The sequence below is a fragment of the Alosa sapidissima genome, unplaced genomic scaffold (genome assembly GCF_018492685.1).
Source record: "Alosa sapidissima isolate fAloSap1 unplaced genomic scaffold, fAloSap1.pri scaffold_103_ctg1, whole genome shotgun sequence".
In the NCBI taxonomy this organism is placed as follows: domain Eukaryota; kingdom Metazoa; phylum Chordata; class Actinopteri; order Clupeiformes; family Clupeidae; genus Alosa; species Alosa sapidissima.
The window spans coordinates 51096-117500 of NW_024582121.1; the positions used below are offsets into that span (position 1 = coordinate 51096).

Genomic DNA, 66405 nt, shown 5'->3' on the forward strand with positions numbered 1-66405 from the left:
CAAAATCTGTCAATTATTGTCAAAATTATTTTTTTTCACATCTAGACATGTGAAATGCATGAACTATGGTAAAAAAAGTGAAAAAGAAAAAATTGGTCTGATTTTTTGTACTTTTCAGATTTTCTTAGTTTTCATATAAGGTTCGGGGTCAGGAAAAAAGACAGATTTTTGAAAAATGTCAAAATCTGTCAATTATTGTCAAAATATTTTTTTTTCACATCTAGACATGTGAAATGCATGAACTATGGTAAAAAAAGTGAAAAAGAAAAAATTGGTCTGATTTTTTGTACTTTTCAGATTTTCTTAGTTTTCATATAAGGTTCGGGGTCAGGAAAAAAGACAGATTTTTGAAAAATGTCAAAATCTGTCAATTATTGTCAAAATTATTTTTTTTCACATCTAGACATGTGAAATGCATGAACTATGGTAAAAAAAGTGAAAAAGAAAAAATTGGTCTGAGTTTTTGTACTTTTCAGATTTTCTTAGTTTTCATATAAGGTTCGGGGTCAGGAAAAAAGACAGATTTTTGAAAAATGTCAAAATCTGTCAATTATTGTCAAAATTATTTTTTTTCACATCTAGACATGTGAAATGCGTTAACTATGGCAACAAAAATGAAAAAAAAAATTGGTCTGATTTTTTTCTTACTTTTCAGATTTTTTTAGTTTTCGCGTTCAGGATGAGAGAAAGTTTTTTTTGACAAATTTGAAAATCTGTCAGACATTGTCCAAATTATTTTTTATTTCATGTCTAGACATGTGAAATGCATGAGCTATGGGAAAAAAAGTGAAAAAAAAATTTGGTATGATTTTTTCGTACTTTTCAGATTTTCTTAGTTTTCATATAAGGTTCGGGGTCAGGAAAAAAGATAGATTTTTGAAAAATGTCAAAATCTGTCAATTATTGTCAAAATTATTTTTTTTCACATCTAGACATGTGAAATGTATGAACTATGGTAAAAAAAGTGAAAAAGAAAAAATTGGTCTGATTTTTTGTACTTTTCAGATTTTCTTAGTTTTCATATAAGGTTCGGGGTCAGGAAAAAAGACAGATTTTTGAAAAATTTCAAAATCTGTCAATTATTGTCAAAATTATTTTTTTTCACATCTAGACATGTGAAATGCATGAACTATGGTAAAAAAAGTGAAAAAGAAAAAATTGGTCTGATTTTTTGTACTTTTCAGATTTTCTTAGTTTTCATATAAGGTTCGGGGTCAGGAAAAAAGACAGATTTTTGAAAAATGTCAAAATCTGTCAATTATTGTCAAAATTATTTTTTTTCACATCTAGACATGTGAAATGCGTTAACTATGGCAACAAAAATGAAAAAAAAAATTGGTCTGATTTTTTTCTTACTTTTCAGATTTTTTTAGTTTTCGCGTTCAGGATGAGAGAAAGTTTTTTTTGACAAATTTGAAAATCTGTCAGACATTGTCCAAATTATTTTTTATTTCATGTCTAGACATGTGAAATGCATGAGCTATGGGAAAAAAAGTGAAAAAAAAATTTGGTATGATTTTTTCGTACTTTTCAGATTTTCTTAGTTTTCATATAAGGTTCGGGGTCAGGAAAAAAGATAGATTTTTGAAAAATGTCAAAATCTGTCAATTATTGTCAAAATTATTTTTTTTCACATCTAGACATGTGAAATGTATGAACTATGGTAAAAAAAGTGAAAAAGAAAAAATTGGTCTGATTTTTTGTACTTTTCAGATTTTCTTAGTTTTCATATAAGGTTCGGGGTCAGGAAAAAAGACAGATTATTGAAAAATGTCAAAATCTGTCAATTATTGTCAAAATTATTTTTTTTCACATCTAGACATGTGAAATGCGTTAACTATGGCAACAAAAATGAAAAAAAAAATTGGTCTGATTTTTTTCTTACTTTTCAGATTTTTTTAGTTTTCGCGTTCAGGATGAGAGAAAGTTTTTTTTGACAAATTTGAAAATCTGTCAGACATTGTCCAAATTATTTTTTATTTCATGTCTAGACATGTGAAATGCATGAGCTATGGGAAAAAAAGTGAAAAAAAAATTTGGTATGATTTTTTCGTACTTTTCAGATTTTCTTAGTTTTCATATAAGGTTCGGGGTCAGGAAAAAAGATAGATTTTTGAAAAATGTCAAAATCTGTCAATTATTGTCAAAATTATTTTTTTTCACATCTAGACATGTGAAATGTATGAACTATGGTAAAAAAAGTGAAAAAGAAAAAATTGGTCTGATTTTTTGTACTTTTCAGATTTTCTTAGTTTTCATATAAGGTTCGGGGTCAGGAAAAAAGACAGATTTTTGAAAAATTTCAAAATCTGTCAATTATTGTCAAAATTATTTTTTTTCACATCTAGACATGTGAAATGCATGAACTATGGTAAAAAAAGTGAAAAAGAAAAAATTGGTCTGATTTTTTGTACTTTTCAGATTTTCTTAGTTTTCATATAAGGTTCGGGGTCAGGAAAAAAGACAGATTTTTGAAAAATGTCAAAATCTGTCAATTATTGTCAAAATTATTTTTTTTCACATCTAGACATGTGAAATGTATGAACTATGGTAAAAAAAGTGAAAAAGAAAAAATTGGTCTGAGTTTTTGTACTTTTCAGATTTTCTTAGTTTTCATATAAGGTTCGGGGTCAGGAAAAAAGACAGATTTTTGAAAAATGTCAAAATCTGTCAATTATTGTCAAAATTATTTTTTTTCACATCTAGACATGTGAAATGCATGAACTATGGTAAAAAAAGTGAAAAAGAAAAAATTGGTCTGATTTTTTGTACTTTTCAGATTTTCTTAGTTTTCATATAAGGTTCGGGGTCAGGAAAAAAGACAGATTTTTGAAAAATGTCAAAATCTGTCAATTATTGTCAAAATTATTTTTTTTCACATCTAGACATGTGAAATGCATGAACTATGGTAAAAAAAGTGAAAAAGAAAAAATTGGTCTGATTTTTTGTACTTTTCAGATTTTCTTAGTTTTCATATAAGGTTCGGGGTCAGGAAAAAAGACAGATTTTTGAAAAATTTCAAAATCTGTCAATTATTGTCAAAATTATTTTTTTTCACATCTAGACATGTGAAATGCATGAACTATGGTAAAAAAAGTGAAAAAGAAAAAATTGGTCTGATTTTTTGTACTTTTCAGATTTTCTTAGTTTTCATATAAGGTTCGGGGTCAGGAAAAAAGACAGATTTTTGAAAAATGTCAAAATCTGTCAATTATTGTCAAAATTATTTTTTTTCACATCTAGACATGTGAAATGTATGAACTATGGTAAAAAAAGTGAAAAAGAAAAAATTGGTCTGAGTTTTTGTACTTTTCAGATTTTCTTAGTTTTCATATAAGGTTCGGGGTCAGGAAAAAAGACAGATTTTTGAAAAATGTCAAAATCTGTCAATTATTGTCAAAATTATTTTTTTTCACATCTAGACATGTGAAATGCATGAACTATGGTAAAAAAAGTGAAAAAGAAAAAATTGGTCTGATTTTTTGTACTTTTCAGATTTTCTTAGTTTTCATATAAGGTTCGGGGTCAGGAAAAAAGACAGATTTTTGAAAAATGTCAAAATCTGTCAATTATTGTCAAAATTATTTTTTTTCACATCTAGACATGTGAAATGCATGAACTATGGTAAAAAAAGTGAAAAAGAAAAAATTGGTCTGATTTTTTGTACTTTTCAGATTTTCTTAGTTTTCATATAAGGTTCGGGGTCAGGAAAAAAGACAGATTTTTGAAAAATGTCAAAATCTGTCAATTATTGTCAAAATTATTTTTTTTCACATCTAGACATGTGAAATGCATGAACTATGGTAAAAAAAGTGAAAAAGAAAAAATTGGTCTGATTTTTTGTACTTTTCAGATTTTCTTAGTTTTCATATAAGGTTCGGGGTCAGGAAAAAAGACAGATTTTTGAAAAATGTCAAAATCTGTCAATTATTGTCAAAATTATTTTTTTTCACATCTAGACATGTGAAATGGGTTAACTATGGCAACAAAAATGAAAAAAAAAAAATTGGTCTGATTTTTTTCTTACTTTTCAGATTTTTTTAGTTTTCGCGTTCAGGATGAGAGAAAGTTTTTTTTGACAAATTTGAAAATCTGTCAGACATTGTCCAAATTATTTTTTATTTCATGTCTGGACATGTGAAATGCATGAGCTATGGGAAAAAAAGTGAAAAAAAAATTTGGTATGATTTTTTCGTACTTTTCAGATTTTCTTAGTTTTCATATAAGGTTCGGGGTCAGGAAAAAAAATAGATTTTTGAAAAATGTCAAAATCTGTCAATTATTGTCAAAATTATTTTTTTTCACATCTAGACATGTGAAATGTATGAACTATGGTAAAAAAAGTGAAAAAGAAAAAATTGGTCTGATTTTTTGTACTTTTCAGATTTTCTTAGTTTTCATATAAGGTTCGGGGTCAGGAAAAAAGACAGATTTTTGAAAAATGTCAAAATCTGTCAATTATTGTCAAAATTATTTTTTTTCACATCTAGACATGTGAAATGCATGAACTATGGTAAAAAAAGTGAAAAAGAAAAAATTGGTCTGATTTTTTGTACTTTTCAGATTTTCTTAGTTTTCATATAAGGTTCGGGGTCAGGAAAAAAGACAGATTTTTGAAAAATGTCAAAATCTGTCAATTATTGTCAAAATTATTTTTTTTCACATCTAGACATGTGAAATGCATGAACTATGGTAAAAAAAGTGAAAAAGAAAAAATTGGTCTGATTTTTTGTACTTTTCAGATTTTCTTAGTTTTCATATAAGGTTCGGGGTCAGGAAAAAAGACAGATTTTTGAAAAATGTCAAAATCTGTCAATTATTGTCAAAATTATTTTTTTTCACATCTAGACATGTGAAATGCGTTAACTATGGAAACAAAAATGAAAAAAAAAATTGGTCTGATTTTTTTCTTACTTTTCAGATTTTTTTAGTTTTCGCGTTCAGGATGAGAGAAAGTTTTTTTTGACAAATTTGAAAATCTGTCAGACATTGTCCAAATTATTTTTTATTTCATGTCAAAAAGTGAAAAAGAAAAAATTGGTCTGATTTTTTGTACTTTTCAGATTTTCTTAGTTTTCATATAAGGTTCGGGGTCAGGAAAAAAGACAGATTTTTGAAAAATTTCAAAATCTGTCAATTATTGTCAAAATAATTTTTTTTCAAATCTAGACATGTGAAATGCATGAACTATGGTAAAAAAAGTGAAAAAGAAAAAATTGGTCTGATTTTTTGTACTTTTCAGATTTTCTTAGTTTTCATATAAGGTTCGGGGTCAGGAAAAAAGACAGATTTTTGAAAAATTTCAAAATCTGTCAATTATTGTCCAAATTATTTTTTTTCACATCTAGACATGTGAAATGCGTTAACTATGGCAACAAAAATGAAAAAAAAAAATTGGTCTGATTTTTTTCTGACTTTTCAGATTTTTTTAGTTTTCGCGGTCTGGATGAGAGAAAGTTTTTTTTTACAAAGTTCAAAATCTGTCAGACATTGTCCAAATTATTTTTTATTTCGTGTCTAGACATGTGAAATGCATGAGCTATGGGAAAAAAAGTGAAAAAAAATTTGGTATGATTTTTTTGTACTTTTCAGATTTTCTTAGTTTTCATATAAGGTTCGGGGTCAGGAAAAAAGACAGATTTTTGAAAAATTTCAATATCTGTCAATTATTGTCAAAATTATTTTTTTTCACATCTAGACATGTGAAATGCGTTAACTATGGCAACAAAAATGAAAAAGAAAATTGGTCTGATTTTTTTCTTACTTTTCAGATTTTTTTAGTTTTCGCGTTCAGGATGAGAGAAAGTTTTTTTTGACAAATTTGAAAATCTGTCAGACATTGTCCAAATTATTTTTTATTTCATGTCAAAAAGTGAAAAAGAAAAAATTGGTCTGATTTTTTGTACTTTTCAGATTTTCTTAGTTTTCATATAAGGTTTGGGGTCAGGAAAAAAGACAGATTTTTGAAAAATTTCAAAATCTGTCAATTATTGTCAAAATATTTTTTTTTCACATCTAGACATGTGAAATGCGTTAACTATGGAAACAAAAATGAAAAAAAAAATTGGTCTGATTTTTTTCTTACTTTTCAGATTTTTTTAGTTTTCGCGTTCAGGATGAGAGAAAGTTTTTTTTGACAAATTTGAAAATCTGTCAGACATTGTCCAAATTATTTTTTATTTCATGTCTAGACATGTGAAATGCATGAGCTATGGGAAAAAAAGTGAAAAAAAAATTTGGTATGATTTTTTCGTACTTTTCAGATTTTCTTAGTTTTCATATAAGGTTCGGGGTCAGGAAAAAAAATAGATTTTTGAAAAATGTCAAAATCTGTCAATTATTGTCAAAATTATTTTTTTTCACATCTAGACATGTGAAATGTATGAACTATGGTAAAAAAAGTGAAAAAGAAAAAATTGGTCTGATTTTTTGTACTTTTCAGATTTTCTTAGTTTTCATATAAGGTTCGGGGTCAGGAAAAAAGACAGATTTTTGAAAAATTTCAAAATCTGTCAATTATTGTCAAAATTATTTTTTTTCACATCTAGACATGTGAAATGCATGAACTATGGTAAAAAAAGTGAAAAAGAAAAAATTGGTCTGATTTTTTGTACTTTTCAGATTTTCTTAGTTTTCATATAAGGTTCGGGGTCAGGAAAAAAGACAGATTTTTGAAAAATGTCAAAATCTGTCAATTATTGTCAAAATTATTTTTTTTCACATCTAGACATGTGAAATGTATGAACTATGGTAAAAAAAGTGAAAAAGAAAAAATTGGTCTGAGTTTTTGTACTTTTCAGATTTTCTTAGTTTTCATATAAGGTTCGGGGTCAGGAAAAAAGACAGATTTTTGAAAAATGTCAAAATCTGTCAATTATTGTCAAAATTATTTTTTTTCACATCTAGACATGTGAAATGCATGAACTATGGTAAAAAAAGTGAAAAAGAAAAAATTGGTCTGATTTTTTGTACTTTTCAGATTTTCTTAGTTTTCATATAAGGTTCGGGGTCAGGAAAAAAGACAGATTTTTGAAAAATGTCAAAATCTGTCAATTATTGTCAAAATTATTTTTTTTCACATCTAGACATGTGAAATGCATGAACTATGGTAAAAAAAGTGAAAAAGAAAAAATTGGTCTGATTTTTTGTACTTTTCAGATTTTCTTAGTTTTCATATAAGGTTCGGGGTCAGGAAAAAAGACAGATTTTTGAAAAATGTCAAAATCTGTCAATTATTGTCAAAATTATTTTTTTTCACATCTAGACATGTGAAATGCATGAACTATGGTAAAAAAAGTGAAAAAGAAAAAATTGGTCTGATTTTTTGTACTTTTCAGATTTTCTTAGTTTTCATATAAGGTTCGGGGTCAGGAAAAAAGACAGATTTTTGAAAAATGTCAAAATCTGTCAATTATTGTCAAAATTATTTTTTTTCACATCTAGACATGTGAAATGGGTTAACTATGGCAACAAAAATGAAAAAAAAAAAATTGGTCTGATTTTTTTCTTACTTTTCAGATTTTTTTAGTTTTCGCGTTCAGGATGAGAGAAAGTTTTTTTTGACAAATTTGAAAATCTGTCAGACATTGTCCAAATTATTTTTTATTTCATGTCTGGACATGTGAAATGCATGAGCTATGGGAAAAAAAGTGAAAAAAAAATTTGGTATGATTTTTTCGTACTTTTCAGATTTTCTTAGTTTTCATATAAGGTTCGGGGTCAGGAAAAAAAATAGATTTTTGAAAAATGTCAAAATCTGTCAATTATTGTCAAAATTATTTTTTTTCACATCTAGACATGTGAAATGTATGAACTATGGTAAAAAAAGTGAAAAAGAAAAAATTGGTCTGATTTTTTGTACTTTTCAGATTTTCTTAGTTTTCATATAAAGTTCGGGGTCAGGAAAAAAGACAGATTTTTGAAAAATGTCAAAATCTGTCAATTATTGTCAAAATTATTTTTTTTCACATCTAGACATGTGAAATGCATGAACTATGGTAAAAAAAGTGAAAAAGAAAAAATTGGTCTGATTTTTTGTACTTTTCAGATTTTCTTAGTTTTCATATAAGGTTCGGGGTCAGGAAAAAAGACAGATTTTTGAAAAATGTCAAAATCTGTCAATTATTGTCAAAATTATTTTTTTTCACATCTAGACATGTGAAATGCATGAACTATGGTAAAAAAAGTGAAAAAGAAAAAATTGGTCTGATTTTTTGTACTTTTCAGATTTTCTTAGTTTTCATATAAGGTTCGGGGTCAGGAAAAAAGACAGATTTTTGAAAAATGTCAAAATCTGTCAATTATTGTCAAAATTATTTTTTTTCACATCTAGACATGTGAAATGCGTTAACTATGGAAACAAAAATGAAAAAAAAAATTGGTCTGATTTTTTTCTTACTTTTCAGATTTTTTTAGTTTTCGCGTTCAGGATGAGAGAAAGTTTTTTTTGACAAATTTGAAAATCTGTCAGACATTGTCCAAATTATTTTTTATTTCATGTCAAAAAGTGAAAAAGAAAAAATTGGTCTGATTTTTTGTACTTTTCAGATTTTCTTAGTTTTCATATAAGGTTCGGGGTCAGGAAAAAAGACAGATTTTTGAAAAATTTCAAAATCTGTCAATTATTGTCAAAATAATTTTTTTTCAAATCTAGACATGTGAAATGCATGAACTATGGTAAAAAAAGTGAAAAAGAAAAAATTGGTCTGATTTTTTGTACTTTTCAGATTTTCTTAGTTTTCATATAAGGTTCGGGGTCAGGAAAAAAGACAGATTTTTGAAAAATTTCAAAATCTGTCAATTATTGTCCAAATTATTTTTTTTCACATCTAGACATGTGAAATGCGTTAACTATGGCAACAAAAATGAAAAAAAAAAATTGGTCTGATTTTTTTCTGACTTTTCAGATTTTTTTAGTTTTCGCGGTCTGGATGAGAGAAAGTTTTTTTTTACAAAGTTCAAAATCTGTCAGACATTGTCCAAATTATTTTTTATTTCGTGTCTAGACATGTGAAATGCATGAGCTATGGGAAAAAAAGTGAAAAAAAATTTGGTATGATTTTTTTGTACTTTTCAGATTTTCTTAGTTTTCATATAAGGTTCGGGGTCAGGAAAAAAGACAGATTTTTGAAAAATTTCAATATCTGTCAATTATTGTCAAAATTATTTTTTTTCACATCTAGACATGTGAAATGCGTTAACTATGGCAACAAAAATGAAAAAGAAAATTGGTCTGATTTTTTTCTTACTTTTCAGATTTTTTTAGTTTTCGCGTTCAGGATGAGAGAAAGTTTTTTTTGACAAATTTGAAAATCTGTCAGACATTGTCCAAATTATTTTTTATTTCATGTCAAAAAGTGAAAAAGAAAAAATTGGTCTGATTTTTTGTACTTTTCAGATTTTCTTAGTTTTCATATAAGGTTTGGGGTCAGGAAAAAAGACAGATTTTTGAAAAATTTCAAAATCTGTCAATTATTGTCAAAATATTTTTTTTTCACATCTAGACATGTGAAATGCGTTAACTATGGAAACAAAAATGAAAAAAAAAATTGGTCTGATTTTTTTCTTACTTTTCAGATTTTTTTAGTTTTCGCGTTCAGGATGAGAGAAAGTTTTTTTTGACAAATTTGAAAATCTGTCAGACATTGTCCAAATTATTTTTTATTTCATGTCTAGACATGTGAAATGCATGAGCTATGGGAAAAAAAGTGAAAAAAAAATTTGGTATGATTTTTTCGTACTTTTCAGATTTTCTTAGTTTTCATATAAGGTTCGGGGTCAGGAAAAAAGACAGATTTTTTAAAAATGTCAAAATCTGTCAATTATTGTCAAAATTATTTTTTTTCACATCTAGACATGTGAAATGCATGAACTATGGTAAAAAAAGTGAAAAAGAAAAAATTGGTCTGATTTTTTGTACTTTTCAGATTTTCTTAGTTTTCATATAAGGTTCGGGGTCAGGAAAAAAGACAGATTTTTGAAAAATGTCAAAATCTGTCAATTATTGTCAAAATTATTTTTTTTCACATCTAGACATGTGAAATGCATGAACTATGGTAAAAAAAGTGAAAAAGAAAAAATTGGTCTGATTTTTTGTACTTTTCAGATTTTCTTAGTTTTCATATAAGGTTCGGGGTCAGGAAAAAAGACAGATTTTTGAAAAATGTCAAAATCTGTCAATTATTGTCAAAATTATTTTTTTTCACATCTAGACATGTGAAATGCATGAACTATGGTAAAAAAAGTGAAAAAGAAAAAATTGGTCTGATTTTTTGTACTTTTCAGATTTTCTTAGTTTTCATATAAGGTTCGGGGTCAGGAAAAAAGACAGATTTTTGAAAAATTTCAAAATCTGTCAATTATTGTCAAAATTATTTTTTTTCACATCTAGACATGTGAAATGTATGAACTATGGTAAAAAAAGTGAAAAAGAAAAAATTGGTCTGATTTTTTGTACTTTTCAGATTTTCTTAGTTTTCATATAAGGTTCGGGGTCAGGAAAAAAGACAGATTTTTGAAAAATGTCAAAATCTGTCAATTATTGTCAAAATTATTTTTTTTCACATCTAGACATGTGAAATGCATGAACTATGGTAAAAAAAGTGAAAAAGAAAAAATTGGTCTGATTTTTTGTACTTTTCAGATTTTCTTAGTTTTCATATAAGGTTCGGGGTCAGGAAAAAAGACAGATTTTTGAAAAATGTCAAAATCTGTCAATTATTGTCAAAATTATTTTTTTTCACATCTAGACATGTGAAATGCATGAACTATGGTAAAAAAAGTGAAAAAGAAAAAATTGGTCTGATTTTTTGTACTTTTCAGATTTTCTTAGTTTTCATATAAGGTTCGGGGTCAGGAAAAAAGACAGATTTTTGAAAAATGTCAAAATCTGTCAATTATTGTCAAAATTATTTTTTTTCACATCTAGACATGTGAAATGCATGAACTATGGTAAAAAAAGTGAAAAAGAAAAAATTGGTCTGATTTTTTGTACTTTTCAGATTTTCTTAGTTTTCATATAAGGTTCGGGGTCAGGAAAAAAGACAGATTTTTGAAAAATGTCAAAATCTGTCAATTATTGTCAAAATTATTTTTTTTCACATCTAGACATGTGAAATGCGTTAACTATGGAAACAAAAATGAAAAAAAAAATTGGTCTGATTTTTTTCTTACTTTTCAGATTTTTTTAGTTTTCGCGTTCAGGATGAGAGAAAGTTTTTTTTGACAAATTTGAAAATCTGTCAGACATTGTCCAAATTATTTTTTATTTCATGTCAAAAAGTGAAAAAGAAAAAATTGGTCTGATTTTTTGTACTTTTCAGATTTTCTTAGTTTTCATATAAGGTTCGGGGTCAGGAAAAAAGACAGATTTTTGAAAAATTTCAAAATCTGTCAATTATTGTCAAAATAATTTTTTTTCAAATCTAGACATGTGAAATGCATGAACTATGGTAAAAAAAGTGAAAAAGAAAAAATTGGTCTGATTTTTTGTACTTTTCAGATTTTCTTAGTTTTCATATAAGGTTCGGGGTCAGGAAAAAAGACAGATTTTTGAAAAATTTCAAAATCTGTCAATTATTGTCCAAATTATTTTTTTTCACATCTAGACATGTGAAATGCGTTAACTATGGCAACAAAAATGAAAAAAAAAAATTGGTCTGATTTTTTTCTGACTTTTCAGATTTTTTTAGTTTTCGCGGTCTGGATGAGAGAAAGTTTTTTTTTACAAAGTTCAAAATCTGTCAGACATTGTCCAAATTATTTTTTATTTCGTGTCTAGACATGTGAAATGCATGAGCTATGGGAAAAAAAGTGAAAAAAAATTTGGTATGATTTTTTTGTACTTTTCAGATTTTCTTAGTTTTCATATAAGGTTAGGGGTCAGGAAAAAAGACAGATTTTTGAAAAATTTCAATATCTGTCAATTATTGTCAAAATTATTTTTTTTCACATCTAGACATGTGAAATGCGTTAACTATGGCAACAAAAATGAAAAAGAAAATTGGTCTGATTTTTTTCTTACTTTTCAGATTTTTTTAGTTTTCGCGTTCAGGATGAGAGAAAGTTTTTTTTGACAAATTTGAAAATCTGTCAGACATTGTCCAAATAATTTTTTATTTCATGTCAAAAAGTGAAAAAGAAAAAATTGGTCTGATTTTTTGTACTTTTCAGATTTTCTTAGTTTTCATATAAGGTTTGGGGTCAGGAAAAAAGACAGATTTTTGAAAAATTTCAAAATCTGTCAATTATTGTCAAAATATTTTTTTTTCACATCTAGACATGTGAAATGCGTTAACTATGGAAACAAAAATGAAAAAAAAAATTGGTCTGATTTTTTTCTTACTTTTCAGATTTTTTTAGTTTTCGCGTTCAGGATGAGAGAAAGTTTTTTTTGACAAATTTGAAAATCTGTCAGACATTGTCCAAATTATTTTTTATTTCATGTCTAGACATGTGAAATGCATGAGCTATGGGAAAAAAAGTGAAAAAAAAATTTGGTATGATTTTTTCGTACTTTTCAGATTTTCTTAGTTTTCATATAAGGTTCGGGGTCAGGAAAAAAGACAGATTTTTGAAAAATGTCAAAATCTGTCAATTATTGTCAAAATTATTTTTTTTCACATCTAGACATGTGAAATGCATGAACTATGGTAAAAAAAGTGAAAAAGAAAAAATTGGTCTGATTTTTTGTACTTTTCAGATTTTCTTAGTTTTCATATAAGGTTCGGGGTCAGGAAAAAAGACAGATTTTTGAAAAATGTCAAAATCTGTCAATTATTGTCAAAATTATTTTTTTTCACATCTAGACATGTGAAATGTATGAACTATGGTAAAAAAAAGTGAAAAAGAAAAAATTGGTCTGATTTTTTGTACTTTTCAGATTTTCTTAGTTTTCATATAAGGTTCGGGGTCAGGAAAAAAGACAGATTTTTGAAAAATTTCAAAATCTGTCAATTATTGTCAAAATATTTTTTTTTCACATCTAGACATGTGAAATGCGTTAACTATGGAAACAAAAATGAAAAAAAAAATTGGTCTGATTTTTTTCTTACTTTTCAGATTTTTTTAGTTTTCGCGTTCAGGATGAGAGAAAGTTTTTTTTGACAAATTTGAAAATCTGTCAGACATTGTCCAAATTATTTTTTATTTCATGTCTAGACATGTGAAATGCATGAGCTATGGGAAAAAAAGTGAAAAAAAAATTTGGTATGATTTTTTCGTACTTTTCAGATTTTCTTAGTTTTCATATAAGGTTCGGGGTTAGGAAAAAAGACAGATTTTTGAAAAATGTCAAAATCTGTCAATTATTGTCAAAATTATTTTTTTTCACATCTAGACATGTGAAATGCATGAACTATGGTAAAAAAAGTGAAAAAGAAAAAATTGGTCTGATTTTTTGTACTTTTCAGATTTTCTTAGTTTTCATATAAGGTTCGGGGTCAGGAAAAAAGACAGATTTTTGAAAAATGTCAAAATCTGTCAATTATTGTCAAAATTATTTTTTTTCACATCTAGACATGTGAAATGCATGAACTATGGTAAAAAAAGTGAAAAAGAAAAAATTGGTCTGATTTTTTGTACTTTTCAGATTTTCTTAGTTTTCATATAAGGTTCGGGGTCAGGAAAAAAGACAGATTTTTGAAAAATTTCAATATCTGTCAATTATTGTCAAAATTATTTTTTTTCACATCTAGACATGTGAAATGCGTTAACTATGGCAACAAAAATGAAAAAGAAAATTGGTCTGATTTTTTTCTTACTTTTCAGATTTTTTTAGTTTTCGCGTTCAGGATGAGAGAAAGTTTTTTTTGACAAATTTGAAAATCTGTCAGACATTGTCCAAATAATTTTTTATTTCATGTCAAAAAGTGAAAAAGAAAAAATTGGTCTGATTTTTTGTACTTTTCAGATTTTCTTAGTTTTCATATAAGGTTTGGGGTCAGGAAAAAAGACAGATTTTTGAAAAATTTCAAAATCTGTCAATTATTGTCAAAATATTTTTTTTTCACATCTAGACATGTGAAATGCGTTAACTATGGAAACAAAAATGAAAAAAAAAATTGGTCTGATTTTTTTCTTACTTTTCAGATTTTTTTAGTTTTCGCGTTCAGGATGAGAGAAAGTTTTTTTTGACAAATTTGAAAATCTGTCAGACATTGTCCAAATTATTTTTTATTTCATGTCTAGACATGTGAAATGCATGAGCTATGGGAAAAAAAGTGAAAAAAAAATTTGGTATGATTTTTTCGTACTTTTCAGATTTTCTTAGTTTTCATATAAGGTTCGGGGTCAGGAAAAAAGACAGATTTTTGAAAAATGTCAAAATCTGTCAATTATTGTCAAAATTATTTTTTTTCACATCTAGACATGTGAAATGCATGAACTATGGTAAAAAAAGTGAAAAAGAAAAAATTGGTCTGATTTTTTGTACTTTTCAGATTTTCTTAGTTTTCATATAAGGTTCGGGGTCAGGAAAAAAGACAGATTTTTGAAAAATGTCAAAATCTGTCAATTATTGTCAAAATTATTTTTTTTCACATCTAGACATGTGAAATGTATGAACTATGGTAAAAAAAAGTGAAAAAGAAAAAATTGGTCTGATTTTTTGTACTTTTCAGATTTTCTTAGTTTTCATATAAGGTTCGGGGTCAGGAAAAAAGACAGATTTTTGAAAAATTTCAAAATCTGTCAATTATTGTCAAAATATTTTTTTTTCACATCTAGACATGTGAAATGCGTTAACTATGGAAACAAAAATGAAAAAAAAAATTGGTCTGATTTTTTTCTTACTTTTCAGATTTTTTTAGTTTTCGCGTTCAGGATGAGAGAAAGTTTTTTTTGACAAATTTGAAAATCTGTCAGACATTGTCCAAATTATTTTTTATTTCATGTCTAGACATGTGAAATGCATGAGCTATGGGAAAAAAAGTGAAAAAAAAATTTGGTATGATTTTTTCGTACTTTTCAGATTTTCTTAGTTTTCATATAAGGTTCGGGGTTAGGAAAAAAGACAGATTTTTGAAAAATGTCAAAATCTGTCAATTATTGTCAAAATTATTTTTTTTCACATCTAGACATGTGAAATGCATGAACTATGGTAAAAAAAGTGAAAAAGAAAAAATTGGTCTGATTTTTTGTACTTTTCAGATTTTCTTAGTTTTCATATAAGGTTCGGGGTCAGGAAAAAAGACAGATTTTTGAAAAATGTCAAAATCTGTCAATTATTGTCAAAATTATTTTTTTTCACATCTAGACATGTGAAATGCATGAACTATGGTAAAAAAAGTGAAAAAGAAAAAATTGGTCTGATTTTTTGTACTTTTCAGATTTTCTTAGTTTTCATATAAGGTTCGGGGTCAGGAAAAAAGACAGATTTTTGAAAAATGTCAAAATCTGTCAATTATTGTCAAAATTATTTTTTTTCACATCTAGACATGTGAAATGCATGAACTATGGTAAAAAAAGTGAAAAAGAAAAAATTGGTCTGATTTTTTGTACTTTTCAGATTTTCTTAGTTTTCATATAAGGTTCGGGGTCAGGAAAAAAGACAGATTTTTGAAAAATGTCAAAATCTGTCAATTATTGTCAAAATTATTTTTTTTCACATCTAGACATGTGAAATGCATGAACTATGGTAAAAAAAGTGAAAAAGAAAAAATTGGTCTGATTTTTTGTACTTTTCCGATTTTCTTAGTTTTCATATAAGGTTCGGGGTCAGGAAAAAAGACAGATTTTTGAAAAATGTCAAAATCTGTCAATTATTGTCAAAATTATTTTTTTTCACATCTAGACATGTGAAATGCGTTAACTATGGAAACAAAAATGAAAAAAAAAATTGGTCTGATTTTTTTCTTACTTTTCAGATTTTTTTAGTTTTCGCGTTCAGGATGAGAGAAAGTTTTTTTTGACAAATTTGAAAATCTGTCAGACATTGTCCAAATTATTTTTTATTTCATGTCAAAAAGTGAAAAAGAAAAAATTGGTCTGATTTTTTGTACTTTTCAGATTTTCTTAGTTTTCATATAAGGTTCGGGGTCAGGAAAAAAGACAGATTTTTGAAAAATTTCAAAATCTGTCAATTATTGTCAAAATAATTTTTTTTCAAATCTAGACATGTGAAATGCATGAACTATGGTAAAAAAAGTGAAAAAGAAAAAATTGGTCTGATTTTTTGTACTTTTCAGATTTTCTTAGTTTTCATATAAGGTTCGGGGTCAGGAAAAAAGACAGATTTTTGAAAAATTTCAAAATCTGTCAATTATTGTCCAAATTATTTTTTTTCACATCTAGACATGTGAAATGCGTTAACTATGGCAACAAAAATGAAAAAAAAAAATTGGTCTGATTTTTTTCTGACTTTTCAGATTTTTTTAGTTTTCGCGGTCTGGATGAGAGAAAGTTTTTTTTACAAAGTTCAAAATCTGTCAGACATTGTCCAAATTATTTTTTATTTCGTGTCTAGACATGTGAAATGCATGAGCTATGGGAAAAAAAGTGAAAAAAAATTTGGTATGATTTTTTTTGTACTTTTCAGATTTTCTTAGTTTTCATATAAGGTTCGGGGTCAGGAAAAAAGACAGATTTTTGAAAAATTTCAATATCTGTCAATTATTGTCAAAATTATTTTTTTTCACATCTAGACATGTGAAATGCGTTAACTATGGCAACAAAAATGAAAAAGAAAATTGGTCTGATTTTTTTCTTACTTTTCAGATTTTTTTAGTTTTCGCGTTCAGGATGAGAGAAAGTTTTTTTTGACAAATTTGAAAATCTGTCAGACATTGTCCAAATTATTTTTTATTTCATGTCAAAAAGTGAAAAAGAAAAAATTGGTCTGATTTTTTGTACTTTTCAGATTTTCTTAGTTTTCATATAAGGTTTGGGGTCAGGAAAAAAGACAGATTTTTGAAAAATTTCAAAATCTGTCAATTATTGTCAAAATATTTTTTTTTCACATCTAGACATGTGAAATGCGTTAACTATGGAAACAAAAATGAAAAAAAAAATTGGTCTGATTTTTTTCTTACTTTTCAGATTTTTTTAGTTTTCGCGTTCAGGATGAGAGAAAGTTTTTTTTGACAAATTTGAAAATCTGTCAGACATTGTCCAAATTATTTTTTATTTCATGTCTAGACATGTGAAATGCATGAGCTATGGGAAAAAAAGTGAAAAAAAAATTTGGTATGATTTTTTCGTACTTTTCAGATTTTCTTAGTTTTCATATAAGGTTCGGGGTCAGGAAAAAAGACAGATTTTTGAAAAATGTCAAAATCTGTCAATTATTGTCAAAATTATTTTTTTTCACATCTAGACATGTGAAATGCATGAACTATGGTAAAAAAAGTGAAAAAGAAAAAATTGGTCTGATTTTTTGTACTTTTCAGATTTTCTTAGTTTTCATATAAGGTTCGGGGTCAGGAAAAAAGACAGATTTTTGAAAAATGTCAAAATCTGTCAATTATTGTCAAAATTATTTTTTTTCACATCTAGACATGTGAAATGTATGAACTATGGTAAAAAAAGTGAAAAAGAAAAAATTGGTCTGATTTTTTGTACTTTTCAGATTTTCTTAGTTTTCATATAAGGTTCGGGGTCAGGAAAAAAGACAGATTTTTGAAAAATTTCAAAATCTGTCAATTATTGTCAAAATATTTTTTTTTCACATCTAGACATGTGAAATGCGTTAACTATGGAAACAAAAATGAAAAAAAAAATTGGTCTGATTTTTTTCTTACTTTTCAGATTTTTTTAGTTTTCGCGTTCAGGATGAGAGAAAGTTTTTTTTGACAAATTTGAAAATCTGTCAGACATTGTCCAAATTATTTTTTATTTCATGTCTAGACATGTGAAATGCATGAGCTATGGGAAAAAAAGTGAAAAAAAAATTTGGTATGATTTTTTCGTACTTTTCAGATTTTCTTAGTTTTCATATAAGGTTCGGGGTCAGGGTTAGGGTTAGGGTTAGGGTTAGGGTTAGGGTTAGGGTTAGGGTTAGGGTTAGGTTAGGGGAACATGATCTTTGGTGGAGTGGGTGACTGTGAGTGCACTGGCCGATTGGATCCAACCACACCAACAAGGAAGGGAATAGGGTATGAAAAGGTCAACTGTCTATAAATAAAATATGAAAATAAGTAAAGAAGAAAAATAAATAAATAAATAAACAAACAACTCATGAAGGGTTAGGATAGGGGGTGGCTAGGATAAGGGGTGGGGGGCTGGAGGTTAGGTTGAGGGATGGGGGTTAGGTTGAGGGATGGGGGTTAGGTTAAGGGGTGGGGATTGGAGGTTTAGGGATGGGGGTTAGATTTAGGAGTAGGGGTTGGGTTTAGGGATAGGGGCTGGGGTTGGCCTAAGGGTTGGGGTTAGGTTAAGGGGCTGGGGTTGGAATGTAGCCAAGTGGCTGGGGGTTAGGTTAAGGGGTGGGGGATAAGGGTTAGGTTTAGGAATGGGGGTTAGGTTAAGGGGTGGGGGTTGGGTTTAGGGATAGGGGTTGGGGTTTGGGCCAAGCAGCTGGGCGGGGTTAAAACTAGGGAATGGGGCTAAAAGAAAAAGAATAAAGCAAGTGCAAAAATTGGGGCTGGGAGTAAGGGATAGACTAAGACCAGGAAAAGTGCTATAAGTGCTAGAAATCAAAAAGTGCTATAAGTGCTAAAAATCAAAAGTGTAAAATTCATGAAAGAAACCACGACACTGCAGAAATAAAAGGTAAAGACATCTAAATTGTGTAAAGTGAAAATGAATAATAAAAAGTAAAAGTCCTGGGTTAGTCTAGGGGGAGTGGAAAAGATGGGGTGAACTGGGGTGGAGAACTTAATGGACTAAAAAGAGGGGGGGGGGGGGGGGAAAGTAATACAAAGTAATAAGGGATAAATAACAGATTTTATATATATAAATAAATAAATAAATAAATAGGACAGGACCTGGGAGAAAAGGGGAAGGAAAGATGTAGCTTTATTGAGAAACAGAAGGAAACAGAGGAGTGGATTAATTGAGACCAAGGGGGAAGAAAGTGTGAAGTTTATTTATCCAGCTCCGTTCTGCTCGTTGCCTCTGTGCTCGGGTCCAGCCGGGGTTGCTCTCGAGACCACAAATGCCAAGGTGTGCAGTGCTGTGTTGCTGGAAATGTGTAACTATATGGGTGGTGCGTGAGTTCCTAGAAATGGTGTATAGATGTTGTTTGAGTCTGGTTTTGATTGAGTGACCTGTTTCTCCTATATACTGTAAGTGACATTTATTGCATGTGATGATGTAGACAGCATTTGTGGTGTCTAGTGAGAGGGGTGTGTTAGGGGCAGAAAGGTGTGAGTGAAGGTTAGTGATGAAGTGTTGTGGTTTGAAGAAGGAGTCCTGTGGTGATGGCTTGAGTGGGGGCTTCCTAGAGAAACGTGATCTAATGAGGAGGTCTTGAAGGTTTTTGTTTTTACGGAAGGCTGAGATGAGTCTGTGATGTTGGAAGTGAGTGTGGGAGGACTGAAAGTGAGTGAAGTGTTGTTTGAGAGTGTGGTGCAAATGTGTGGTGGGTTGTGAAAAGGTAGTGACTAGTGGAATGAAAGGTGTGGCAGTGGGGTTGGGGTCAGGAGTGGGGTTGGGGGGGGCCATTATGGTGGGAGGAGAATTAGTGTCTGAGCGAGTGGGAGCAAGAAGGGTCAGGGTGTCGGTTTTAATTTTCCTTAAAAATCTTTTTGAGTATCCACGGGTGCGGAGGGCTCTAAAGAGAATTTCTATCGCTTCCTGGAGGTCTGTGGGAAAAGTGCAGATACGGTGGAAACGAATGATTTGAGATTTAATGATGCCTCGGAAAGTGTGTTTGGGATGGTAACTGGATTTATGCAAAAGTGCGTGCGTATCAGTGGGTTTGAAGAAAATTTTAGTACTGAGGGAACTATGTGTTGGAGTGGATGGTGTAAGAAAAAGTGTAGTGTCCAGGAAATTGACTGAGTGAAGGTCAATTGTGGATTTCAGTTTAATTGTAGTGTGGTGCGTGTTGAGTATGTTCATAAAGTCAGTGAATTGGTCTAGTGTGTGAGTCCAGGCGCCGATGATATCATCCAGGAAGCGATAGAAAAAGAGGGGTTTCAGGGGACATTTGGCTAAGGCTTCTTGCTCCCACTCGCTCATAAAGATGTTGGCATATGCGGGGGCGAATCTCTGGCCCATGGCAGTTCCATGGATTTGTAAAAACAGTTTGTCGTCGAATTCAAAGTCGTTATGGGTTAAGCAGATTTCTAAAAGTTGAAGTAAAGTATTGTCCGGGCGTGTGGGATCTGGAAATTGAGTAAACTTGTGCTGTACTGCTTGAAGGCCTGAAATGGTGTCTATGTTTGTATAGAGACTGTCAACATCGATGGTGAACAGGTAAGTATGGTTGGGAACTGCCATGGGCCGGATTTTATGTATGAAATCATATGTGTCTTGTATGTATGTGGGGTGTTTAGTGGAGAGGGGATTAAGAAAGTGATCTATGAAAAAAGAAATGTTGTAAGTGGTGGAACTACAATCTGACACTATAGGTCTACCAGGAGGGACTGCGAAGGGAATTGTCCATGAGTCAGGTGGCTTGTGGATTTTGGGGAGAAGATAAAAGGCACGGGGTCTGGGTTGGTCTGGTCCGATCAGGAAATCAAATTGTTTTTTGGTTATGGAATGATTGGTATATAGTGAGAGGACCAGATTGCGAACTTTTTCTTGTGCTTTGGGTTGAAGGGATTGAGTGATGGGTTTGTAATGGAGTGGGTTGGAAAGTTGCCTGTTGGCTTCTAGGAGGTATTGGTGAGTGTCTAGAATAACTATTTTGGAACCCTTGTCGGCTGGTTTAATGATGATGTTTGGGTTGTGGCAAAGTTGGAAAATTGCTCTTTTTTCTGCTGGGGAGATGTTGGGGTGGCTGGAGTCAAAAGGGCGGGAGAGATAGGTGGACAGGGAATGGAGATCTTGTCTAATAAGGGTACGTAGTCTCCCATCCACCTGGGAAGAGTCAGGTTCCCAGGTGGAGGGGAGAGTGAAGGGGACGGGCTCACGGTGGGGTTTGTGTTTAAAATGATCATGTAATTTCAAGCGTCTATGATAACCATGGATGTCCCTTCGCAGTCCCTCCCGGTCCTGGCTGGTGGGTGTGGGAATAAAAGAAAGACCTTTTTCTAGAAGTGCAGTTTGTACAGGGGAGAGAATAAGGGACTTGGACAAGTTGAGGATGAGGGAGTCAGTGTGAGGTGAAGTGTGATTCAGGGTGTGTGAGGGTGTGTCCTGATTTAGGGTCTGTGAAAGGTTAAATTTAGTTGTGTGCACCAGAAGTGGAGGATTTTGGAAGCCACTTCTGGGGTCCAGTGGATGTGATCAAGTGTGGTGGAAAATTGATCTGCTGGAAGTGGTTGGAGGTGGGGGAGGTGGGTGGTGATGTAGCGGTTAATCTCGGTGAGATTGTATTTGTAGTGTGGGTGAATAGAGGGGGAAAAGTTGATGACCGGGACATAAATGTTGGCGTTGGGGAAAACTTTGGTGGCCAACTTAAACATTTTGTGAAGTTGTTTGTTGGTGGTGGCCTTAGCATTGTGCTCTCTGTTGTTAGTACCCACCGACAGGACTAACAGCTCAACGGCTTCTTGTGGGGAAGTTTTCTCCAGTAAACGGTTCATGTGGTTGGCTGTGGCACCTGGGTAGCTGTCTATCTGTATGTTGGGATATGGATGAGGGGGAATACGGGCCAGATTGGAATCGCCTATGAATAATATGGGTTTGTTAGGTCTGATGTGCCACTCCTGAAGTCTATTGTTGGACCATTTGTGATAAGTAGGAGAGAAGAGGGGGAGAGAGAGAAGTGGGACTGTAGGAGTCCGAAGAAGAGGGGGCCTAGGGGACAGGGGTTGTGTAGAGTGTGGTGTAGGTGAGGGTTTGTGTAGAGGTAGGGGGGAGGGAGTAGGAGCCCCAGACAGTTCTACACCTGTGGAGGTGGAGGGCTCAGCATTGGGTTTTGTAAGCTGGTTAGCTTTTTTGTTTCCCTTGCTCATCATCACCCTTGATGGTTTGGACTGTCCTGGGTCTACCCCTCCCACTTGGGTGGAACCTGGTGGAGAGAGACATGGTGTTATATCCTGTGGAACCAAATGTGTTATGAGGTGGTTAGCCTGGGTGGTGTTAGTGGTGGCCGTGTTAGGGCGTTGGGTGATTGTGGGCTGACTGTTATAAGTGTGAGTGACAAGGGCTGTAACCTGTATGGTGGGTCTGTTTTTGGGTGGTGTAAGGGTAGGGGAGACCGGGAGAGTGTCAGTAGGGTGGGTGTTAGTGGGTGTAGGGTTAGGGTTAGTAAGAGGGTTTGGGGTGTCAATGGGAGAAGTGTCTATGGGTGTGGGAGTAGTGGGGGGATTTTTGGTGTGGTGTTGTGCGTTCTGAGTGGTGTGTGTGGTGTTGGGTGGGTGTTGATGGTCATCAGTATCTGAGAGTGTATCTGTCAGGTCAGGTGTGTTGATGGTAAAAGTGACCTGCTGTAAGTCAATGGAAGTGGAGAGTGAAGGGATGGATGGGGTGGTAAGTGTAAGTGTGGGATGTGGCATAACTCCCAAGTCCTGTTTAGGAGGGGGAGTAGGGGCCCTAGTGGGTGCAGGAAGAGGAGGGAATTCAGTGAGAAAAGAGGGGTCAGAAGAGTGAGTGGGTGTGGGGGGGTCCCTAGGAGTGGGGGTAGTAGTCTGGTGAGGGGGGGTGGGGTGTGTTGGTGTTGTGTGGGGGGAAGACTGAGGGTTGAGAAGCCGTTGAACTGTCTGTAAGGTAGTGGGTGACAGGCGAGTATGGTACCTCTTTCTGGCCCAGCCACTGGCAATCTGAAATGCCAGTGTATTGAAAGGGGAAGGGGTGGAAGTCAGTAGTGTAAGTTGTGTGTTATAGTGTTCCAGAAGGATGTCCATGTTGTGTTGCATCCAGTCTGATGTGTTCTGGTTGAGTAGTGTGCGTGTATGTTGAGTGGGTAGTGCTGGTTTAATAAATTGTGTAAGTTTGGCTACTTGTCTGGTCATACCTGTGGGGAAGAGGCCTGTCTGGAGTGCATGTGAAATTATGTGTTGGTGGTGAGTGACTTGAATCAGTTTGAAGTAGTGTTTGGATTGTTGTCGGGTGAGGGGATCTGGAGGTTGTGTGAGAGGACGTGTGTAGGGTCTGTTGAATGAGGCCATGTTGTATGTGTAATGTAGTGAGTGAGTGGAAGTGAATGTATGGAAGTCAATGTATGGAGTTGTGTAGTGTAGGGAGAAGAAAAGAAAGAAAACAAAACCAAAAAACCAAAAATAAAAAATGGGGGGGGCAAATATGTTGGAGGGGGGGAAAAAGGAATGGGGGCAGCTGGCTAGGGTTAGGGTTAGGGTTAGGGTTAGGGTTAGGGTTAGGGTTAGGGTTAGGGTTAGGGTTAGGGTTAGGGTTAGCCGCAAGGTGGTGATATTATGGAATTTTATGTCTAATTCCAGGAAATATTTGTCTCTTTTCAGGAAATTTTCCAACATTTTGACCGTATTTCCGAGGTTAGCGAATGTAAGTAGGTGCATCCCTTTACCTCCAATGAGGGCTTCTAAATCTCGCGCGCTAACTGTCGAAAAGTTGGAATTCCACATATTTAACTATTTTGCAACAAAATTGAATGGGAAAAATATGACAAAAACTTCTTCATTTGTGCTTCCCAAAAATGTAATTTTTTAAAAAAAAAAATGTGTTCTTATATTTTTTATTTAATCTAAAAATATTTAATGTAATACCATTAAATGGCCACAAGAGGTCACCTGAACTAAGTTTGATTTCCTGGAAGTTGATGATGTTTTTCTGGAAATATTAAGGTGGACTATAAAAGTCCAAGTTCTGGAATATCCCCTGGCTGCCTAAACGACTTTGGGTGCGCATTTCCCCACAGACATATTGTACAGAGTGCCTACCTGGATCTAAGTCGAAAAGGTGGAAGTTGGATGTCAATATTCCGGAATATCAACTACCCGACTGTCAGTGCTCATTTCCCCGCAGAGCTGCAGTGGAGGGTCCCTAAGTCAGAAAGGTGGAAGTTGGATGTCCATATTCCGGAATACCAACTACCCGACTTTCAGTCCTCATTTCCCCGCATACATGTTGTAGAGAGTGCCTACCTGGATCTAAGTCGAAAAGGTGGAAGGTGGATGTCCATATTCCGGAATACCAACTACCCGACTGTCAGTACTCATTTCCCCGCAGACCAGCAGTGGAGGGTCCCTAAGTCAGAAAGGTGGAAGTTGGATGTCCATATTCCGGAATACCAACTACCCGACTTTGGGTGTGCATTTCTCCGCAGACATGTTGTAGAGAGTGCCTACCTGAACCTAAGTCGAAAAGGTGGAAGTTGGATGTCCATATTCCGGAATACCAACTACCCGACTTTCAGTCCTCATTTCCCCGCATACATGTTGTAGAGAGTGCCTACCTGGATCTAAGTCGAAAAGGTGGAAGGTGGATGTCCATATTCCGGAATACCAACTACCCGACTGTCAGTACTCATTTCCCCGCAGACCAGCAGTGGAGGGTCCCTAAGTCAGAAAGGTGGAAGTTGGATGTCCATATTCCGGAATACCAACTACCCGACTTTGGGTGTGCATTTCTCCGCAGACATGTTGTAGAGAGTGCCTACCTGAACCTAAGTCGAAAAGGTGGAAGTTGGATGTCCATATTCCGGAATACCAACTACCCGACTTTCAGTCCTCATTTCCCCGCATACATGTTGTAGAGAGTGCCTACCTGGATCTAAGTCGAAAAGGTGGAAGGTGGATGTCCATATTCCGGAATACCAACTACCCGACTGTCAGTACTCATTTCCCCGCAGACCAGCAGTGGAGGGTCCCTAAGTCAGAAAGGTGGAAGTTGGATGTCCATATTCCGGAATACCAACTACCCGACTTTGGGTGTGCATTTCTCCGCAGACATGTTGTAGAGAGTGCCTACCTGAACCTAAGTCAAAAAGGTGGAAGTTGGATGTCCATATTCCGGAATACCAACTACCCGACTTTCAGTCCTCATTTCCCCGCATACATGTTGTAGAGAGTGCCTACCTGAACCTAAGTCGAAAAGGTGGAAGTTGGATGTCCATATTCCGGAATACCAACTACCCGACTTTCAGTCCTCATTTCCCCGCATACATGTTGTAGAGAGTGCCTACCTGGATCTAAGTCGAAAAGGTGGAAGGTGGATGTCCATATTCCGGAATACCAACTACCCGACTGTCAGTACTCATTTCCCCGCAGACCAGCAGTGGAGGGTCCCTAAGTCAGAAAGGTGGAAGTTGGATGTCCATATTCCGGAAAACCAACTACCCGACTTTGGGTGTGCATTTCTCCGCAGACATGTTGTAGAGAGTGCCTACCTGAACCTAAATCGAAAAGGTGGAAGTTTGATGTCCATATTCCGGAATACCAACTACCCGACTTTCAGTCCTCATTTCCCCGCATACATGTTGTAGAGAGTGCCTACCTGGATCTAAGTCGAAAAGGTGGAAGGTGGATGTCCATATTCCGGAATACCAACTACCCGACTGTCAGTACTCATTTCCCCGCAGACCAGCAGTGGAGGGTCCCTAAGTCAGAAAGGTGGAAGTTGGATGTCCATATTCCGGAATACCAACTACCCGACTTTGGGTGTGCATTTCTCCGCAGACATGTTGTAGAGAGTGCCTACCTGAACCTAAGTCAAAAAGGTGGAAGTTGGATGTCCATATTCCGGAATACCAACTACCCGACTTTCAGTCCTCATTTCCCCGCATACATGTTGTAGAGAGTGCCTACCTGAACCTAAGTCGAAAAGGTGGAAGTTGGATGTCCATATTCCGGAATACCAACTACCCGACTTTCAGTCCTCATTTCCCCGCATACATGTTGTAGAGAGTGCCTACCTGGATCTAAGTCGAAAAGGTGGAAGGTGGATGTCCATATTCCGGAATACCAACTACCCGACTGTCAGTACTCATTTCCCCGCAGACCAGCAGTGGAGGGTCCCTAAGTCAGAAAGGTGGAAGTTGGATGTCCATATTCCGGAATACCAACTACCCGACTTTGGGTGTGCATTTCTCCGCAGACATGTTGTAGAGAGTGCCTACCTGAACCTAAATCGAAAAGGTGGAAGTTGGATGTCCATATTCCGGAATACCAACTACCCGACTTTCAGTCCTCATTTCCCCGCATACATGTTGTAGAGAGTGCCTACCTGGATCTAAGTCGAAAAGGTGGAAGGTGGATGTCCATATTCCGGAATACCAACTACCCGACTGTCAGTACTCATTTCCCCGCAGACCAGCAGTGGAGGGTCCCTAAGTCAGAAAGGTGGAAGTTGGATGTCCATATTCCGGAATACCAACTACCCGACTTTGGGTGTGCATTTCTCCGCAGACATGTTGTAGAGAGTGCCTACCTGAACCTAAGTCGAAAAGGTGGAAGTTGGATGTCCATATTCCGGAATACCAACTACCCGACTTTCAGTCCTCATTTCCCCGCATACATGTTGTAGAGAGTGCCTACCTGGATCTAAGTCGAAAAGGTGGAAGGTGGATGTCCATATTCCGGAATACCAACTACCCGACTGTCAGTACTCATTTCCCCGCAGACCAGCAGTGGAGGGTCCCTAAGTCAGAAAGGTGGAAGTTGGATGTCCATATTCCGGAATACCAACTACCCGACTTTGGGTGTGCATTTCTCCGCAGACATGTTGTAGAGAGTGCCTACCTGAACCTAAGTCAAAAAGGTGGAAGTTGGATGTCCATATTCCGGAATACCAACTACCCGACTTTCAGTCCTCATTTCCCCGCATACATGTTGTAGAGAGTGCCTACCTGAACCTAAGTCGAAAAGGTGGAAGTTGGATGTCCATATTCCGGAATACCAACTACCCGACTTTCAGTCCTCATTTCCCCGCATACATGTTGTAGAGAGTGCCTACCTGGATCTAAGTCGAAAAGGTGGAAGGTGGATGTCCATATTCCGGAATACCAACTACCCGACTGTCAGTACTCATTTCCCCGCAGACCAGCAGTGGAGGGTCCCTAAGTCAGAAAGGTGGAAGTTGGATGTCCATATTCCGGAAAACCAACTACCCGACTTTGGGTGTGCATTTCTCCGCAGACATGTTGTAGAGAGTGCCTACCTGAACCTAAATCGAAAAGGTGGAAGTTTGATGTCCATATTCCGGAATACCAACTACCCGACTTTCAGTCCTCATTTCCCCGCATACATGTTGTAGAGAGTGCCTACCTGGATCTAAGTCGAAAAGGTGGAAGGTGGATGTCCATATTCCGGAATACCAACTACCCGACTGTCAGTACTCATTTCCCCGCAGACCAGCAGTGGAGGGTCCCTAAGTCAGAAAGGTGGAAGTTGGATGTCCATATTCCGGAATACCAACTACCCGACTTTGGGTGTGCATTTCTCCGCAGACATGTTGTAGAGAGTGCCTACCTGAACCTAAGTCAAAAAGGTGGAAGTTGGATGTCCATATTCCGGAATACCAACTACCCGACTTTCAGTCCTCATTTCCCCGCATACATGTTGTAGAGAGTGCCTACCTGAACCTAAGTCGAAAAGGTGGAAGTTGGATGTCCATATTCCGGAATACCAACTACCCGACTTTCAGTCCTCATTTCCCCGCATACATGTTGTAGAGAGTGCCTACCTGGATCTAAGTCGAAAAGGTGGAAGGTGGATGTCCATATTCCGGAATACCAACTACCCGACTGTCAGTACTCATTTCCCCGCAGACCAGCAGTGGAGGGTCCCTAAGTCAGAAAGGTGGAAGTTGGATGTCCATATTCCGGAAAACCAACTACCCGACTTTGGGTGTGCATTTCTCCGCAGACATGTTGTAGAGAGTGCCTACCTGAACCTAAATCGAAAAGGTGGAAGTTTGATGTCCATATTCCGGAATACCAACTACCCGACTTTCAGTCCTCATTTCCCCGCATACATGTTGTAGAGAGTGCCTACCTGGATCTAAGTCGAAAAGGTGGAAGGTGGATGTCCATATTCCGGAATACCAACTACCCGACTGTCAGTACTCATTTCCCCGCAGACCAGCAGTGGAGGGTCCCTAAGTCAGAAAGGTGGAAGTTGGATGTCCATATTCCGGAATACCAACTACCCGACTTTGGGTGTGCATTTCTCCGCAGACATGTTGTAGAGAGTGCCTACCTGAACCTAAGTCAAAAAGGTGGAAGTTGGATGTCCATATTCCGGAATACCAACTACCCGACTTTCAGTCCTCATTTCCCCGCATACATGTTGTAGAGAGTGCCTACCTGAACCTAAGTCGAAAAGGCGGAAGTTGGATGTCCATATTCCGGAATACCAACTACCCGACTTTCAGTCCTCATTTCCCCGCATACATGTTGTAGAGAGTGCCTACCTGGATCTAAGTCGAAAAGGTGGAAGGTGGATGTCCATATTCCGGAATACCAACTACCCGACTGTCAGTACTCATTTCCCCGCAGACCAGCAGTGGAGGGTCCCTAAGTCAGAAAGGTGGAAGTTGGATGTCCATATTCCGGAATACCAACTACCCGACTTTGGGTGTGCATTTCTCCGCAGACATGTTGTAGAGAGTGCCTACCTGAACCTAAGTCGAAAAGGTGGAAGTTGGATGTCCATATTCCGGAATACCAACTACCCGACTTTCAGTCCTCATTTCCCCGCATACATGTTGTAGAGAGTGCCTACCTGGATCTAAGTCGAAAAGGTGGAAGGTGGATGTCCATATTCCGGAATACCAACTACCCGACTGTCAGTACTCATTTCCCCGCAGACCAGCAGTGGAGGGTCCCTAAGTCAGAAAGGTGGAAGTTGGATGTCCATATTCCGGAATACCAACTACCCGACTTTGGGTGTGCATTTCTCCGCAGACATGTTGTAGAGAGTGCCTACCTGAACCTAAGTCAAAAAGGTGGAAGTTGGATGTCCATATTCCGGAATACCAACTACCCGACTTTCAGTCCTCATTTCCCCGCATACATGTTGTAGAGAGTGCCTACCTGAACCTAAGTCGAAAAGGTGGAAGTTGGATGTCCATATTCCGGAATACCAACTACCCGACTTTCAGTCCTCATTTCCCCGCATACATGTTGTAGAGAGTGCCTACCTGGATCTAAGTCGAAAAGGTGGAAGGTGGATGTCCATATTCCGGAATACCAACTACCCGACTGTCAGTACTCATTTCCCCGCAGACCAGCAGTGGAGGGTCCCTAAGTCAGAAAGGTGGAAGTTGGATGTCCATATTCCGGAAAACCAACTACCCGACTTTGGGTGTGCATTTCTCCGCAGACATGTTGTAGAGAGTGCCTACCTGAACCTAAATCGAAAAGGTGGAAGTTTGATGTCCATATTCCGGAATACCAACTACCCGACTTTCAGTCCTCATTTCCCCGCATACATGTTGTAGAGAGTGCCTACCTGGATCTAAGTCGAAAAGGTGGAAGGTGGATGTCCATATTCCGGAATACCAACTACCCGACTGTCAGTACTCATTTCCCCGCAGACCAGCAGTGGAGGGTCCCTAAGTCAGAAAGGTGGAAGTTGGATGTCCATATTCCGGAATACCAACTACCCGACTTTGGGTGTGCATTTCTCCGCAGACATGTTGTAGAGAGTGCCTACCTGAACCTAAGTCAAAAAGGTGGAAGTTGGATGTCCATATTCCGGAATACCAACTACCCGACTTTCAGTCCTCATTTCCCCGCATACATGTTGTAGAGAGTGCCTACCTGAACCTAAGTCGAAAAGGTGGAAGTTGGATGTCCATATTCCGGAATACCAACTACCCGACTTTCAGTCCTCATTTCCCCGCATACATGTTGTAGAGAGTGCCTACCTGGATCTAAGTCGAAAAGGTGGAAGGTGGATGTCCATATTCCGGAATACCAACTACCCGACTGTCAGTACTCATTTCCCCGCAGACCAGCAGTGGAGGGTCCCTAAGTCAGAAAGGTGGAAGTTGGATGTCCATATTCCGGAATACCAACTACCCGACTTTGGGTGTGCATTTCTCCGCAGACATGTTGTAGAGAGTGCCTACCTGAACCTAAATCGAAAAGGTGGAAGTTGGATGTCCATATTCCGGAATACCAACTACCCGACTTTCAGTCCTCATTTCCCCGCATACATGTTGTAGAGAGTGCCTACCTGGATCTAAGTCGAAAAGGTGGAAGGTGGATGTCCATATTCCGGAATACCAACTACCCGACTGTCAGTACTCATTTCCCCGCAGACCAGCAGTGGAGGGTCCCTAAGTCAGAAAGGTGGAAGTTGGATGTCCATATTCCGGAATACCAACTACCCGACTTTGGGTGTGCATTTCTCCGCAGACATGTTGTAGAGAGTGCCTACCTGAACCTAAGTCAAAAAGGTGGAAGTTGGATGTCCATATTCCGGAATACCAACTACCCGACTTTCAGTCCTCATTTCCCCGCATACATGTTGTAGAGAGTGCCTACCTGAACCTAAGTCAAAAAGGTGGAAATTGGATGTCCATATTCCGGAATACCAACTACCCGACTGTCAGTACTCATTTCCCCGCAGACCAGCAGTGGAGGGTCCCTAAGTCGAAAAGGTGGAAGGTGGATGTCCATATTCCGGAATACCAACTACCCGACTTTGGGTGTGCATTTCTCCGCATACATGTTGTAGAGAGTGCCTACCTGAACCTAAGTCGAAAAGGTGGATGTTGGATGTCCATATTCCGGAATACCAACTACCCGACTTTCAGTCCTCATTTCCCCGCATACATGTTGTAGAGAGTGCCTACCTGAACCTAAGTCGAAAAGGTGGAAGTTGGATGTCCATATTCCGGAATACCAACTACCCGACTTTCAGTCCTCATTTCCCCGCATACATGTTGTAGAGAGTGCCTACCTGAACCTAAGTCGAAAAGGTGGAAGTTGGATGTCCATATTCCGGAATACCAACTACCCGACTTTCAGTCCTCATTTCCCCGCATACATGTTGTAGAGAGTGCCTACCTGGATCTAAGTCGAAAAGGTGGAAGGTGGATGTCCATATTCCGGAATACCAACTACCCGACTGTCAGTACTCATTTCCCCGCAGACCAGCAGTGGAGGGTCCCTAAGTCAGAAAGGTGGAAGTTGGATGTCCATATTCCGGAAAACCAACTACCCGACTTTGGGTGTGCATTTCTCCGCAGACATGTTGTAGAGAGTGCCTACCTGAACCTAAATCGAAAAGGTGGAAGTTTGATGTCCATATTCCGGAATACCAACTACCCGACTTTCAGTCCTCATTTCCCCGCATACATGTTGTAGAGAGTGCCTACCTGGATCTAAGTCGAAAAGGTGGAAGGTGGATGTCCATATTCCGGAATACCAACTACCCGACTGTCAGTACTCATTTCCCCGCAGACCAGCAGTGGAGGGTCCCTAAGTCAGAAAGGTGGAAGTTGGATGTCCATATTCCGGAATACCAACTACCCGACTTTGGGTGTGCATTTCTCCGCAGACATGTTGTAGAGAGTGCCTACCTGAACCTAAGTCAAAAAGGTGGAAGTTGGATGTCCATATTCCGGAATACCAACTACCCGACTTTCAGTCCTCATTTCCCCGCATACATGTTGTAGAGAGTGCCTACCTGAACCTAAGTCGAAAAGGTGGAAGTTGGATGTCCATATTCCGGAATACCAACTACCCGACTTTCAGTCCTCATTTCCCCGCATACATGTTGTAGAGAGTGCCTACCTGGATCTAAGTCGAAAAGGTGGAAGGTGGATGTCCATATTCCGGAATACCAACTACCCGACTGTCAGTACTCATTTCCCCGCAGACCAGCAGTGGAGGGTCCCTAAGTCAGAAAGGTGGAAGTTGGATGTCCATATTCCGGAAAACCAACTACCCGACTTTGGGTGTGCATTTCTCCGCAGACATGTTGTAGAGAGTGCCTACCTGAACCTAAATCGAAAAGGTGGAAGTTTGATGTCCATATTCCGGAATACCAACTACCCGACTTTCAGTCCTCATTTCCCCGCATACATGTTGTAGAGAGTGCCTACCTGGATCTAAGTCGAAAAGGTGGAAGGTGGATGTCCATATTCCGGAATACCAACTACCCGACTGTCAGTACTCATTTCCCCGCAGACCAGCAGTGGAGGGTCCCTAAGTCAGAAAGGTGGAAGTTGGATGTCCATATTCCGGAATACCAACTACCCGACTTTGGGTGTGCATTTCTCCGCAGACATGTTGTAGAGAGTGCCTACCTGAACCTAAGTCAAAAAGGTGGAAGTTGGATGTCCATATTCCGGAATACCAACTACCCGACTTTCAGTCCTCATTTCCCCGCATACATGTTGTAGAGAGTGCCTACCTGAACCTAAGTCGAAAAGGTGGAAGTTGGATGTCCATATTCCGGAATACCAACTACCCGACTTTCAGTCCTCATTTCCCCGCATACATGTTGTAGAGAGTGCCTACCTGGATCTAAGTCGAAAAGGTGGAAGGTGGATGTCCATATTCCGGAATACCAACTACCCGACTGTCAGTACTCATTTCCCCGCAGACCAGCAGTGGAGGGTCCCTAAGTCAGAAAGGTGGAAGTTGGATGTCCATATTCCGGAATACCAACTACCCGACTTTGGGTGTGCATTTCTCCGCAGACATGTTGTAGAGAGTGCCTACCTGAACCTAAGTCGAAAAGGTGGAAGTTGGATGTCCATATTCCGGAATACCAACTACCCGACTTTCAGTCCTCATTTCCCCGCATACATGTTGTAGAGAGTGCCTACCTGGATCTAAGTCGAAAAGGTGGAAGGTGGATGTCCATATTCCGGAATACCAACTACCCGACTGTCAGTACTCATTTCCCCGCAGACCAGCAGTGGAGGGTCCCTAAGTCAGAAAGGTGGAAGTTGGATGTCCATATTCCGGAATACCAACTACCCGACTTTGGGTGTGCATTTCTCCGCAGACATGTTGTAGAGAGTGCCTACCTGAACCTAAGTCAAAAAGGTGGAAGTTGGATGTCCATATTCCGGAATACCAACTACCCGACTTTCAGTCCTCATTTCCCCGCATACATGTTGTAGAGAGTGCCTACCTGAACCTAAGTCGAAAAGGTGGAAGTTGGATGTCCATATTCCGGAATACCAACTACCCGACTTTCAGTCCTCATTTCCCCGCATACATGTTGTAGAGAGTGCCTACCTGGATCTAAGTCGAAAAGGTGGAAGGTGGATGTCCATATTCCGGAATACCAACTACCCGACTGTCAGTACTCATTTCCCCGCAGACCAGCAGTGGAGGGTCCCTAAGTCAGAAAGGTGGAAGTTGGATGTCCATATTCCGGAAAACCAACTACCCGACTTTGGGTGTGCATTTCTCCGCAGACATGTTGTAGAGAGTGCCTACCTGAACCTAAATCGAAAAGGTGGAAGTTTGATGTCCATATTCCGGAATACCAACTACCCGACTTTCAGTCCTCATTTCCCCGCATACATGTTGTAGAGAGTGCCTACCTGGATCTAAGTCGAAAAGGTGGAAGGTGGATGTCCATATTCCGGAATACCAACTACCCGACTGTCAGTACTCATTTCCCCGCAGACCAGCAGTGGAGGGTCCCTAAGTCAGAAAGGTGGAAGTTGGATGTCCATATTCCGGAATACCAACTACCCGACTTTGGGTGTGCATTTCTCCGCAGACATGTTGTAGAGAGTGCCTACCTGAACCTAAGTCAAAAAGGTGGAAGTTGGATGTCCATATTCCGGAATACCAACTACCCGACTTTCAGTCCTCATTTCCCCGCATACATGTTGTAGAGAGTGCCTACCTGAACCTAAGTCGAAAAGGTGGAAGTTGGATGTCCATATTCCGGAATACCAACTACCCGACTTTCAGTCCTCATTTCCCCGCATACATGTTGTAGAGAGTGCCTACCTGGATCTAAGTCGAAAAGGTGGAAGGTGGATGTCCATATTCCGGAATACCAACTACCCGACTGTCAGTACTCATTTCCCCGCAGACCAGCAGTGGAGGGTCCCTAAGTCAGAAAGGTGGAAGTTGGATGTCCATATTCCGGAATACCAACTACCCGACTTTGGGTGTGCATTTCTCCGCAGACATGTTGTAGAGAGTGCCTACCTGAACCTAAATCGAAAAGGTGGAAGTTGGATGTCCATATTCCGGAATACCAACTACCCGACTTTCAGTCCTCATTTCCCCGCATACATGTTGTAGAGAGTGCCTACCTGGATCTAAGTCGAAAAGGTGGAAGGTGGATGTCCATATTCCGGAATACCAACTACCCGACTGTCAGTACTCATTTCCCCGCAGACCAGCAGTGGAGGGTCCCTAAGTCAGAAAGGTGGAAGTTGGATGTCCATATTCCGGAATACCAACTACCCGACTTTGGGTGTGCATTTCTCCGCAGACATGTTGTAGAGAGTGCCTACCTGAACCTAAGTCAAAAAGGTGGAAGTTGGATGTCCATATTCCGGAATACCAACTACCCGACTTTCAGTCCTCATTTCCCCGCATACATGTTGTAGAGAGTGCCTACCTGAACCTAAGTCAAAAAGGTGGAAATTGGATGTCCATATTCCGGAATACCAACTACCCGACTGTCAGTACTCATTTCCCCGCAGACCAGCAGTGGAGGGTCCCTAAGTCGAAAAGGTGGAAGGTGGATGTCCATATTCCGGAATACCAACTACCCGACTTTGGGTGTGCATTTCTCCGCATACATGTTGTAGAGAGTGCCTACCTGAACCTAAGTCGAAAAGGTGGATGTTGGATGTCCATATTCCGGAATATCAACTACCCGATTTTCAGTCCTTATTTCCCCGCATACATGTTGTAGAGAGTGCCTACCTGAACCTAAGTCGAAAAGGTGGAAGTTGGATGTCCATATTCCGGAATATCAACTACCCGACTGTCAGTGCTCATTTCCCCGCAGAGCTGCAGTGGAGGGTCCCTAAGTCAGAAAGGTGCAAGTTGGATGTCCATATTCCGGAATGTCAAAAAGGTGGAAGTTGGATGTCCATATTCCGGAATATCACCTACCTGATTTTGGAAGTTATGATGAAAATGTGGAATCAGTTCATGGTGTTCTATTGGCCAATAGCCCTTGATGACATCATGCAGATGTTAAGTTTTTACTATAAAATACTCTGAAGCAAATATATATGACACAAATTGCAGTCTGTGAGGATTCCTCAAGATCCATGATCCAACCTGACTCAACGCAACAAATCATCAATGCAATAATGTCAGGTATGTGGGCTTTAACATTATGAACATTTATTACATGCATAATATTGTCTGATTCCAGGAATACTTTCAATCTAATTTTTAATGTCCACCTTTATTATGCAGTGCCAGGGAGGATGTTGGTGCGAGAGGTGCACCCCAATGAAGGCCACCTACAGCCACAGACCCCAATGAATAATGAAGAAAGATCCTGTAGGCAAGTGTGATTTTTATTGTTATACATCGGAACATTTTGCTTACTATGAATCTAGTGATTTTTTAAGTATTTTTTCTCTCTTACAGATGCTCATGTGATCCATTGACCGTGGCTACGATTTTACTGATGGTCTGCCTCGTTATGTTCATTTATGTGATCGTGATGATTCTGCTAATCAAAAATGGCATTCTAAAACTATGAAAGATTAGAACTCAACATTACAAATAAAAAACACATTTGCAGTTAACTTTGCCTGATTCTTTATTGAGTACTCCACTTTTCTGGATGCTGACATAGCCTTCCTGGAAACAGACATACCTGGAAATCTGTGATGTGCTTGTTATCTTTTAGGATTTTATGTTACTTTTCTGGATGCTGACATAGCCATCCTGGAAACAAACAAATCTGGAAATCAGTGAAATTCACATAATCTTATCTGGATGTAGATTTAGCCTTCCTGGAAATAGGCATACATGGAAAGCAATGAAATTCACGTGATCTTTATGGTTTTTATGTAATTTTCCTGGTTTGACATTGACAATCCATTCCTGGAAATAGACATTCCATTCCTGGAAATTGACATTCCATTCCTGGAAATAGACATTCCATTTCTGGAATTAAGCTCATTGGCTTGTCCAAATTAGAAGGTGTGGCTAACCATACCCCTATAAATTGAGAGGCTTTTCACCTCCTGTGTCATTTGTGAATTACAGCAATGAAGGTAAGACCATCTTTTTGGAAATTGACAGTCCATTCCTGGAAATTGACGTTCCATTCCTGGAAATAAACATTCCATTTCTGGAATTAAGCTCATTGGCTTGTCCAAATTCAAATTGAGAGGCTTTTCACCTCCTGTGTCATTTGTGAGATTACAGCAATAAAGGTAAGACCATCTTTTTGACAGGGATTTCAAGTGGTCTAGTCTATCTACTTAATAATTGTGGTACCATCTCAAGTAATTGATGTAGATTTTGTACAAGTAATATGCATAGGTTTTCAAAAATGTGGTGTTTTGTGAAGATGATGTGGCTTTACTGAATGTTAATATACCTTTGCGAGAAAAGTCATTTATGTCATTTTCCTGGATGTAGACGTAGCATTCCTGGAAACTGACCTTCCATTCCTGGAAATTGACCTTCCATTCCTGGAAACTGACAGTCCATTCCTGGAAATAAACATTCCATTTCTGGAATTAATCTCATTGGCTTGTCCAAATTCAAATTGAGAGGCTTTTCACCTCCTGTGTCATTTGTGAGATTACAGCAATGAAGGTAAGACCATCTTTTTGACAGGGATTTCAAGTGGTCTAGTCTAGCTACTTAATAATTGTGGTACCATCTCAAGTAATTGATGTAGATTTTGTACAAGTAATATGCATAGGTTTTCAAAAATGTGGTGTTTTGTGAAAATGATGTGGCTTTACTGAATGTTAATATACCTTTGTGAGAAAAGTAATTTATGTCATTTTCCTGGATGTAGCCTTCCTGGAAAATTACATACCTAGAAATCTGTGAGGTACTTGTTATCTTTTAGGATTTTATGTTACCTTTCAGGATGTTGACGTAGCCTTCCTGGAAATAGACACATCTCGAAATCAGCATTATTCACATAATCTTTAATGATTTTATGTTATTTTCCTGGATGTAGCCGTAGCCTTCCTGAAAATAGACATACCTGGAAATCTGTGAAATGTATGTGATCTTTCAGGATTTCGTTACTTACCTGGATGTAGGTGTAGCCTTCCTGGAAATAGATATACCCGGATATTAGCGTAGCTCATTTGAATTCTTGCACCATCTGGGGAAATTGATCAAATCATTATGCCTTTCCTTACCATAGGCTAAAAAGAAGTGCCCACATTGCGACGGTGCATATGCACCCCTTTCCCGGCACCTAAGGGACCATCACAACATAACAGACAAGGATCAGAGACGGCTCATCATCAGCCAAAAAACCCTCCGATTTGGAGGGAAGCTCCGGTGCCCAATAACCAGCTGTAAAACTGACAAACCTTATGTCCGATTGGATAAACATCTAATCAATAAACATGGCAAAACGGTATGCACTTAACAAAACATTTTAGTAATACACATAAAATTCATGTTTACATTCCATTTCATTCTAAAATAATTTATTTCACAGGGCAAAGCACTAAATAAATACATGAAGTGGGCTAAAAAAGTGGCCATCACCGAGAGACTTCACAGCCTTGAAGCCGACAATCAGCCTCCACCACTGCCACCATCACCACAGCCTGCACCACCACCACCACCACCACCACAGCCTGCACCACCACCACCACCTCCACAATTGGCTCCTGAACCAACCATGGATTACGTCATGAGGGAGCTTAACGCAGTGAAGGAAAGTGTGGCCATGCTATGGAAGGCTCTGAAGGCCATTTCTCCTCCAGATGCCCGTCCACTCACCTCCACCGACAATTTAGCACCTCCATCCAGTAATCCTTCCACTTCCATACAGCAGCCCATGCCCAGCCCATCTTCTCCCAGCACTCCACAGTCCACACTCCACTCCACAGAGCCTACAGCCCCTCCACCATCTGAACCAGGATCTCCTGCCAGCCAGGATCCCAACCCACCAGCCTCTCCACCCAAAACAACAGCCTCTCCACCCAAAACACCAGCCTCTCCACTGGCCAAAGGATCTTCAGAAATGAGCCTCACACCCAACATGGGTGAGTATTACTGTTGTTTCCAAAGAGCTTAAGATAGATAGATTGACTGCAGGACTAAGTCACACACTTCTTTATTCTAAATATTTTTAGATAATGTTCTGGACTTGTTCGAGGCCAGCCTGTTAGGGCCCAACCAATCCCGCAAAGCCCTGAAAAATATTAAACAGAGGAGATCGTATGTAAAAAAGTTCCTCCACTACATGTCAGGGCATGACGGGGACATAAATTGCACCCTAATCTTTTTGAATGATATGGTTAAGCTCAATGGGTACGTAGATCTGATTTGTTTTCTCCAAATTGAAATCATTACATTTATTTTACATTTGGAGCGCTCATCAATTCAATGTTTGGTCATCAGATACCTGAAAAGTCTCAATGGGAGATTGAAACCAACAAGCCAAAAACATGTTATAATGGACGTTGAGGCATTCCTGAAATTTGTTAGAATGGGTAATGTGCCAAAAGTCAGGATGAGCTCAAAGGCTATTACATGCATACTTGACAAGCTTACACACTGGAAAAAGGGCTTAGGGGCCAATATCGTCCTCCAGAGGATGGAGCACAAAAGAAAAAAAAGTGGTACGTTTCAGTGCCAGTATATAAGTGATTTGTAAGTGATTTGTTTGAACTCTGTGATCTTGTAGTGTAATCTATCCTTGTTTCCACAGCTAAACTTGTTCAAAGTGAGGACCTTTTAAATTTCATCCACATGGCTGAAGCAGCACTGCCGCAGGCCATAGATGACCTCACTCTTAACCCAGGCAGCTCTGCCTGCCTGGCCAAAGTGGCAGGACTGCTAGTGGGAGCTATGGTGGCCACAACAGGACACAGAAAATGTGTGTTCCTGGGAATGACGACAGATGACATAATGAATGCCCAGCCTTATAAAAAGTCCTTCACAATCAGAGTGAGTATAAGTGCTTTATAATGTCTGCTTCTCATACACATATTCATACACAAGTGGCAGAGGCTCAAGGACACCTCAATGGGGTCAGGCAGAGCAGGACTCAAACCTGCAACTGTATAAATATATATACTGTTTTGATCCCTTGAGGGAAATTTGGTCTATTTATTTATCCCAATCCATGAATCAGTGAAACATACAGCAAAAAGTGAGGTGAAGCACACACTAATCCCAGTGCAGTGAGCTGCCTGCAACAACAGCGGTGCTCGGGGAGCAGTGAGGGGTTAGGTGCCTTGCTCAAGGGCACTTCAGCCGTGCCCACTTCAACCCTCCGCTGGCCCCAACAACAACTGCAATTGTTCCATGGGCACTGTCCCTGTCATTAACAGATGATTAGATTTTTATCTAAAGATGCTTTAGATAAAAAGGTCTTCTAAATGTAAATGTTTTACGTTCTCAGGTAGCTGAGCATAAGACTCTCGAGGCATTTGGCCCAGCAATGGTGTCAGTGTCCAAATACCTGATGGACCGCCTTAGGGCCTTTGTGTGCTTGAGGTCAACCCTACCTGGTTTTAATAAAGCACCGAAGGTCCTGTTCTTTACAAGAAATGGCCAGGAAATGGATAAGATAGGGGTCTATGTGAAAAAGGTTTGGAGGGAGTTTGGGCTTCCAGGGGCACCAAACCTCGGTGATATCCGAACAGCGATCTCAACATGGGTATGTTACCTTTATCAATAGTGGCTATTCTGTAATAACAGCATGAGCATACATATTCCATGATATACATACATACATATATACATACATACATACATACCTGTTGCCATTGGTAAAAATGTTCTCTTACTCTCCTACAGGCAGACAAAGCTCTCTCACTCAAAGACAGGACTGATCTGAATAAGGCAATGTGCCATGATCCTAAAACGGCATCAAAATATTATGTTGTTGGTCCTGAGCCAACGCCAAAAGATGCAAGGAAAATACGCCTTGACATCTTAAAGGCTTTAATGGATACTGTAAAGCCCCGCCAGAAAAAACAAGGTATGTCTATTAGAGTGTAAATAGATACTGTTCCTAACCCTAACCCATTTCTTTCAAAACAACTTTTTAATTGTGCATTTTGCAATAATAGTTGGCAAAACAGCAGAGCAGGGACAGGCACAACCGGATAATCAGGAGGATACAGATGAGGAACTTGTGAGGAGGACTGGTAATGGAGAGGAGGATGTCGAAGAAATGCTAACTGAGGGTCAGGGAGGGAAGGACATGGGTGAGGGTTCCATGGAGGGTGAGGGAGAGGACATGGGTGAGGGTTCCATGGAGGGTGAGGGAGAGGACATGGGTGAGGATTGTACAGATAAGGGACAGAAGGACATGGGTGAGGTTTCCATGGAGGGTGAGGGAGAGGACATGGGTGAAGATTTTCCAGATAAGGGAAAGGAGGACATGGGTGAGGTTTCCATGGAGGGGGAGGGAGAGAACATGGGTGAGGATTTTCCAGATAAGGGAAAGGAGGACATGGACAAGGTTCTCATGGAGGGTGAGGGGGAGAAGGACATAGGCCAGGGGAAGGTTATAGAGTCGGGGTCTTGGACTTTGTTATTGTCAGATTCGGGATCCCAGTCTGGGTCTGCTTCTCACTCAGACTCGGGATCCCAGTCTGGGTCTGCTTCTCACTCAGACTCGGGATCCCAGTCTGGGTCTGACTCGGGATCCCAGTCTGGGTCTGACGCTCACTCAGACTCGGGATCCCAGTCTGGGTCTGACTCTCATTCAGACTCAGGATCCCAGTCTGAGTCTGACTGACTCCTAGGGATTATAACTACTGCTAGCCTTTGCACATACTTAATAATGTTAAAAATGTTAATGCTTAATAATGTTAAAAAATAGCAAGGGTTTACTGCTGGCCAATGCTTAGCTTTTGCTCATACTTTTTAGTTAATACTCATACTTTCAGTTTACGCATGCTTAATAATGTTAAATATTTTAATGCTTAATAATGTTAAAAATTGCAAAATAGCAAGAGTTTCTCTGCCTGTGCTATGTTAAATTATGTAAATATAAATAAAATACATTTAAAACACTACTGTTTCAATCTTTAAAACATTAACCCTGGTTCTCACTCTTAACACTTTTAACATATAGCCATGAGGCTTGTTGCTTTTGCGGGACAAACACATCTCCACAAAATCAAAATCGACTTCCAGGATTTCACCCTTAAGCACCACTCCACTGACTTCCTGAATTTGGACTTCCAACTTTTCGACATGGATCCAGGCAGGGACCCCTCTACTGAATATATGCAGCGAAATGAGCACGCAAAGTCAGGTAGGTAGCCAAGTGATATTCCGGAACTTGGACTTCAACTTCCAACTTTTTGACATGGATCCAGGCAGGGACCCACTACTGAAGGTATTCAGGTTCATTCCTGGAAATTGGATGTTTTGTTGGAATTTGTAGGTTGCCTATAGGGTTAATTCCTGAAAATTGATGTTGTTTTGTTGGAATTTGTAAGTTGCCCATAGGGTTAATTCCTGGAAATGTATGGGGTTTTTAGGTGTGTTTGTCCACCAGAAAACCAAAAAAAGTACCATGGCTATAAGTTCTGGGGTTTGTTGAATTTGTTGAACCAAGTTGAATTCCTGGATGTTGATTTTGCTTTTTTGCTTTTTTTGGAAGCAATAGTTAATCATTAACATGATTGGCTGTTGCATGATGATGTCATTGGAATCATAAGTATAAATACTGATGTTCTCACATTTGAGGTACATTTACAGTTTCCAAAATGATGACATCAGAGTCTGAGGATGGTCAGAGGCAACAGCAGAAAGGACTGAAGTGCAAGGAATTGGATACTGTAAGTAGAATACCTGGAAGTTGATTTCATTTGTGGAAATGTGTTTGAGCACCATAGGCAATGACTGGATCTGTGCTCCAAGCCTCAGCGGGTATGCTTCAGTCAGCTGTGGTAAAGTCAGTGGTGTGGTGCTTAAGAGTGAGGACCAGGGTGAAATCCTGGGAGTTGATGTTGCTATTGTGGATGTAATAGTTGTGGATTTTATCATGGTTTTTCATACAGCTGGGATTCAGGAAGTGGATGTATGTTTCAAGGTGTTGGTGTTGCTATATTGGAAGTAATGCAGTATTTGTGGAAATTGATTTGTCCTTCTACAGAAAGTAATAGCATTTGTGTAAATGCATTATGTCTAATATTGTACGTTGTTGTATAGGCCAATAGCACAATCAAAGAAGAAATAAACTTGGAGTGTTTTGAGAGCAGCGAGGATCTGGAAGGTCTCACGGTCTCAATGGTTGGTTCATCTTACAAGCAGGCTCTATTCCTGGTTGTGCATGTATAATTCTTGGGTGATTGAATAGACAATTCCACAAAACAACAGTCAGTTCAAATGATGAGCATTTTTGGACAGGTCAACAACACACATAATGATTTGGAAAATGAAGTGGGCCTCACCTTCTCACAGCTTGTTCTAACTTCATGGCAGCCAAAACCAACATTGACTGAGGTGAGTGGAATTCCTGTATGTTGTTTCTTTGGAGTTTACTGTTTCTTCTAATGTGTTATGCTTACAATTAATATGTGTTAATGGATAGAAGCTGCAAACAATATTCGAGGAAATACAAGAGGATGACATGGAGGTCAGTGTCCAATTCTGGTAAAACCTTAGGAGGCAGACAAGAATGAATAGTAAAATTCCTGCAAATGGATCATTTTCCTTTCACTGATAAATGCAATGTGTTATGCTTCCAAATCCAATTAAATCATGTACAGAAGATGTTACAATCCACTGTGGATGGTGATCAGAGGAGTACAGACATGCAAATCATGTTGGGGCCCACTGAGATTGACCATGAAGAGGTGCTGGATGACAGTCTCATGTCCCTAAAACAGCACGACAACCTCAGGAAATCAGAAGTGGTGAGTAGAATTCCTAAAAGTGGTATAATATCAAGAATTCAGTATTTGTTCATTCCAAAAATAAACTCTGTTCCTTAGGCTATTGATGCCATCCAAGCTCCCCATTACATGAAAAGAAAGGACAAACAGAAACATACAGTCCATACCAAAAAGCTGAAGAAGTCTGCTGGGAACAAAACAAATCAGAAGGGTCAAAAAATCAGAACAAAAGAGAGCAAGAATTTGAACCCTATGAAGGCAAAGCCAAAGAATGTGGCAGAAAATCAGAAAGTTTCACAGGAAAAAGGGAAAGAAAAACATGGAGGTCATGCAAAAAAGAAAAAGCACCATTCTAAAAAACAACTGCTTCCTGAAACAATATGCACTCATGTAAGTAGATATGGAGTAATGAATGAAATTAGTAATTAAACTGTTAATAGACAAAAAGCATTACACTTTTACATTTTAATGTCCTCAGGGTGAACGAAGGAAACTCAAATTCACACCAGAATTTCTAGGAATGCTCAGACTTGTCTTTCAAATTGATATCCAGAAAAAATGCATCAGGAAGAAGAAAATACAACACATTCTAAGGAGAAACCCAGAATTCTTACGGATATGTAAGAAAATGGAACTATCCATTGAAAATGTTCGTAACCGAATTCGCCTGATGATTAAAAAAGAATAATGTTTCTATTCGTCAACAGTACTTCATTAAAAAGCATTGCTAGTTACAACAGATGTTTTGTTTTTATTGTGATGACTTTCATGGGGCAATGGGAGTCCACGGCACAGGGGGGTTTGCTTCAGTCAGGTGCAATAAGCTCAGTGGAGGGGTGGTTTATTCTGAGAACAGGAGTTAATTCCTGGAAATTGATGTTTTGTGGGGAATATGTAGGTTAACCATTGGTGGTGGATCCCATGGCTACATGGCTCAAGCATGACGGCTTGTAAGATATGCTTCAGTCGGGTACAATGTGCTCAGTGGAGGACTGCTTAAGAGTGAGAACCAGGAACAATTCCTAGAAGTTGATGTTGCTTTGTTGGACTTGTGGGTGGTGGATTCCTTGATTGCATGCCCACGGCAAGAAGCCATGGAGGGTGTGCTTCAGTCAGGTCAGATAAGTGGAGAGGTGCCTAAGACTGAGAACCAGGCATATTTCCTGGAAGTTGACTGCATGCTCCAGGCACAAAACCTTGGAAAGTGACCGTTTGTCAGGTAGGGTAAGTGGAGAAGTGCGTAAGACTGAGAACCAGGCCTAGTTCCTGGAATTTGCTGTTCCTTTGTTGGAAATATGTGGTGGATCCCCAGGCTGAATGCTCGAGGCACAAAGCCTTGAAGGGGAAGCTTCAGTCGGGTAGGTGATTTTCCAGGAACATGGACTTCCAACTTCCAACTTTTAGACAGATCAAAGCAGGGACCCTCCACTGAATGTTGGGTGACCCTAGGTTAAATTCCTGGAAGTAGATGTTACTTTGTTGGAAATGTCTTTATACTCAAAAAAACACAAAATTGCTTATGCAGTGTGCATTTTGACATCCTGCAACTCTATTGGTTGTTCAAATTACTGGAGCAAATCTATTGGTTATTCAAATTACTGTCTGCAGTGCTGCAGGCCTGTGAAACATATAAAAGGGGGATGAATTCATGGGCACCCAACAATGGACAAGCGAATATTCACAGTTTTACTCATTTTACTCGTCAAATGCAGAAGCGTCATGATCAACTCGACAGACAAGAAACTTGAGGAGAAGGCAGTCGGAGGAAGCGCAATCCTGGAATGCCACTTCACCCTCGCCCCAGATGACATTGGACCTCTGGAAGTCGAGTGGACTAGGCTGTCTAATGCTGGACTACAAGAGGACCCAGTAATCATTGTGTTCACCGCCGGGCAGATCTACGATAACTACTATGTGCCACTCAAAGACAGGGTCCACTTCATTTCAATGGATCCACGGAAAGGAGATGCCTCCGTTAAACTGCTACGACTGACACCCTCAGATTCCGGGACTTACAAGTGCCAAGTGAAGAAGGTCCCTGGTATCCAGAAAATTGCGGTTATCCTCCGGGTGATGCATGCTCCCTCCAAGCCAAGTTGTCACACAAAGGGCACTGCAGAGGTGGGTGGAAATGTGGTGCTGCACTGCAATGCCCTGGAAGGTGCAATCCCCATCGACTACAACTGGCAGAGAGCCACCGGACCCTACACACTACCATCCTCTGCCCGCTTAGATGTTGTTGCAGGCAGGCTCCACATCCCAGGGGCAAAAGAGAGTGACTCGGGGACTTACCACTGCATTGCCAGGAACCGGGTTGGAATCGAGGAGTGCTTTTTGGAACTACGGATTATTCCTCCTTCCATGGTTGGCATGATTTCAGGAGCCGTTGTGAGCATCTTCCTGGTTCTTGCTGTGGTCATCTTCATTGTCTACCGCTGCTGCAAGTGCAAGAAGGACATGGTGGAAGCAAATGACATTAGAGAGGATGCAAGTCCCCCGAAACACAGAAAATTAGCCATGACAGGCAATGTGAATGTCACACAAAACACCACTGACCTCTGAAATGAGAAAATAATAAAAATAACATGTAAAAAAGTGACTTATAATAAATGAGAAAATAATAAAAATAACAAAAAAAAGTTTTTTGTTAATGAGAAAATGATAAAAAATTACTAAAAAAAGTCTTTTTTTCTTTCAAATATCTTTGAAAATAAAATTCATAGTAATAAAACACAAAATATCAAAGAGTCTCACTCCATGATGTCTGCGGGGAAATGAGTACCCAAAGTTGGGTAGGGGGTATTCCGGGAATGTGGACTTCCAATTTCCACCTTTTTGACATAGATCCAGGCTGTGTGCTCCAAGCATGAAGCCTCAGCGGGGATGTTTCAGTCCGCCATGGCAAACTCAGTGGAGAGGTGCTTAAGATTGAGAACCAGGTTGAATTCCTGGAAGCTGATGTTGATTTTCTGGAAATGTATTTATGCAAGTGTTGAGTGTTTCACAGTAGGAAATTGCACCAAGTTGAATACCTGGAAGTTGATTCAGAAGTTGATAATTTTGAAGCTAACGCGATTGGCTGTTGCATGATGATATCATTTGAATTCTAACTATAAATACTGATGTTCTCTCAGTTGGCCATGGCAAACTCAGTGGAGAGGTGCTTAAGATTGAGAATCAGGTTGAATTCCTGGAAGCTGATGTTGATTTTCTGGAAAAATATTTATCCAAGTGTTAAGTGCTTCACAGTAGGAAATTGCTCCAAGTTGAATTCCTGGAAGTTGAGTCAGAAGTTCATAATTTTGAAGCTAACGGGATTGGCTGTTGCTTGATGATGTCATTTGAATTGCAGCTATAAATGCTGATGTTCTCTCGATTGACATCCACTATAGACAGTGTTGCACGTAACAAGTCAAAGTGACAACAATGACCGTTACCAAGGGCAGCGAGCAGCGGCAATGGGGAGGCATTAAGCGCAAGGAATATTCCATGGCAGTGGTGATTCTGACAGATTGCATGACAACCAAAGTCAAGAAATTGGATGTTGTAAGTAAAATACCTGAAAATGTGTTGCATAATGATAACATTTGGTTGTATTTATCTGTTGCTTTCATGGAACCCAGGCTGAATTTCTGGAAGTTGATGTGGGATGTAGTAGTTGTGGATTTTGTGACAGAGGGTCTCATGGCCTCAAAGGGTGGTCCATCTTACAAGCAGACTGTATCCCTTTTGGACAGGTAAACAACACACATTCTGATGATTTGGGAAAGGAAGCTGGCCTCACCTCAGAGGCTGTTCCATCTTGCCAGCAGCCAGAACAAACATTGAGTGAGGTGAATATAATTACTGTATGTTGTTTCTTGGGAATCAACTGTTGCTTCTAATGTGTTATGCTTACAACTAATGTATTATTGGACAGAAGCAGTAAGAAAGAAAAGATTAGTAGAATTCCTGGAAATGGAATGAAATTCTTGGAACAATGCAATGTAATATGCTTCCTTTCCAGTTAAATCCTGTAACTCTCCAACTTGGGGAGATAAAGTTGGAGTGCAGTGAGAGTGACCTTGAGGAAGAGCTGCTGGAACAACGTCTCATGTCCATGACAAAGGAGTTTCACTTCCAGAAAGTGAACATGGTGAGTAGAATCCCTCAAAGTGGTTCAGTCAATATGATATAAGGAATGTAAATGTAAATTCAGAAAACATATACTGTCGCCTTAGGCTGGTAATACCATCCACGCTCCCAAATCCAAAAAAAGAAAGAAAAACCTGAATCCCCATGGCAAAAGGTTGAAGAAGTCTGGTGGGAACAAAAAAGATCAGAAGCCTCAGAAAAGGAGAGAAAAGAAGACAAAAGTAATGCCAAAAGAAAGCAATAATTTGGACCTGAAGAAGGCAAAGAAGTCAAAGAAGGTGGAAAAAAAAGGGGGGAAAACACATAGAGATCCTGCAAAAAAGAAAAAGCGCCATTCTGACAAACCAACCCTTCCTGAAAAAATCAGCACAAATGTAAGTAGGGATTGAGTAATGAATGAAAGTAGTAATTGAATTCTGTTAATAGACAAAAAGAATTACACTTTTACATTTTAATGTCCTCAGGGTGAACGAAGGAAACTCAAATTCACACCAGAATTTCTAGCAATGCTCAGACTTGTCTTTCAACATGACATCCAGAAAAAATGCATCAGGAAGAAGAAAATACAACACATTCTAAGGAGAAACCCAGAATTCTTACGGATATGTAAGAAAATGGAACTATCCATTGAAAATGTTCGGAACCGAATTCGCATGATGACTAAACAAAAATAATGTTTCTATTTGTCAACAGTACTTCATTAAAAACATTGCTAGTTACAACAGATGTTTTGTTTTTATTGGGATGATTTTAATGGAACAATCGGAGTCATTTCATGTGCAATAAACTCAGTGGAGGGGTGGTATATTCTGAGAACAGGAGTTAATTCCTGGAAATGGATGTTGTATTGTGGGAAAATGTAGGTTGCCCATGGGCAGTGGCTGTTGTCTCAAGCATGAAGCCTTGTAGGGTATTCTTTAGTTAGGTACAATATGCTCAGTCCAGGAGTGCTTAAGAGTGAGAACCAGGGTAAATTCCTGGAAATTGTTGTTTTTTGGGAATATGTAGGTTTATGTAGGTTGCCTGAACATACTCTAAAAATGTTTTAACTTTTTTGGAAGTGGAAGTAGCATTCCTGGATATGTACATTAATTGTATGAATGCCAGAATGGCAATGATTTGCTCCTCCTACCTTAAACCACGCCCATCTTAGCCCCAAAAGGGTATAAATACAAGGTCCCTATTGTTACTGACCACATGTAAAAGACGAAATGCAGAAGCCAGACAGAAGCAAGAAGCAGAAGGTTCAGGAAGGCGGCGAGGGAAAACACCTCATGCCGAAGGGGGTGGAAGGCGGCGAGGGAAAAGACCCGATGCCGAAGGGGCCAGAAGGTGGCGAGGGAAAAGACCCGATGCCAAAGGACCTGGAAGGCGGCGAGGGAAAAGACCCAATGCCGAAGGACCTGGAAGGCGGCGAGGGAAAAGACCCAATGCCGAAGGACCTGGAAGGCGGCGAGGGAAAAGACCCAATGCCGAAGGGCCTGGAAGGCGGCGAGGCAAAAGACCCAATGCCGAAGGGCCTGGAAGGCGGCGAGGCAAAATACCTGGTGCCGAACATGGACCAGAAGCCAGGAGATACGGAGAGCGGATGTTGGAAGCCTCCAGGTGACTCCAGACAACCACGCCCAAGTTCACCGACCCCCGAGGATGATATGAGAATGTGGTTTTCATCGAGTCAGTCTTAATGATGAAGCGTCCAAGATTTAACGAGACAGTTCACCCAAGTTTCAGTTTTCATTTTGTGCTTGAGTTTGCCTTTTCAGTTTGTGTTTGTGTTTGCATTTTGAAAATAAAGTGAATAAAGAAAGATACTGTCAAAAAATCTAAATTATCACAAATAAAAATAAATAGGAAAATAAAAAAACAAATGAAAAAGGAAAAAAATCAGCTTTGAAAGTAATTTAAGCATTTAAAAGTGAGAACCAGGTTTGATTCCTGGAAATTGATGTTGTTTTGTGGGAATGTGTAGGTCAATTCCTGGAAATTGATGTTGTTTTGTGGGAATGTGTAGGTTAACCATAGGCGGTGGATCTCATGGCTGCATGACTCAAGCATGAAGCCTTGTAAGATGTGCTTTAGTCGGGTGCAATATGTTCAGTGGAGGGGTGCTTAAGAGTGAGAACCATGGTCAATTCCTGGAAATTGATGTTGTTTTGTGGGAATGTGTAGGTCAATTCCTGGAAATTGATGTTGTTTTGTGGGAATGTGTAGGTTAACCATAGGCGGTGGATCTCATGGCTGCATGACTCAAGCATGAAGCCTTGTAAGATGTGCTTTAGTCGGGTACAATATGTTCAGTGGAGGGGTGCTTAAGAGTGAGAACCATGGTCAATTCCTGGAAATTGATGTTGTTTTGTGGGAATGTGTAGGTTAACCATAGGCGGTGGATCTCATGGCTGCATGACTCAAGCATGAAGCCTTGTAAGATGTGCTTTAGTCGGGTACAATATGTTCAGTGGAGGGGTGCTTAAGAGTGAGAACCATGGTCAATTCCTGGAAATTGATGTTGTTTTGTGGGAATGTGTAGGTTAACCATAGGCGGTGGATCTCATGGCTGCATGACTCAAGCATGAAGCCTTGTAAGATGTGCTTTAGTCGGGTACAATATGTTCAGTGGAGGGGTGCTTAAGAGTGAGAACCATGGTCAATTCCTGGAAATTGATGTTGTTTTGTGGGAATGTGTAGGTCAATTCCTGGAAATTGATGTTGTTTTGTGGGAATGTGTAGGTTAACCATAGGCGGTGGATCTCATGGCTGCATGACTCAAGCATGAAGCCTTGTAAGATGTGCTTTAGTCGGGTACAATATGTTCAGTGGAGGGGTGCTTAAGAGTGAGAACCATGGTCAATTCCTGGAAATTGATGTTGTTTTGTGGGAATGTGTAGGTCAATTCCTGGAAATTGATGTTGTTTTGTGGGAATGTCCCAACAATGACCCGACTTTGGGTGCTCATTTCCCGCAGACATGTGATAGAGAGAGTGCCTGTCTGGAAACTAAGTCAACAAGTTGGAATATGGAAGTGCACATCCAGAATATCAACTCCCCCACTTTGAGTGCTCATTCCCCGGAGACAGGAGGTAGAGAGTGCCTGTCTGGAACTAAGTCAGAAAGATGGAATGTGGAAGTGCACATTCCTGGATGTCAACTCCCCGACTTTAGGTCCTCGATTTCCTGCAGACATGTGGTAGAGAGAGTGCCTACCTGGATCCAAGTTCTGGTATATCACCTACCCGACTTTGAGTGCTCGATTCCCCGCAGACATGCAGTGGAGAAAGTGCCTGTCTGGAACTAAGTCAGAAAGATGGAATGTGGAAGTGCACATTCCTGGATGTCAACTCCCCGACTTTAGGTGTTCGATTCCCCGCAGACATGCAGTGGAGAAAGTGCCTGTCTGGAACTAAGTCAGAAAGATGGAATGTGGAAGTGCACATTCCTGGATGTCAACTCCCCGACTTTAGGTGCTCGATTTCCCGCTCACATGTGGTAGAGAGAGTGCCTACCTTGATCCAAGTTCTGGTATATCACCTACCCGACTTTGAGTGCTCGATTCCCCGCAGACATGCAGTGGAGAAAGTGCCTGTCTGGAACTAAGTCAGAAAGATGGAATGTGGAAGTGCACATTCCTGGATGTCAACTCCCCGACTTTAGGTGTTCGATTCCCCGCAGACATGCAGTGGAGAAAGTGCCTGTCTGGAACTAAGTCAGAAAGATGGAATGTGGAAGTGCACATTCCTGGATGTCAACTCCCCGACTTTAGGTGCTCGATTTCCCGCTCACATGTGGTAGAGAGAGTGCCTACCTTGATCCAAGTTCTGGTATATCACCTACCCGACTTTGAGTGCTCAATTCCCCGCAGACATGCAGTGGAGAAAGTGCCTGTCTGGAACTAAGTCAGAAAGATGGAATGTGGAAGTGCATATTCCTGGATGTCAACTCCCCGACTTTAGGTGTTTGATTCCCCGCAGACATGTGGTAGAGAGAGTGCCTGTCTGGAACTAAGTCAGAAAGATGGAATTTAGAAGTGCTCATTCTGGAATGTCAACTCCCCGACATTAGGTGCTCGATTTCCTGCAGACATGTGGTAGAGAGAGTGCCTACCTTGATCCAAGTTCTGGTATATCACCTACCCGACTTTGAGTGCTCGATTTCCCGCAGACATGTGGTAGAGAGAGTGCCTGTCTGGAACTAAGTCAGAAAGATGGAATGTGGAAGTGCACATTCCTGGATGTCAACTCCCCGACTTTAGGTGTTCGATTCCCCGCAGACATGCAGTGGAGAAAGTGCCTGTCTGGAACTAAGTCAGAAAGATGGAATGTGGAAGTGCACATTCCTGGATGTCAACTCCCCGACTTTAGGTGCTCGATTTCCCGCTCACATGTGGTAGAGAGAGTGCCTACCTTGATCCAAGTTCTGGTATATCACCTACCCGACTTTGAGTGCTCGATTCCCCGCAGACATGCAGTGGAGAAAGTGCCTGTCTGGAACTAAGTGAGAAAGATGGAATGTGGAAGTGCACATTCCTGGATGTCAACTCCCCGACTTTAGGTGTTCGATTCCCCGCAGACATGTGGTAGAGAGAGTGCCTGTCTGGAACTAAGTCAGAAAGATGGAATGTGGAAGTGCACATTCCTGGATGTCAACTCCCCGACTTTAGGTCCTCGATTTCCTGCAGACATGTGGTAGAGAGAGTGCCTACCTGGATCCAAGTTCTGGTATATCACCTACCCGACTTTGAGTGCTCGATTCCCCGCAGACATGCAGTGGAGAAAGTGCCTGTCTGGAACTAAGTGAGAAAGATGGAATGTGGAAGTGCACATTCCTGGATGTCAACTCCCCGACTTTAGGTGTTCGATTCCCCGCAGACATGTGGTAGAGAGAGTGCCTGTCTGGAACTAAGTCAGAAAGATGGAATTTAGAAGTGCTCATTCTGGAATGTCAACTCCCCGACATTAGGTGCTCGATTTCCTGCAGACATGTGGTAGAGAGAGTGCCTACCTTGATCCAAGTTCTGGTATATCACCTACCCGACTTTGAGTGTTCGATTCCCCGCAGACATGCAGTGGAGAAAGTGCCTGTCTGGAACTAAGTCAGAAAGATGGAATGTGGAAGTGCACATTCCTGGATGTCAACTCCCCGACTTTAGGTGCTCGATTTCCCGCTCACATGTGGTAGAGAGAGTGCCTACCTTGATCCAAGTTCTGGTATATCACCTACCCGACTTTGAGTGCTCGATTCCCCGCAGACATGCAGTGGAGAAAGTGCCTGTCTGGAACTAAGTCAGAAAGATGGAATGTGGAAGTGCACATTCCTGGATGTCAACTCCCCGACTTTAGGTGTTCGATTCCCCGCAGACATGCAGTGGAGAAAGTGCCTGTCTGGAACTAAGTCAGAAAGATGGAATGTGGAAGTGCACATTCCTGGATGTCAACTCCCCGACTTTAGGTGCTCGATTTCCCGCTCACATGTGGTAGAGAGAGTGCCTACCTTGATCCAAGTTCTGGTATATCACCTACCCGACTTTGAGTGCTCGATTTCCCGCAGACATGTGGTAGAGAGAGTGCCTGTCTGGAACTAAGTCAACAAGTTGGAATATGGAAGTGCATATCCAGAATATCAACTCCCCGACTTTATGTGCTCATTCCCCGCAGACAGGAGGTATAGAGAATGCCTGTCTGGAACTAAGTCAGAAAGATGGAATGTGGAAGTGCACATTCCTGGATGTCAACTCCCCGACTTTAGGTCCTCGATTTCCTGCAGACATGTGGTAGAGAGAGTGCCTACCTGGATCCAAGTTCTGGTATATCACCTACCCGACTTTGAGTGCTCGATTCCCCGCAGACATGCAGTGGAGAAAGTGCCTGTCTGGAACTAAGTCAGAAAGATGGAATGTGGAAGTGCACATTCCTGGATGTCAACTCCCCGACTTTAGGTGTTCGATTCCCCGCAGACATGCAGTGGAGAAAGTGCCTGTCTGGAACTAAGTCAGAAAGATGGAATGTGGAAGTGCACATTCCTGGATGTCAACTCCCCGACTTTAGGTGCTCGATTTCCCGCTCACATGTGGTAGAGAGAGTGCCTACCTTGATCCAAGTTCTGGTATATCACCTACCCGACTTTGAGTGCTCGATTCCCCGCAGACATGCAGTGGAGAAAGTGCCTGTCTGGAACTAAGTCAGAAAGATGGAATGTGGAAGTGCACATTCCTGGATGTCAACTCCCCGACTTTAGGTGTTCGATTCCCCGCAGACATGCAGTGGAGAAAGTGCCTGTCTGGAACTAAGTCAGAAAGATGGAATGTGGAAGTGCACATTCCTGGATGTCAACTCCCCGACTTTAGGTGCTCGATTTCCCGCTCACATATGGTAGAGAGAGTGCCTACCTTGATCCAAGTTCTGGTATATCACCTACCCGACTTTGAGTGCTCAATTCCCCGCAGACATGCAGTGGAGAAAGTGCCTGTCTGGAACTAAGTCAGAAAGATGGAATGTGGAAGTGCATATTCCTGGATGTCAACTCCCCGACTTTAGGTGTTTGATTCCCCGCAGACATGTGGTAGAGAGAGTGCCTGTCTGGAACTAAGTCAGAAAGATGGAATTTAGAAGTGCTCATTCTGGAATGTCAACTCCCCGACATTAGGTGCTCGATTTCCTGCAGACATGTGGTAGAGAGAGTGCCTACCTTGATCCAAGTTCTGGTATATCACCTACCCGACTTTGAGTGCTCGATTCCCCGCAGACATGCAGTGGAGAAAGTGCCTGTCTGGAACTAAGTGAGAAAGATGGAATGTGGAAGTGCACATTCCTGGATGTCAACTCCCCGACTTTAGGTGTTCGATTCCCCGCAGACATGTGGTAGAGAGAGTGCCTGTCTGGAACTAAGTCAGAAAGATGGAATGTGGAAGTGCACATTCCTGGATGTCAACTCCCCGACTTTAGGTCCTCGATTTCCTGCAGACATGTGGTAGAGAGAGTGCCTACCTGGATCCAAGTTCTGGTATATCACCTACCCGACTTTGAGTGCTCGATTCCCCGCAGACATGCAGTGGAGAAAGTGCCTGTCTGGAACTAAGTGAGAAAGATGGAATGTGGAAGTGCACATTCCTGGATGTCAACTCCCCGACTTTAGGTGTTCGATTCCCCGCAGACATGTGGTAGAGAGAGTGCCTGTCTGGAACTAAGTCAGAAAGATGGAATTTAGAAGTGCTCATTCTGGAATGTCAACTCCCCGACATTAGGTGCTCGATTTCCTGCAGACATGTGGTAGAGAGAGTGCCTACCTTGATCCAAGTTCTGGTATATCACCTACCCGACTTTGAGTGTTCGATTCCCCGCAGACATGCAGTGGAGAAAGTGCCTGTCTGGAACTAAGTCAGAAAGATGGAATGTGGAAGTGCACATTCCTGGATGTCAACTCCCCGACTTTAGGTGCTCGATTTCCCGCTCACATGTGGTAGAGAGAGTGCCTACCTTGATCCAAGTTCTGGTATATCACCTACCCGACTTTGAGTGCTCGATTCCCCGCAGACATGCAGTGGAGAAAGTGCCTGTCTGGAACTAAGTCAGAAAGATGGAATGTGGAAGTGCACATTCCTGGATGTCAACTCCCCGACTTTAGGTGTTCGATTCCCCGCAGACATGCAGTGGAGAAAGTGCCTGTCTGGAACTAAGTCAGAAAGATGGAATGTGGAAGTGCACATTCCTGGATGTCAACTCCCCGACTTTAGGTGCTCGATTTCCCGCTCACATGTGGTAGAGAGAGTGCCTACCTTGATCCAAGTTCTGGTATATCACCTACCCGACTTTGAGTGCTCGATTTCCCGCAGACATGTGGTAGAGAGAGTGCCTGTCTGGAACTAAGTCAACAAGTTGGAATATGGAAGTGCATATCCAGAATATCAACTCCCCGACTTTATGTGCTCATTCCCCGCAGACAGGAGGTATAGAGAATGCCTGTCTGGAACTAAGTCAGAAAGATGGAATGTGGAAGTGCACATTCCTGGATGTCAACTCCCCGACTTTAGGTCCTCGATTTCCTGCAGACATGTGGTAGAGAGAGTGCCTACCTGGATCCAAGTTCTGGTATATCACCTACCCGACTTTGAGTGCTCGATTCCCCGCAGACATGCAGTGGAGAAAGTGCCTGTCTGGAACTAAGTCAGAAAGATGGAATGTGGAAGTGCACATTCCTGGATGTCAACTCCCCGACTTTAGGTGTTCGATTCCCCGCAGACATGCAGTGGAGAAAGTGCCTGTCTGGAACTAAGTCAGAAAGATGGAATGTGGAAGTGCACATTCCTGGATGTCAACTCCCCGACTTTAGGTGCTCGATTTCCCGCTCACATGTGGTAGAGAGAGTGCCTACCTTGATCCAAGTTCTGGTATATCACCTACCCGACTTTGAGTGCTCGATTCCCCGCAGACATGCAGTGGAGAAAGTGCCTGTCTGGAACTAAGTCAGAAAGATGGAATGTGGAAGTGCACATTCCTGGATGTCAACTCCCCGACTTTAGGTGTTCGATTCCCCGCAGACATGCAGTGGAGAAAGTGCCTGTCTGGAACTAAGTCAGAAAGATGGAATGTGGAAGTGCACATTCCTGGATGTCAACTCCCCGACTTTAGGTGCTCGATTTCCCGCTCACATATGGTAGAGAGAGTGCCTACCTTGATCCAAGTTCTGGTATATCACCTACCCGACTTTGAGTGCTCAATTCCCCGCAGACATGCAGTGGAGAAAGTGCCTGTCTGGAACTAAGTCAGAAAGATGGAATGTGGAAGTGCATATTCCTGGATGTCAACTCCCCGACTTTAGGTGTTTGATTCCCCGCAGACATGTGGTAGAGAGAGTGCCTGTCTGGAACTAAGTCAGAAAGATGGAATTTAGAAGTGCTCATTCTGGAATGTCAACTCCCCGACATTAGGTGCTCGATTTCCTGCAGACATGTGGTAGAGAGAGTGCCTACCTTGATCCAAGTTCTGGTATATCACCTACCCGACTTTGAGTGCTCGATTCCCCGCAGACATGCAGTGGAGAAAGTGCCTGTCTGGAACTAAGTGAGAAAGATGGAATGTGGAAGTGCACATTCCTGGATGTCAACTCCCCGACTTTAGGTGTTCGATTCCCCGCAGACATGTGGTAGAGAGAGTGCCTGTCTGGAACTAAGTCAGAAAGATGGAATGTGGAAGTGCACATTCCTGGATGTCAACTCCCCGACTTTAGGTCCTCGATTTCCTGCAGACATGTGGTAGAGAGAGTGCCTACCTGGATCCAAGTTCTGGTATATCACCTACCCGACTTTGAGTGCTCGATTCCCCGCAGACATGCAGTGGAGAAAGTGCCTGTCTGGAACTAAGTGAGAAAGATGGAATGTGGAAGTGCACATTCCTGGATGTCAACTCCCCGACTTTAGGTGTTCGATTCCCCGCAGACATGTGGTAGAGAGAGTGCCTGTCTGGAACTAAGTCAGAAAGATGGAATTTAGAAGTGCTCATTCTGGAATGTCAACTCCCCGACATTAGGTGCTCGATTTCCTGCAGACATGTGGTAGAGAGAGTGCCTACCTTGATCCAAGTTCTGGTATATCACCTACCCGACTTTGAGTGTTCGATTCCCCGCAGACATGCAGTGGAGAAAGTGCCTGTCTGGAACTAAGTCAGAAAGATGGAATGTGGAAGTGCACATTCCTGGATGTCAACTCCCCGACTTTAGGTGCTCGATTTCCCGCTCACATGTGGTAGAGAGAGTGCCTACCTTGATCCAAGTTCTGGTATATCACCTACCCGACTTTGAGTGCTCGATTCCCCGCAGACATGCAGTGGAGAAAGTGCCTGTCTGGAACTAAGTCAGAAAGATGGAATGTGGAAGTGCACATTCCTGGATGTCAACTCCCCGACTTTAGGTGTTCGATTCCCCGCAGACATGCAGTGGAGAAAGTGCCTGTCTGGAACTAAGTCAGAAAGATGGAATGTGGAAGTGCACATTCCTGGATGTCAACTCCCCGACTTTAGGTGCTCGATTTCCCGCTCACATGTGGTAGAGAGAGTGCCTACCTTGATCCAAGTTCTGGTATATCACCTACCCGACTTTGAGTGCTCGATTTCCCGCAGACATGTGGTAGAGAGAGTGCCTGTCTGGAACTAAGTCAACAAGTTGGAATATGGAAGTGCATATCCAGAATATCAACTCCCCGACTTTATGTGCTCATTCCCCGCAGACAGGAGGTATAGAGAATGCCTGTCTGGAACTAAGTCAGAAAGATGGAATGTGGAAGTGCACATTCCTGGATGTCAACTCCCCGACTTTAGGTCCTCGATTTCCTGCAGACATGTGGTAGAGAGAGTGCCTACCTGGATCCAAGTTCTGGTATATCACCTACCCGACTTTGAGTGCTCGATTCCCCGCAGACATGCAGTGGAGAAAGTGCCTGTCTGGAACTAAGTCAGAAAGATGGAATGTGGAAGTGCACATTCCTGGATGTCAACTCCCCGACTTTAGGTGTTCGATTCCCCGCAGACATGTGGTAGAGAGAGTGCCTGTCTGGAACTAAGTCAGAAAGATGGAATGTGGAAGTGCACATTCCTGGATGTCAACTCCCCGACTTTAGGTCCTCGATTTCCTGCAGACATGTGGTAGAGAGAGTGCCTACCTGGATCCAAGTTCTGGTATATCACCTACCCGACTTTGAGTGCTCGATTCCCCGCAGACATGCAGTGGAGAAAGTGCCTGTCTGGAACTAAGTGAGAAAGATGGAATGTGGAAGTGCACATTCCTGGATGTCAACTCCCCGACTTTAGGTGTTCGATTCCCCGCAGACATGTGGTAGAGAGAGTGCCTGTCTGGAACTAAGTCAGAAAGATGGAATTTAGAAGTGCTCATTCTGGAATGTCAACTCCCCGACATTAGGTGCTCGATTTCCTGCAGACATGTGGTAGAGAGAGTGCCTACCTTGATCCAAGTTCTGGTATATCACCTACCCGACTTTGAGTGCTCGATTTCCCGCAGACATGTGGTAGAGAGAGTGCCTGTCTGGAACTAAGTCAGAAAGATGGAATGTGGAAGTGCACATTCCTGGATGTCAACTCCCCGACTTTAGGTGCTCGATTTCCCGCTCACATGTGGTAGAGAGAGTGCCTACCTTGATCCAAGTTCTGGTATATCACCTACCCGACTTTGAGTGCTCGATTTCCCGCAGACATGTGGTAGAGAGAGTGCCTGTCTGGAACTAAGTCAACAAGTTGGAATATGGAAGTGCATATCCAGAATATCAACTCCCCGACTTTATGTGCTCATTCCCCGCAGACAGGAGGTATAGAGAATGCCTGTCTGGAACTAAGTCAGAAAGATGGAATGTGGAAGTGCACATTCCTGGATGTCAACTCCCCGACTTTAGGTCCTCGATTTCCTGCAGACATGTGGTAGAGAGAGTGCCTACCTGGATCCAAGTTCTGGTATATCACCTACCCGACTTTGAGTGCTCGATTCCCCGCAGACATGCAGTGGAGAAAGTGCCTGTCTGGAACTAAGTCAGAAAGATGGAATGTGGAAGTGCACATTCCTGGATGTCAACTCCCCGACTTTAGGTGTTCGATTCCCCGCAGACATGCAGTGGAGAAAGTGCCTGTCTGGAACTAAGTCAGAAAGATGGAATGTGGAAGTGCACATTCCTGGATGTCAACTCCCCGACTTTAGGTGCTCGATTTCCCGCTCACATGTGGTAGAGAGAGTGCCTACCTTGATCCAAGTTCTGGTATATCACCTACCCGACTTTGAGTGCTCGATTCCCCGCAGACATGCAGTGGAGAAAGTGCCTGTCTGGAACTAAGTCAGAAAGATGGAATGTGGAAGTGCACATTCCTGGATGTCAACTCCCCGACTTTAGGTGTTCGATTCCCCGCAGACATGCAGTGGAGAAAGTGCCTGTCTGGAACTAAGTCAGAAAGATGGAATGTGGAAGTGCACATTCCTGGATGTCAACTCCCCGACTTTAGGTGCTCGATTTCCCGCTCACATGTGGTAGAGAGAGTGCCTACCTTGATCCAAGTTCTGGTATATCACCTACCCGACTTTGAGTGCTCAATTCCCCGCAGACATGCAGTGGAGAAAGTGCCTGTCTGGAACTAAGTCAGAAAGATGGAATGTGGAAGTGCATATTCCTGGATGTCAACTCCCCGACTTTAGGTGTTTGATTCCCCGCAGACATGTGGTAGAGAGAGTGCCTGTCTGGAACTAAGTCAGAAAGATGGAATTTAGAAGTGCTCATTCTGGAATGTCAACTCCCCGACATTAGGTGCTCGATTTCCTGCAGACATGTGGTAGAGAGAGTGCCTACCTTGATCCAAGTTCTGGTATATCACCTACCCGACTTTGAGTGCTCGATTCCCCGCAGACATGCAGTGGAGAAAGTGCCTGTCTGGAACTAAGTGAGAAAGATGGAATGTGGAAGTGCACATTCCTGGATGTCAACTCCCCGACTTTAGGTGTTCGATTCCCCGCAGACATGTGGTAGAGAGAGTGCCTGTCTGGAACTAAGTCAGAAAGATGGAATGTGGAAGTGCACATTCCTGGATGTCAACTCCCCGACTTTAGGTCCTCGATTTCCTGCAGACATGTGGTAGAGAGAGTGCCTACCTGGATCCAAGTTCTGGTATATCACCTACCCGACTTTGAGTGCTCGATTCCCCGCAGACATGCAGTGGAGAAAGTGCCTGTCTGGAACTAAGTGAGAAAGATGGAATGTGGAAGTGCACATTCCTGGATGTCAACTCCCCGACTTTAGGTGTTCGATTCCCCGCAGACATGTGGTAGAGAGAGTGCCTGTCTGGAACTAAGTCAGAAAGATGGAATTTAGAAGTGCTCATTCTGGAATGTCAACTCCCCGACATTAGGTGCTCGATTTCCTGCAGACATGTGGTAGAGAGAGTGCCTACCTTGATCCAAGTTCTGGTATATCACCTACCCGACTTTGAGTGTTCGATTCCCCGCAGACATGCAGTGGAGAAAGTGCCTGTCTGGAACTAAGTCAGAAAGATGGAATGTGGAAGTGCACATTCCTGGATGTCAACTCCCCGACTTTAGGTGCTCGATTTCCCGCTCACATGTGGTAGAGAGAGTGCCTACCTTGATCCAAGTTCTGGTATATCACCTACCCGACTTTGAGTGCTCGATTCCCCGCAGACATGCAGTGGAGAAAGTGCCTGTCTGGAACTAAGTCAGAAAGATGGAATGTGGAAGTGCACATTCCTGGATGTCAACTCCCCGACTTTAGGTGTTCGATTCCCCGCAGACATGCAGTGGAGAAAGTGCCTGTCTGGAACTAAGTCAGAAAGATGGAATGTGGAAGTGCACATTCCTGGATGTCAACTCCCCGACTTTAGGTGCTCGATTTCCCGCTCACATGTGGTAGAGAGAGTGCCTACCTTGATCCAAGTTCTGGTATATCACCTACCCGACTTTGAGTGCTCGATTTCCCGCAGACATGTGGTAGAGAGAGTGCCTGTCTGGAACTAAGTCAACAAGTTGGAATATGGAAGTGCATATCCAGAATATCAACTCCCCGACTTTATGTGCTCATTCCCCGCAGACAGGAGGTATAGAGAATGCCTGTCTGGAACTAAGTCAGAAAGATGGAATGTGGAAGTGCACATTCCTGGATGTCAACTCCCCGACTTTAGGTCCTCGATTTCCTGCAGACATGTGGTAGAGAGAGTGCCTACCTGGATCCAAGTTCTGGTATATCACCTACCCGACTTTGAGTGCTCGATTCCCCGCAGACATGCAGTGGAGAAAGTGCCTGTCTGGAACTAAGTCAGAAAGATGGAATGTGGAAGTGCACATTCCTGGATGTCAACTCCCCGACTTTAGGTGTTCGATTCCCCGCAGACATGTGGTAGAGAGAGTGCCTGTCTGGAACTAAGTCAGAAAGATGGAATGTGGAAGTGCACATTCCTGGATGTCAACTCCCCGACTTTAGGTCCTCGATTTCCTGCAGACATGTGGTAGAGAGAGTGCCTACCTGGATCCAAGTTCTGGTATATCACCTACCCGACTTTGAGTGCTCGATTCCCCGCAGACATGCAGTGGAGAAAGTGCCTGTCTGGAACTAAGTGAGAAAGATGGAATGTGGAAGTGCACATTCCTGGATGTCAACTCCCCGACTTTAGGTGTTCGATTCCCCGCAGACATGTGGTAGAGAGAGTGCCTGTCTGGAACTAAGTCAGAAAGATGGAATTTAGAAGTGCTCATTCTGGAATGTCAACTCCCCGACATTAGGTGCTCGATTTCCTGCAGACATGTGGTAGAGAGAGTGCCTACCTTGATCCAAGTTCTGGTATATCACCTACCCGACTTTGAGTGCTCGATTTCCCGCAGACATGTGGTAGAGAGAGTGCCTGTCTGGAACTAAGTCAGAAAGATGGAATGTGGAAGTGCACATTCCTGGATGTCAACTCCCCGACTTTAGGTGCTCGATTTCCCGCTCACATGTGGTAGAGAGAGTGCCTACCTTGATCCAAGTTCTGGTATATCACCTACCCGACTTTGAGTGCTCGATTTCCCGCAGACATGTGGTAGAGAGAGTGCCTGTCTGGAACTAAGTCAACAAGTTGGAATATGGAAGTGCATATCCAGAATATCAACTCCCCGACTTTATGTGCTCATTCCCCGCAGACAGGAGGTATAGAGAATGCCTGTCTGGAACTAAGTCAGAAAGATGGAATGTGGAAGTGCACATTCCTGGATGTCAACTCCCCGACTTTAGGTCCTCGATTTCCTGCAGACATGTGGTAGAGAGAGTGCCTACCTGGATCCAAGTTCTGGTATATCACCTACCCGACTTTGAGTGCTCGATTCCCCGCAGACATGCAGTGGAGAAAGTGCCTGTCTGGAACTAAGTCAGAAAGATGGAATGTGGAAGTGCACATTCCTGGATGTCAACTCCCCGACTTTAGGTGTTCGATTCCCCGCAGACATGCAGTGGAGAAAGTGCCTGTCTGGAACTAAGTCAGAAAGATGGAATGTGGAAGTGCACATTCCTGGATGTCAACTCCCCGACTTTAGGTGCTCGATTTCCCGCTCACATGTGGTAGAGAGAGTGCCTACCTTGATCCAAGTTCTGGTATATCACCTACCCGACTTTGAGTGCTCGATTCCCCGCAGACATGCAGTGGAGAAAGTGCCTGTCTGGAACTAAGTCAGAAAGATGGAATGTGGAAGTGCACATTCCTGGATGTCAACTCCCCGACTTTAGGTGTTCGATTCCCCGCAGACATGCAGTGGAGAAAGTGCCTGTCTGGAACTAAGTCAGAAAGATGGAATGTGGAAGTGCACATTCCTGGATGTCAACTCCCCGACTTTAGGTGCTCGATTTCCCGCTCACATGTGGTAGAGAGAGTGCCTACCTTGATCCAAGTTCTGGTATATCACCTACCCGACTTTGAGTGCTCAATTCCCCGCAGACATGCAGTGGAGAAAGTGCCTGTCTGGAACTAAGTCAGAAAGATGGAATGTGGAAGTGCATATTCCTGGATGTCAACTCCCCGACTTTAGGTGTTTGATTCCCCGCAGACATGTGGTAGAGAGAGTGCCTGTCTGGAACTAAGTCAGAAAGATGGAATTTAGAAGTGCTCATTCTGGAATGTCAACTCCCCGACATTAGGTGCTCGATTTCCTGCAGACATGTGGTAGAGAGAGTGCCTACCTTGATCCAAGTTCTGGTATATCACCTACCCGACTTTGAGTGCTCGATTCCCCGCAGACATGCAGTGGAGAAAGTGCCTGTCTGGAACTAAGTGAGAAAGATGGAATGTGGAAGTGCACATTCCTGGATGTCAACTCCCCGACTTTAGGTGTTCGATTCCCCGCAGACATGTGGTAGAGAGAGTGCCTGTCTGGAACTAAGTCAGAAAGATGGAATGTGGAAGTGCACATTCCTGGATGTCAACTCCCCGACTTTAGGTCCTCGATTTCCTGCAGACATGTGGTAGAGAGAGTGCCTACCTGGATCCAAGTTCTGGTATATCACCTACCCGACTTTGAGTGCTCGATTCCCCGCAGACATGCAGTGGAGAAAGTGCCTGTCTGGAACTAAGTGAGAAAGATGGAATGTGGAAGTGCACATTCCTGGATGTCAACTCCCCGACTTTAGGTGTTCGATTCCCCGCAGACATGTGGTAGAGAGAGTGCCTGTCTGGAACTAAGTCAGAAAGATGGAATTTAGAAGTGCTCATTCTGGAATGTCAACTCCCCGACATTAGGTGCTCGATTTCCTGCAGACATGTGGTAGAGAGAGTGCCTACCTTGATCCAAGTTCTGGTATATCACCTACCCGACTTTGAGTGTTCGATTCCCCGCAGACATGCAGTGGAGAAAGTGCCTGTCTGGAACTAAGTCAGAAAGATGGAATGTGGAAGTGCACATTCCTGGATGTCAACTCCCCGACTTTAGGTGCTCGATTTCCCGCTCACATGTGGTAGAGAGAGTGCCTACCTTGATCCAAGTTCTGGTATATCACCTACCCGACTTTGAGTGCTCGATTCCCCGCAGACATGCAGTGGAGAAAGTGCCTGTCTGGAACTAAGTCAGAAAGATGGAATGTGGAAGTGCACATTCCTGGATGTCAACTCCCCGACTTTAGGTGTTCGATTCCCCGCAGACATGCAGTGGAGAAAGTGCCTGTCTGGAACTAAGTCAGAAAGATGGAATGTGGAAGTGCACATTCCTGGATGTCAACTCCCCGACTTTAGGTGCTCGATTTCCCGCTCACATGTGGTAGAGAGAGTGCCTACCTTGATCCAAGTTCTGGTATATCACCTACCCGACTTTGAGTGCTCGATTTCCCGCAGACATGTGGTAGAGAGAGTGCCTGTCTGGAACTAAGTCAACAAGTTGGAATATGGAAGTGCATATCCAGAATATCAACTCCCCGACTTTATGTGCTCATTCCCCGCAGACAGGAGGTATAGAGAATGCCTGTCTGGAACTAAGTCAGAAAGATGGAATGTGGAAGTGCACATTCCTGGATGTCAACTCCCCGACTTTAGGTCCTCGATTTCCTGCAGACATGTGGTAGAGAGAGTGCCTACCTGGATCCAAGTTCTGGTATATCACCTACCCGACTTTGAGTGCTCGATTCCCCGCAGACATGCAGTGGAGAAAGTGCCTGTCTGGAACTAAGTCAGAAAGATGGAATGTGGAAGTGCACATTCCTGGATGTCAACTCCCCGACTTTAGGTGTTCGATTCCCCGCAGACATGTGGTAGAGAGAGTGCCTGTCTGGAACTAAGTCAGAAAGATGGAATGTGGAAGTGCACATTCCTGGATGTCAACTCCCCGACTTTAGGTCCTCGATTTCCTGCAGACATGTGGTAGAGAGAGTGCCTACCTGGATCCAAGTTCTGGTATATCACCTACCCGACTTTGAGTGCTCGATTCCCCGCAGACATGCAGTGGAGAAAGTGCCTGTCTGGAACTAAGTGAGAAAGATGGAATGTGGAAGTGCACATTCCTGGATGTCAACTCCCCGACTTTAGGTGTTCGATTCCCCGCAGACATGTGGTAGAGAGAGTGCCTGTCTGGAACTAAGTCAGAAAGATGGAATTTAGAAGTGCTCATTCTGGAATGTCAACTCCCCGACATTAGGTGCTCGATTTCCTGCAGACATGTGGTAGAGAGAGTGCCTACCTTGATCCAAGTTCTGGTATATCACCTACCCGACTTTGAGTGCTCGATTTCCCGCAGACATGTGGTAGAGAGAGTGCCTGTCTGGAACTAAGTCAGAAAGATGGAATGTGGAAGTGCACATTCCTGGATGTCAACTCCCCGACTTTAGGTGCTCGATTTCCCGCTCACATGTGGTAGAGAGAGTGCCTACCTTGATCCAAGTTCTGGTATATCACCTACCCGACTTTGAGTGCTCGATTTCCCGCAGACATGTGGTAGAGAGAGTGCCTGTCTGGAACTAAGTCAACAAGTTGGAATATGGAAGTGCATATCCAGAATATCAACTCCCCGACTTTATGTGCTCATTCCCCGCAGACAGGAGGTAGAGAGAATGCCTGTCTGGAAGTAAGTCAACAAGTTGGAATATGGAAGTGCATATCCAGAATATCAACTCCCCGACTATGAGTGCTCATTTCCCGCAGACAGGAGGTAGAGATTGCCTGTCTGGAACTAAATCAACAAGTTGGAATATGGAAGTGCACATCCAGAATATCAACTCCCCCACTTTGAGTGCTCATTCCCCGCAGACAGGAGGTAGAGATTGCCTGTCTGGAAACTAAGTCAGAAAGATGGAATGTGGAAGTGCACATTCCTGGATGTCAACTCCCCGACTTTAGGTGCTCAATTTCCCGCAGACAGGAGGTAGAGAGAGTGCCTGTCTGGAACTAAGTCAACTAGTTGGAATATGGAAGTGCACATCCAGAATATCAACTCCCCGACTTTGAGTGCTCATTCCCCGCAGACAGGAGGTAGAGATTGCCTGTCTGGAACTAAGTCAACAAGTTGGAATATGGAAGTGCACATCCAGGATATCAACTCCCCAACTTTAGGTGCTCATTTCCCCGCAGACATTCAGTGGAGGGTCCCTTGCAATATTTCCAACAAAGAGACATCACCTTCCAGGAATTAGCCTTAATGATCAATCTTAAGCACCCCTCCCATGAGCTTACCTTACCCGACTGATGCATGCCTTCCAAGGCTATATAACTGTAGCATGCAGCCATGGGGCTCCATGCCTATTGTCTACCTAGGGCTAATTCCAGTAATTACTCCACTCGCTCAAAACCTAAGTCCTGACTTATTTGATTATATACGCGGGGCAAGTGGCAAGCTCCAGAAACGGAGGCCCAGGGAGGCCAGCAAATGTGTCCGACGGCTTCGGACACTTCTGGGGAGCTCCCCTTGGCCTGGAGGTACTGTTATTGACCCCCCCGCGCCGGGTATCGGCACGAAATCGAGGAGAGAGTAAAAAAGTTGGAAAAAAGTTGCAAAAGTGGAAAGTTGAACTTACATACAATGCATCCAATATGTTTTCCCCGAACTTTGGCACTCTTTTTGGGTTTTTTGGAGTATCAGACACATGCCCAAAGTGAATGGAAGTCCTCATACTTACAGGCTACCCCGGACTGAGCGAATTAGTACCCAATCACAGTGCATTGAGCTGGGGCACATGTGTGGGTCAATGGGGTGTCATGGAGGTCCAAAACCAAAATTTCAGAGAATGTTCCCAGGGACTCTCTGACACTTCCTACAGGTCTGGCTGACCTCCACGCCCCCCAGAAAGGGCCACACGGGGCCGAATGTGTACCCAGGCAGAGGTGCACTTTGCTGGGGCAC

General features: G+C 40.9%; 4 protein-coding genes and 1 long non-coding RNA gene across 5 annotated transcripts; 4 read left to right on the top strand and 1 right to left on the bottom strand.

Moving 5' to 3' along the window:
• Window positions 1–19053: 19053 nt before the first annotated feature.
• On the bottom strand, window positions 19054–23309 carry LOC121700832 (mucin-2-like). The gene is made up of 2 exons (XM_042084054.1): window positions 22315–23309; window positions 19054–22257 (listed from the first exon to the last, which is right to left on the bottom strand). Exons 1-2 carry the CDS (start codon window positions 23157–23159, stop codon window positions 21249–21251), a joined length of 1854 nt encoding a protein of 617 aa, XP_041939988.1. The 5' UTR covers window positions 23160–23309; the 3' UTR covers window positions 19054–21248.
• A 15198-nt stretch (window positions 23310–38507) lies between these two features.
• On the top strand, window positions 38508–42704 carry LOC121700826. Its single transcript, XM_042084048.1, has 9 exons — window positions 38508–38571; window positions 38675–38700; window positions 38790–39028; window positions 39486–39743; window positions 39884–40067; window positions 41172–41354; window positions 41804–41883; window positions 42257–42337; window positions 42639–42704. The coding sequence occupies exons 2-9, from the start codon at window positions 38676–38678 to the stop codon at window positions 42702–42704; spliced, it is 1116 nt and encodes a 371-aa protein (XP_041939982.1). The 5' UTR covers window positions 38508–38571; window position 38675.
• A 119-nt stretch (window positions 42705–42823) lies between these two features.
• On the top strand, window positions 42824–43659 carry LOC121700829. The gene is made up of 3 exons (XM_042084051.1): window positions 42824–42963; window positions 43042–43332; window positions 43421–43659. Exons 1-3 carry the CDS (start codon window positions 42862–42864, stop codon window positions 43628–43630), a joined length of 603 nt encoding a protein of 200 aa, XP_041939985.1. The 5' UTR covers window positions 42824–42861; the 3' UTR covers window positions 43631–43659.
• A 945-nt stretch (window positions 43660–44604) lies between these two features.
• Window positions 44605–45504, top strand: LOC121700827 (coxsackievirus and adenovirus receptor homolog). The gene has a single exon (XM_042084049.1). The coding sequence runs from the start codon at window positions 44605–44607 to the stop codon at window positions 45502–45504; it is 900 nt and encodes a 299-aa protein (XP_041939983.1).
• Window positions 45505–49162: 3658 nt separating this feature from the next.
• LOC121700830 lies at window positions 49163–50137 on the top strand. The gene is made up of 3 exons (XR_006027300.1): window positions 49163–49203; window positions 49246–49719; window positions 49762–50137. It is a non-coding gene; the product is annotated as an uncharacterized LOC121700830 (long non-coding RNA).
• Window positions 50138–66405: the final 16268 nt, after the last annotated feature.

Bases quoted from the DNA above. Each gene is read 5' to 3' on its own strand.
- LOC121700827 (XM_042084049.1), top strand. From the start codon at position 44,605: ATGGACAAGCGAATATTCACAGTTTTACTCATTTTACTCGTCAAATGC.
- LOC121700826 (XM_042084048.1), top strand. From the start codon at position 38,676: ATGGAGCACAAAAGAAAAAAAAGTG. The intron at 41,355-41,803 runs GTAGGTAGCCAA...GTACATTTACAG, and splicing joins AAATGAGCACGCAAAGTCAG to TTTCCAAAATGATGACATCA. The intron at 42,338-42,638 runs GTTGGTTCATCT...GTTAATGGATAG, and splicing joins AAGGTCTCACGGTCTCAATG to AAGCTGCAAACAATATTCGA.
- LOC121700829 (XM_042084051.1), top strand. From the start codon at position 42,862: ATGCAAATCATGTTGGGGCCCACTGAGATTGACCATGAAGAGGTGCTG. The intron at 42,964-43,041 runs GTGAGTAGAATT...TCTGTTCCTTAG, and splicing joins ACCTCAGGAAATCAGAAGTG to GCTATTGATGCCATCCAAGC. The intron at 43,333-43,420 runs GTAAGTAGATAT...TAATGTCCTCAG, and splicing joins CTGAAACAATATGCACTCAT to GGTGAACGAAGGAAACTCAA.
- LOC121700832 (XM_042084054.1), bottom strand. From the start codon at position 23,159: ATGGCCTCATTCAACAGACCCTACACACGTCCTCTCACACAACCTCCA. The intron at 22,258-22,314 runs CCCAAACCCTCT...CCCTACTGACAC, and splicing joins GACACTTCTCCCATTGACAC to TCTCCCGGTCTCCCCTACCC.